This window comes from Oncorhynchus kisutch, linkage group LG10 (genome assembly GCF_002021735.2).
Source record: "Oncorhynchus kisutch isolate 150728-3 linkage group LG10, Okis_V2, whole genome shotgun sequence".
In the NCBI taxonomy this organism is placed as follows: Eukaryota; Metazoa; Chordata; class Actinopteri; order Salmoniformes; family Salmonidae; genus Oncorhynchus; species Oncorhynchus kisutch.
The window spans coordinates 45,670,615-45,721,295 of record NC_034183.2 but is presented as its reverse complement, the minus strand read 5'-3'; the positions used below and the strand labels follow the sequence as shown (position 1 = coordinate 45,721,295).

The window sequence follows — 50,681 nt, the reverse complement described above, 5'->3', positions numbered from 1 at the left end:
GAATCTAGGCCAATTGTGCGTCGCCCCACGGACCTCACGATCACGGCCGGTTACGACAGAGCCTGGGCGTGAACCCAGAGTCTCTGGTGGCACAGCTGGCGCTGCAGTACAGCGCTGCGCCACCCGGGAGGCCGTACTTGTACTTTTTAGGATGAAATTAACATGATGTATTCAACATGTGGTTAAAAGCTAGCTAAGGTATTAGCAGGCCATTTATTGAATGTGTGAACGTTGGCTAGCACCTCGAATGATCCCAGTCCCTTGTATTGTGCATATGTTGTAGAAAGAGGCGACGATTTGCAGAACATATATTCTCTAATGTTTTATTTTGTTTTTGGATGCAGATATGTGGTTTTATCTATGTAAAATATATGTTATGTGTTGATGCATAGTAAGGAGAGGCTGTACTCATTTTTGTATTCTAAAATCATTTTGATGCACTATGAGAGAAAGAGGCGACGATTCGCAGAACATAGGTGCTCTACAAATGTTTTCTTTTCTTCTGGATGCAGGATGCAGAGAGTGAATTCTGATTCATTAAAACAACCTGATCTCCAAAGTCCACGTCTATAGTCTCAATCAACCACACACAACGCAGAGTTACAGCGGTGCAGTACAGTACCGATTACACATATACATACACATACCTATATAGATATACACACTTTTTTTTTGAATATACCTTTATTATTCTCCACAAACCCTACCACCCTTCCCCCAATTGGAGTAAACTAATAAACAATAACACTTAGGCTTCTACCTTCAGTTTATACATATTATACACATTTTACAGACACAATCTATTTTACAATAGTTATATTTTGTTTGTTTTTAGTCCTTCCTTTATTTCTGATGTTCATCCAGTTTGATTTCTATTTGTAACTGTGCTATTTCACAACATTTCTGAACCTACATACATTTAATAGACACCGTATGTTTTACATTGGTTATCTTACCCAGTCCCACCCTTCAGCTCCATTCAACCCCTCCCATCTATCTCTTAACACCATCCAATTTGGATTTCTATTTGGCGTATATTTTTCAACTGTGCTGTGGATGCTTCACAAAAGTACTGAACCTTTCTATTCTCATAGCTTCTACAGATTGTAAATTAAATATAAAGATTTTTGATAAAATAATTATTATAGTATTGAATCACCCAGTAGTGCTTTCTGCAGTGTTAGTTCGAGGGAAATGTTGCAATTCTTCATCCATTCCTGGACCTGTGTGCAAAAACGAGTTACATATTGACAATGCCAAAATAAATGATCGAATTACTCTGCCTCCTCATAGCAAACTCTTCAGAGCTGGAAAGATTGTATCCCCCATGTCCATAACATTCCATTGGTTGCAAGAATTTTGTATAGTATTTCAATATAAAAATTCGAAGTTTTGTATCTGGCATTGTTTTGCATATCAATTCATAAACCATGTGCCATGGAATGGGTACATCGAAATTCTCTTCCCAACTATTTTGCAATTTATATGGCACAGCTGTCAGTTTTTTGGTGCTTAAATGAAATTGGTATATGTTTTTATTTATCACACTTTTCTTTAACCATTTATGTTCTTTAACCGGGTAATATTACTCTCTCTCTCTACTACCTCTCGCAATGTATACCAGAGTAAAATATTTAACACCATTTCAATGTTTTGCAACAGTTATGAAAGACAATTTTAAGGAAAATATTAATATAATTACATAGTGTGCATATGTGATAACTTTATGTAATAGATCTTCTCTCTCTCTCTCTCTCTCTCTCTCTCTCTCTCTCTCTCTCTCTCTCTCTCTCTCTCTCTCTCTCTCTCTCTCTCTCTCTCTCTCTCTCTCTCTCTCTCTCTCTCTCTCTCAGGCTATGAAAAAGACATGACATTGACTGCTGGGTGTTGAACTTTTGCCCACTCTATAGCCACCTGTTTATTATCTGACCCTAATGGTCATCTACGGACGTTGGAACATCTTGAATAACAATAAGGGGCACATGTACTCTTAAACGTCCACTCAGCACAGCCCTTGGAGCATGGTTCCTCTCTAGTTTTAATCCTTGGTTTAGGACTTCTAGGGAGTGTTTCCTAGATGCTGTGCTTCAGCATATGCATTGATGGGTCTTAGATTTTTAGACTGGGTATCTCTAAAACACTTTGACAACTGCTGTCAATCAACCAAATGTATTTCTTAATAGCCCTTTTTAGGGCTTTTAAGAAATACATTTGGTTGATTGACAGATTTGTATTATTATAAAAAATAATATAGAAATATTATTATTATTATCATAATCATTATTATTATTATGTTACAGGTGAGACATACCCAGAAATGTCAACGTCTTGTCAAGTGCTCAAAACTGTACAGCATCCACAGAAAATCCTGTACAGTAGCTCCAACTTACAAGAATGGGTTTACAAGGCAGGGAGGAAAAGAGTTTATGTTGAACGCCAATTCCAACATACAATGATATATATTTGATACAATTATCCATTCAAAACTATGGTTACAAAATCCCTTCTCATTGTGTACATTTCAAGGTTTCACAAACATAAAACTAGTTAATGTTTCTCGGACTAACACACTGTTGAATGTCCTATTTACTAAAGAACAATCATTAAGACAAAACACAAGAAGTTGTAATATAAATCGCATACAAATCAAATCAAATTTTATTTGTCACATACACATGGTTAGCAGATGTTAATGCGAGTGTAGCGAAATGCTTGTGTTTCTAGTTCCGACCATGCAGTAATACCTAACAAGTAATCTAACCTAACAATTTCACAACAACTACAACTACTACAACAACTTATACACACAAGTGTAAAGGAATTAATAAGAATATGTACATAAAAATACATGAATGAGTGATGGCCGAACGGCATAGGTAAGATGCAGTAGATGGTATAGAGTACAGTATGTACATATGAGATGAGTAATGTAGGGTATGTAAACATTATATAGAGTGGCATTTTTTAAGTGGCTAGTGATACATTTATTACATACATTTTTACATTATTAAAGTGGCTAGAGTTGAGTCAGTATGTATGCAGCAGCCACTCAATGTTAGTGATGGCTGTTTAACAGTCTGATGGCCTTGAGATAGAAGCTGTTTTTCAGCCTCTCGGTCCCCGCTTTGATGCACCTGTACTGAGCTCACCGTCTGGATGATAGCGAGCAGAATGTGACTGGCAGAACGGGTGTGACTGGCAGAACGGGTGTTGTATGTGGAGAATGAGGGCTGCAGTAGATATCTCAGATAGGGGGTGGGGGGGGGGGGGTGAGGCATAAGAGGTTTTTATAAATAAGCATCAACCAGTTCGTCTTGCGATGGGTATACAGAGATGACCAGTTTACCGGAGTATATAGTGCAGTGATGTGTCCTATAAGGAGCATTGGTGGCAAATCTGATAGCCGAATGGTAAAGAACATCTAGCCGCTCGAGAGCACTCTTACCTGCCGATCTATAAATTGTGTCTCCGTAATCTAGCATGGGTAGGATGGTCATCTGAATCAGGGTTAGTTTGACAGCTGGGGTGAAAGAGGAGCGATTACAATAGAGGAAACCAAATCTAGATTTAACTTTAGCCTGCAGCTTTGATATGTGCTGAGAGAAGGACAGTGCACCGTCTAGCCATACTCCCAAGTACTTGTATGAGGTGACTACCTCAAGCTCACCTGTGGGAGGAGGGGCATTCTTCTTACCGAACCACATGACCTTTGCTTTGGAGGTGTTCAGAACACGGTTAAGGGTAGAGAAAGCTTGTTGGAATAATCTCCCCACCTGAGGCCAAAGACAGGCACAAAATAGTTGCCCTCTGTGCATGCTTTTAAAAACACACAATACACAGAGATTTGGTCCAGAGCCATGTTTTATGTACTGTAGTTGATCTCTCTTGTTGCTTGTAGTGTTCACAGGTCTTAATTATACTCTGGCAGACCTACCCCGGAAATTACTTTTTCATATACAAGGGGTTTACAAGATACACAGCAGATCCATAACTTCTCTACAAAATTTCCCAACAGTTTCACATTTTCTTTCAGTTCAACAAGGTCATACACATCAATCACCAGGACATTTTTATTGCAAACATTTGCTTTGACCAAAACAGCTGCACTATCATGTTACATAAGCACTCACTCAATAGCGAGAGAACATCCGAACAGGATGTCAATAAATGAGCATAAACTCGTGATACTAAAAATAGATCACCAATCACTTTTGAACACATGCCATATACTGTATTCTCTCTTACATTCCTTCCATCTATAACATTTCTTAATATTATTCAGTTCCTTTGGCTTTGATGCCCCATGATTGAGTATTGCTCTGTTCAAGTAGACTGTGATTTTGCTGTGATCTGATAGGGGTGTCAGTGGGCTGACTGTGACTGCTCCGAGAGACTCTGGTTGAGGTCTATAATAAAGTTGTCTACAGTACTACTGCCAAGGGATGAGCTATAGGTGTACCTACCATAGGAGTCCCCTCGATGCCTACCATTGACTATGTACTGTACATACCCAATGTATGACAGAGCTGCAGGAGTTGTAACCCATTTTTGTTGGTTATTGTCATAGTTGTGCCTAGGGGGGCATATGGGGGAGGGAATGCTTTCACCTCCCGGCAGGTGTTTATCCCCCTGTGTGCTGAGGGTGTCAAGTTCTTGTCCGGTTCTGGCATTTAGGTCACCACAGACTAGCACATGTCCCTGGGCCTGGAAATGAATGATTTCCCCCTCCAGGATGGAGAAGCTGTCTTCATTAAAGTATGGGGATTCTAGTGGGGGGATGTAGGTATCACACAGGAGGACATTTTTCTCTGTTAAGATCATTTCCTTTTGAATTTCAATCCAAATGTAAAATGTTCCTGTTTTGATTAATTTAATAGAGTGAGTTAGGTCTGCTCTATATTATTGTGAATTTTTCAGTACATATGTGGCAATTATTTCAGAAGGAGAGAGCAAAACTGGTGCACTATATATGTACTCTGGGTCATTAGCACCTGTCTGACTGTTACGGGTGTGTACTGGAGGCGAAATCAGGTGCAGGAGAGCAGAGTGTATTTAACAGGCACACTTTTTATTCCTGTCCAAACGAAAGCACATAATTACATAAACATGCCCAAAACACGGAACATGAACAAAAGTGACAATACCCACATAACATAAAACAATTTCACACAAAGACATGGAGGGGAACAGAGGACTAAATATATTCAGTGTGATTAGGAAATGAAAACCAGGTGTGTATGGAACAAGACAAAACAAATGGAAATATGAAAAATGGAGCGACGATGGCTAGAAAGCTGGTGACGCCGAACGGTCTCAGGGACGACCCGGAGGGCGAGCTGAAAGAACAGGCATTTCTTGGCCTTGTGACGTACAGGTCATGCTCCAACAGTCGTCCAAGTACCCTGCGCACCAAGGACACAGCGGCGCGTGTAGCTGAGTATATCAGAATGTCATCGATATACACCACTACACCCTGCCCGTGCAGGTCTCTGAAAATCTTGTCTACAAAGGATTGGAAAACTGATGGAGCATTCATCGACCCGTACGGCATGACGAGGTACTCATAATGCCCTGAGGTGGTACTAAACGCTGTCTTCCACTCGTCTCCCTCCCCCGGATACGCACCAGGTTATACGCACTCCTGAGATCCAGTTTCATGAAGAAGCGCACCCCATGTATTGACTCAATCGCCGTGGCGATAAGAGGTAGCGGGTAGGGCCTCCCGGGTGGCGCAGTGTTTAAGGGCGCTGTACTGCAGCGCCAGCTGTGCCACCAGAGACTCTGGGTTTGCGCCAAGGCTCTGTCGTAACCGGCCACATCCGGGAGGTCTGTGGGGTGACGCACAATTGCCCTAGCGTCGTCCGGGTTAGGGAGGGTTTGGCCGGTAGGGATATCCTTGTCTCCTCGCGCACCAGCGACTCCTGTGGCGGGCTGGGTGCAGTGCACGCTAACCAAGGTTGCCAGGTGCACGGTGTTTCCTCCGACACATTGGTGCAGCTGGCTTCCGGGTTGGATGCGCGCTGTGTTAAGAAGCAGTGCGGCTTGGTTGGGTTGTGTATCGGAGGACGCATGACATTCAGCCTTCGTCTCTCCCGAGCTCGTATGGGAGTTGTAGCGATGAGACAAGATAGTAGCTACTAACAATTGGATACAAAAAAGGGGCGAAAAAGGGGTAAAATGTAAATAAATAAAACATTTTTAAAAAAGGTAGCGGGTAACTGTGCCTCACTGTGATTTGATTGAGACCTCTATAGTGAATGCACAGGCTCAGACCTCCATCCATCCTCTGCGGCCACAGATGGTCCACGTGATGGCCCCTCCTCCAGCCACCCTATGCGCAGCCCCTCCCAACTCCATGGGCTCCAGAGCGGGGGTGATGGAAGATGGAACCGACAGAGCCCCCTCAGGACGTAATAATGAGTAAAGCGGCAGTAGACATCCTGAGCGCTCGACATCCCTTATGCAAAAAATAACTAATAGAAATGTCTAAGAAATGGGGGAAAAAGGCACCAGGAAAATGGGTACTAAATGGCCAGAGGGAACATTTGATGTCTCAGTGTGTGAGGAAATGGAAACTCTAATAAAAAAAACATAAAGCAAGGGACACAGGAAAGAAAAGTAAAAATAAAAGAGCTAGAGAAAGCAAGGTGACAAATGTTCAAAGTAGAAGGTGAGGAATTGTTAAAAAGTATAAAGACAGCTAGAGGAATGTTAGAGAAAGACAATGAAAAGTCAGACAGGAAGAAGGTGGAATGGTTTACAGAACCTCCACCATACGCCAATGGACAATTCCTGCTGGTGTAAAATAAATAAAAGGGGAAGTGGAATTAGAGGATGAGGGGTTGTTTCCTCTATACTTCCTTTAGAGTGAAGAAAGGATATGGAAAGGGGAGATTGAGCAAGGTGCAGGAAGGAACCCAGAAAAGTTTAATTGTTATGAAGGATTAAGTAAGGCCTTAGCTAAAATGAAGGTTCAAAAGGATGTAGATGAAGATTCACTGGATGAAGACATAGTAACTGAAATAGAAGCAAGAAACAGCAGAGTGGATGGAGAAATAAGAAATATAGAAAAATGCTCAAGTGAAAAGAGGGATAGAGCAAATTAAAAGAAACGGAGAGAACAGGCAAGTAGGATACAAGAGGGGGAAAGTGAAGAAGATATAGCCAGTTTTTGGGACATGATCTATGACGATGAAAGAGAGATAAGAAGATGAAAGAACCTGAAAGATATGGAACGCTCTACCCGATTTTGATTAAAGGAACCCATGGGCGGGGCCTAATCAGGCATACTAGGGGTGCCCAGAGAATCCTACAGGGGAGGGGCAGTTTCCAATAATGACCACAAGCGCTGATCAAGCACCTATGCTGCAGGTTCAAATAAATAACAGAGGCACACCTATGATGATAGATACTGGAGCCACTTACACATGTATAAATCCCAATTATGCCTCTCAGTGCTAAACAGATTGGCAGAGGGAGGACAAAGTCTCAAACAAAACTTCAATAATGCCAGCCTCAGGTTGAGTACCTAGGAAGAACTATAGCTCATGGAACTAAGGCAATAGCACCAGAACAGCTGGAAGGAATCAGTAAAGCACCCTTGCCACAAACAGTAGCTCAAATGATGACCTTTTTAGGAATGACTGGATTTAGCTCAGACTGGATAGAAGAATATGTAGTGAAGACTGCCCCATTGAGAGAAATAATGAAAGGAGCAGGTCAGCTTAATCTCAGGGCTAAACTCGACTGGAACAATGATGCTCTGGTTGCATTTGAAACATTAAAAAAGGAAATGCAGACAGCACCAGCCTTAGCGGCTCAAGACTACACAAAGCCATTTTAGTTATATGTAGTAAACAGGTGCGATGGTTATGTAGCAGCGGTACTTATGCAGAATACATGTAGTGGAAGGCGGAAGCAACCCATTGCTTACTACAGTACTGAACTGGACTCTGTTGCCCAGGGATATCCTCCTTGTTATCAGGGAGTGGCAGCATTGCAGTATGCATATGACACTCCTCACACACCTCCTCCTCACAAAATGTGTATTAACCAATTCAAGAACTTCAGAATACATGACTCTGCTAAATTATTCAGATGTCTCTATTAACGATGTAATACAGTACATCCAGCTGAAAGAATTCCATTGGAATTCGAAGGAACTACTCATGATTGTGTAGCAGTATCTCTAACATTTACCAAACTAAGACCAGATCTTGAGTCTACGCCTTTTCTGGACAGAGAAGGACTTGTTTAGAAGAATACTTTGTAGATGGCTCCTGTTACAAAGACTTTACTGGTAATCATGCAGGATATGCAGTAGTAAGAAAACAGGGAAAATATTTTATAGAGGAAAAAACTGAATACTGTCCACAACCATGTTCAGCTGGTTGTGGACAGCATGTTCACAACCAGCATGTTCAGCATGCAGCATGTTCAGCATGCAGCATGTTCAGCATGTTCAGCATGCAGCATGTTCAGTTGGCAGAACTAATGGCTCTTACTGCAGCATGCGTTTTAGGGAAAGGTATTTCAGTAAATTTATATACTGACTCAGCCTATGTACACAGAGTATGCAATTTATTTGGAGCTGTGTGGAAACAAAGAGGTTTTAAGAAAAGTGATGGTACCCACATACAACATCACGTACAAATTGTAAAATGAATGATGGCATTGATGTATCCTACCAGACTAGCGATAGTAACATGCCAGGCACATAAAAAAGGAAATTACTTTGTTGTTAAGGGAAACAATGCGGCTGATAAGGCATCTAAATACACTATTTCAATTTTAACAGCACCGATGGTTAATCCTTGAATCAATACCTCAGGTCGGATGATATCATTAGGATGCAGGAATGTGCCGGACTGTATGAGCAATCCATGTGGCACCAAAGAGGGGCAACCAAAGATGACAGGGGATTTTGGAGATCCCATGAAGGGGACATAGTGGCACCTACTATATTGCTTAATTTGCTTATTGCTGATGCGCATGTGTTGGACCATTGCACAACGGGGGTGGTGATAAGAAGGATTAAAAAGCAAGGTTACTGGTCACCATACCTACAGGCAATGGTGGATGATGCATTAGCGAATTGTGAGCTATGTGCTCAAAACAATGTGAGGATAGGGATAACCACACCCATAGGCCATATACCGGTACCAGAAGGACCATTCCAACACCTAGTAATGAACTATGTGGATATGATAAAACCAGTAAATGGCAAAAGATACATGCTGGCTATCATAGACAGATTCAGTAGATGGGTAGAAGCAGTACCCTCAACTGATCAGGGATCAGGAACAGTGATACAATTCTTGACCAGAGAAGTAATACCTAGGTTCGGAATTCCAACAGAAATGAGTTCAGACAATGGTTCAGCATTTATTCAAAAGACAGTATAACAGGTAGTACAGCAGCGAAGGCTTAAACAAAGACTAGGATATGTTTATCATCCCCAGTCACAAGGATTGGTTGAAAGAATAAATGGTACTCTTAAGGCTAAGATAAATAAGATTTGGGCTAGTGCAAGGCTTAATTGGGTGGACGCACTACTGCTTGCTCTAATGAGGTATTGCATGCAAACTAACAGAATTACACATCTAACACCGCATGAAATGCTTACAGGTCGACCTATGCCAGTGCCAGCTCTAAGGGGGCCCTAAAAAGGACCCTCATTAGAACAATTAGAAATAGAGTTAAAAGCATATGAGACAACTAACTTCCATACATAAAGTTATCTATCTCCAGGAAAAAGGGTGAGAACATGAACCAGGACCAGAGGTTCCCTGTCAAGTGATACCAGGAGATTGGGCCTACATCCGTGTGTTCAGAAGGAAGTGGAACGAGCCATGGCAAGAGGGTCCCTACAAGGTGGTCCTAGCAACACAAACAGCCGTCCAGGTGGAAGGAAGCACCACGTGGTACCATCTAAACCACTGCACCAAAGCTCCAAGGGAGATTGAATGACCATTGAGCCCGGAGGGAACGAAAGGAGAGGATGCTGATACACCAGGTAGGAACCTGGAGGAACCAGAAGGAGACAAGGATCATGGCGCAACGCCCAATAGTCAACAGACACTCGCCTGAATATCCAGAGAGCATGTTGCTCCTGATGACATACCTACTCTGATTAGCATACCCCCTGAGTCCCTTCCCTGCTCCACACCTGGTAATTTGGTGGATGGGACTACCAGCTCTCTGTAACCTAGAGGGCAACCAGTGGGTCCATCTCTTCTATATCATGATTCTTGTATGATGACAATGTCTGTATTTTCAATTTCTTTGAAGTCCAGGTTCCTGCTCTTTAGGCCAAAGGCAGATGACCTCAGGTGTGAATCCGGGTAGCGTTTCCACTCACTACCACATATGGTGATGATAGGAAGCCCAGTGGTAGTGGGAGAAGATGGAACGAGATGGATTTTGACAGACGTTATGCTAATTTTCTCATTGATGAAACGTTTTAATTCAATACAGTTTTCTGTTTCCAAAACTACAATCTGCTACAAACAGAGTGGACTAAGTTTTGTATATTTTACCCTTTCTTTGCCAAAGATTTAAAAAATTACGTTGTTTAGGAGTGCAAGGGCGAATTGAGTTATTGCACAAGCGCACTTCACAGAGTAGATGTTCCCTAACAGAAATATGCAAATGCATGCTAGAACACAACAATAGGATCTCCCTATCTCCTACTTGGCTCTTGCCCCCTCCTTGCTTGTTCTGCCCACTATGATTCATTTGTTCCCATTAGAAACAACAGGCTGTGGTCTATCTGAGGTTAGTTAGACAAGTCTTTTGTAAAGTGTGTGGCAACTGAATGAAACATCGAATCATATGAGCAAAGGCAGCTTCAAAATTATTTCTGAATGCGCCGTCTGCAACAACACTGAAATATTCCTATACGATTCGGTGCACTCCTTTTTTTAAAGCAGCAGGCTTTGACTGTATTGCCTGGTTACTGCATCATTATCAGTGTGTATACAGGACTGTACTGTGTTGACTGACTGGTACGAGTGGGACGAAACTGGGTTGGGCCGATTCAAATAGCACTTACCCTTTTAGGATTTCCATATTGCCTCTGCATTTCAGGAATCAGGTATGGAATCATTCTGAAGTAATTTTGGAGACCTAAGATCATTATTTTCATATCATTAGGTAGTTTCTGTTCTTTTCACCTTCTATAGACTACTATTGCCTAGTTGTCTGCATTGTAGCTACTCTCTGTTTTATGTTACTATTGTCATACATTGCTGAGGTTACTTCAAATTGTACTTTTAGATATTAAAGCCTCAGTACCAGTGCCTGTAGTCTCTGTGCTACCGCCCAGTGTCTTCACCATGCCCTCCTCAGCCCCTCACAGCAAGGCCAGATGCCCAAAGTACCCCGGCTCAGAGACAGAGCAGTTCCCAGTGCCTGATGACAAAGTGGACTGGAAGACCGACTGGCCCCAGTACAGCCCAGTGAGCTACACTGCCACGTCTGTGCTCATCAAGCCTGTATGGGCCAATCAGGACATCGGGTGAGGGAGAGAGAGAGGGTTACAAATTAATTTTGTCATCTGTTTTACTGACATTTGGTTGTAACTGATTAGTTGACATTTATGATTATTAAGTATTATTACAATGTTGTATTATTTCACAGGTCTTTCACAGGTCAACATCAACAGCATTCAAATATGCCAAGGATGCCATTTTTGGATCAAATTGTGGAAATCTTAGCAGGTATTACTGTTGATGCTGATGTAATCTTGTTAGGTTCTAATTTTAAGAGTAAATGAATCCACGGGCACTAGGAAAGCTTCACCAATTTTAATTATTCCCAAAGGGTCGATAGACCTGCATTCAGACAAACAACATTTCACAGAAGCACTGATATTTAACGCTTTCTCCTAGGTTGAGTCTTCTCCTCCACATCTGAACAGCCAATGCATCTCTGTTGCTAGACAGAACCTTAGTTATATACAGTATATCACAAAAGTGAGTACACCCCTCACATTTTTGTAAATATTTGAGTATATCTTTTCATGTGACAACACTGAAGAAATGACACTTTGCTACAATGTAAAGTAGTGAGTGTACAGCTTGTATAACAGTGTACATTTGCTGTCCCCTCAAAATAACTCAACACACAGCCATTAATGTCTAAACCGCTGGCAACAAAAGTGAGTACACCCCTAAGTGAAAATGTCCAAATTGGGCCCAATTAGCCATTTTCCCTCCCCTGTGTCATGTGACTCGTTAGTGTTACAAGGTCTCAGATGTGAATGGGGAGCAGGTGTGTTAAATTTGGTGTCATCGCTCTCACACTCCCTCATACTGTTTTTGTGATATACTGTATGTTCTAACGTGACCTTTACCCCCAAAGCGCTCACTCCTCCCCAACTCAAGGCTGTCATGGTTATTGATACTAGACAGTGTCTCTTCACCTCCCAGAGGGTCCCTGAGGGCTAACAATAACATATCCTGACATAATGTAAACGTTATACATTAACCTCTCTCCCTCAGTGACATTGTTATGTTCTAAGATTTCCACCCATCTCCCCTACACATGCCAAAACCATCTGTCTCACGACCGGGAGACACATGAAGTGACGCACAATTGGTCCAGCATCGTCCAAGTTAGGGGAAAGTTTCGCCGGCCGGGATGCCCTTGTCACATCGAGCTGTGATGGGCCAGGAACATGCACGGTCACCAGATGTATGGTGTTTTTTTGTGTGTGGATGGGTATAATTTGTATGTATAAAATGTATAATAGTAATATTTAAAATGACTAAATCGGGTAATTTTGTATACATTTATTTAAATTTGCATCGGGCCACTTCTGGGGGGATTCTGGTAAGATGCCAGCAAAGTCGGCTGAATTCCTGTAGACAGAAACGATTCTGGGCAGTCATTCATTTTGATTCTGGACCGAGTCCGACACCCGATTCTGGGCCGACTCAATCAGTTCCGGCTCCCTGGAAGAGGGCCGCTTCCTCATTGCTAGCTGGGTAAGTAAGGGCGACAGGGTAGCCTAGTGGTTAGAACGTTGGACTAGTAACCGGAAGGTTGCAAGTTCAAACCCCTGAGCTGACAAGGTACAATCTGTCGTTCTGCCCCTGAACAGGCAGTTAACCCACTGTTCCTAGGCCGTCGTTGAAAAAAAAATGTTTTTCTTAACTGACTTGCCTTGTTAAATAAAGGTAAAATGAAAGTAGTGTTTTGCTACAGAGTTCCACATGAATATCAATATCAATTTTAAATAATTTACGTAAGCTAACCCCTGGCCCCCTCTAGGTGAGGACCCAATCACGCAGCAGATCCGATTGCTACCAGGTAACTTTCCCACTTTATTCCATCAACTCTTAAACTATGCATCTACTTTTCAGATAACTAAACCCGAACCTTCCCACAAACTCTCTTTAAAGTCAAACCAACTCCTGTGCCCAATTTTGGCCACCCCTACCCCCTAGGCAAGATCATTTGTGTAGAGCAATATGGTAGTAGTATCCAGGGATGTGGTCAATTCAGAAAGTAAACCAAATTATAAATGTTCCAAATTGAAATGTATTGGGGGAAAAAAATTGAATTTCAGTGTACTTTCTGGATTGACTGGAATTTAAATGGAATGGCCCCCAACCCAGATAGCTCCACCCTGACCGTGCCCTCTGAAAGGCTATGTGGAGTCCTCACCATATTGGTTACATCTCTCTCAGAAGTGCCTATGACCCTCAAACTCAACTCTGGACCTTGAAGCTAGTGCCATTGCATTTTTTCATTGTTCCCTTCTAATCAGGGACTGACTTAGACCAGGGACACCAGGTGTGTGCAATTATCAGGTAGAACAAAAAAACATCAGGCGTCGGACCTCGTAGGGTAAGAGTTGAATACCCCTGGCCTATGGAGTTAGTGGTAGATTTCCGTACTGTAGTCTCCGTAGTTTATCCTGTCTCTACTGTATGTGTCACCGCCCTACAGGTGGACGAGAGACTCAGCTGGACAGCAAGTGTCACGCCCAGTGTCCAAACTGCCAGTTCTGCAGTTTGTGTCCATCCTTAGGAGAGACTGTGGGGAGTGGGCCATCCCAGGGGTCAGTGGGATTCTTTAAACTCCTTCCTTCCTCCCTCCCTCCCTCCTCTGTCTAACCCTCATCCTCCACATACAACACCTGTTTTGCCAGTCACATTCTGTTAAAGTTCCCCAAAGCACACACATCCCTGGGTCACTCGTTTTTTCATTTTGTTGCAGCTAGCGACTGGAACGAGCTGCAACAAACACTGAAACTGGACAGTTTTATCTTCATCTCTTCATTCAAAGACTCAATCATGGACACTCGTACTGACAGTTGTGGCTGCTTTGTGTGATGTATTGTTATCTCTACCTTCTTACCCTTTGTGCTGTTGTCTGTGCCCAATAATGTTTGTACCATGTTTTGTGCTGCTACCATGTTGTGTTGCTGCCATGCTATGTTTGCCATTTGGTACGCTGTCATTGTAAATTGTTCTTAACTGACTTGCCTAGTTCAATAAAGGTCAAATATGATATATATACAGTGCCTTGCGAAAGTATTCGGCCCCCTTGAACTTTGCGACCTTTTGCCACATTTCAGGCTTCAAACATAAAGATCTAAAACTGTATTTTTTGTGAAGAATCAACAACAAGTGGGACACAATCATGAAGTGGAACGACATTTATTGGATATTTCAAACTTTTTTAACAAATCAAAAACTGAAAAATTGGGCGTGCAAAATTATTCAGCCCCCTTAAGTTAATACTTTGTAGCGCCACCATTTTCTGCGATTACAGCTGTAAGTCGCTTGGGGTATGTCTCTATCAGTTTTGCACATCGAGAGACTGAAAGTTTTCCCATTCCTGCTTGCAAAACAGCTCGAGCTCAGTGAGGTTGGATGGAGAGCATTTGTGAACAGCAGTTTTCAGTTCTTTCCACAGATTCTCGATTGGATTCAGGTCTGGACTTTGACTTGGCCATTCTAACACCTGGATATGTTTATTTTTGAACCATTCCATTGTAGATTTTGCTTTATGTTTTGGATCATTGTCTTGTTGGAAGACAAATCTCCCTCCCAGTCTCAGGTCTTTTGCAGACTCCATCAGGTTTTCTTCCAGAAGGGTCCTGTATTTGGCTCCATCCATCTTCCCATCAATTTTAACCATCTTCCCTGTCCCTGCTGAAGAAAAGCAGGCCCAAACCATGATGCTGCCACCACCATGTTTGACAGTGGGGATTGTGTGTTCAGGGTGATGAGCTGTGTTGCTTTTACGCCAAACATAACGTTTTGCATTGTTGCCAAAAAGTTCAATTTTGGTTTCATCTGACCAGAGCACCTTCTTCCACATGTTTGGTGTGTCTCCCAGGTGGCTTGTGGCAAACTTTAAACGACACTTTTTATGGATATCTTTAAGAAATGGCTTTCTCCTTGCCACTCTTCCATAAAGGCCAGATTTGTGCAATATACGACTGATTGTTGTCCTATGGACAGAGTCTCCCACCTCAGCTGTAGATCTCTGCAGTTCATCCAGAGTGATCATGGGCCTCTTGGCTGCATCTCTGATCAGTCTTCTTGTATGAGCTGAAAGTTTAGAGGGACGGCCAGGTCTTGGTAGATTTGCAGTGGTCTGATACTCCTTCCATTTCAATATTATCGCTTGCACAGTGCTCCTTGGGATGTTTAAAGCTTGGGAAATCTTTTTGTATCCAAATCCGGCTTTAAACTTCTTCACAACAGTATCTCGGACCTGCCTGGTGTGTTCCTTGTTCTTCATGATGCTCTCTGCGCTTTTAACGGACCTCTGAGACTATCACAGTGCAGGTGCATTTATACAGAGACTTGATTACACACAGGTGGATTGTATTTATCATCATTAGTCATTTAGGTCAACATTGGATCATTCAGAGATCCTCACTGAACTTCTGGAGAGAGTTTGCTGCACTGAAAGTAAAGGGGCAGTTTTTGATTTGTTAAAAAAGTTTGAAATATCCAATAAATGTCGTTCCACTTCATGATTGGGTCCCACTTGTTGATTCTTCACAAAAAAATACAGTTTTATATCTTTATGTTTGAAGCCTGAAATGTGGCAAAACGTCGCAAAGTTCAAGGGGGCCGAATACTTTCGCAAGGCACTGTATATATATATATATATATATACTGCTCAAAAAAATAAAGGGAACACTAAAATAACACATCCTAGATCTGAATGAATGAACTATTCTTATTAAATAGTTTTTTCTTTACATAGTTGAATGTGCTGACAACAAAATCACACAAAAATTATCAATGGAAATCAAATTTATCAACCCATGGAGGTCTGGATTGTTACGGCTTTCTTCCGTTGAAGGAGAGTCGGACCAAAATGCAGTGTGGTTAGTTCGATACATCTTTAATAAGGAAAAACACAAACAATACAAGAAACGGAACGTGAAAACCTATACAGCCTGTCTGGTGCAATAACTAACACAGAGACAGGAACAAATCACCCACAAACACACAGTGAAACCCAGGCTACCTAAATATGGTTCCCAATCAGAGACAACGAGAATCACCTGACTCTGATTGAGAACCTCAGGCAGCCATAGGCTATGCTAGACACCCCTACTCAGCCACAATCCCAATACCTACTAAAACCCCCAATACCACAACACAACACAAAATAACCCCATGTCACACCCTGGCCTGACCAAATAAATATATAAACACAAAATACTAAGACCAGGGCGTGACATGGATTTGGAGTCACACTCAAAATTAAAGTGGAAAACCACACTACAGGCTGATCCAACTTTGATGTAATGTCCTTAAAACAAGTCAAAACGAGGCTCAGTAGTGTGTGTGGCCTCCACGTGCCTGTATGACCTCCCTACAACGCCTGGGCATGCTCCTGATGAGGTGGCGGATGGTCTCCTGAGGGATCTCCTCCCAGACCTGGACTAAATCATCCACCAACTCCTGGACAGTCTGTGGTGCAATGTGGCGTTGGTGGATGGAGCGAGACATGATGTCCCAGATGTGCTCAATTGGATTCAGGTCTGGGGAACGGGTGGGCCAGTCCATAGCATCAATGCCTTCCTCTTGCAGGAACTGCTGACACACTCCAGCCACATGAGGTCTAGCATTGTCTTGCATTAGGAGGAACCCAGGGCCAACCGCATCAGCATATGGTCTCACAAGGGGTCTGAGGATCTCATCCCGGTACCTAATGGCAGTCAGGCTACCTCTGGCGAGCACATGGAGGGCTGTGCGGCCCCCCAAAGAAATGCCACCCCACACCATGACTGACCCACCGCCAAACCGGTCATGCTGGAGGATGTTGCAGGCAGCTGAACGTTCTCCACGGCGTCTCCAGACTCTGTCACGTCTGTCACATGTGCTCAGTGTGAACCTGCTTTCATCTGTGAAGAGCACAGGGCGCCAGTGGCGAATTTGCCAATCTTGGTGTTCTCTGGCAAATGCCAAACGTCCTGCACGGTGTTGGGCTGTAAGCACAACCCCCACCTGTGGACGTCGGGCCCTCATACCACCCTCATGGAGTCTATTTCTGACTGTTTGAGCAGACACATGCACATTTGTGGCCTTCTGGAGGTCATTTTGCAGGGCTCTGGCAGTGCTCCCTCCTCCTGCTCCTCCTTGCACAAAGGTGGAGGTAGCGGTCCTGCTGCTGGGTTGTTGCTCTCCTACGGTCTCCTCCACGTCTCCTGATGTACTGGCCTGTCTCCTGGTAGCGCCTCCATGCTCTGGACACTACGCTGACAGACACAGCAAACCTTCTTGCCACAGCTCGCATTGATGTGCCATCCTGGATGAGCTGCACTACCTGAGCCACTTGTGTGGGTTGTAGACTCCATCTCATGCTACCACTAAAGTGAAAGCACTGCCAGCATTCAAAAGTGACCAAAACATCAGCCAGGAAGCATAGGAACTGAGAAGTGGTCTGTGGTCACTACCTGCAGAACCACTCCTTTATTGGGGGTGTCTTGCTAATTGCCTATCATTTCCACCTGTTGTCTATTCCATTTGCATAACAGCATGTGACATTTATTGTCAATCAGTGTTGCTTCCTAAGTGGACAGTTTGATTTCACAGAAGTGTGATTGACTTGGAGTTACATTGTGTTGTTTAAATGTTCCCTTTATTTTTTTGAGCAGTGTATATATATATAAAATAACCTGCTCTTTCTCCTCTTCCTCGCCTGCTCCTCTTTCCTTTTTCTCACCTGCTCTGAACATATGTATCACTATATCATCTTGGCCATCTTGGGAGCATAGGGCATCAACCATGGCTCTACACCTCACTGTATTCTTATGGATGACATGTGTGTAGGGTATGGTAGACCCGGGGGAGCTGGTGTCCCTCACCCTGCAGTGTGAGTTCTCTGAGGAGGCTCTGAACTCCCTGGCAGCTTCCTCCCAGGACAGAGATGTTCTGGGATGTTCAACTCGCTGGGTCTGGAGATCAGCAGGCTAGAAATAATTTAATTTCCTCATATATTTCATGAGGAACACCACTTATATTTTTCATTTTGTATTTGTTTGTTTAGTTGACATAAACCATGTTTTCTTTCTCTCTCTCTGTCCCTCATCTACTTCTTAGGTTTATAATGACTATGTAGATAACCCAAGAAATAATGACAACTCTTGGATGGAAACGGTTGCTGTCAACTTCCATGATGATACTGGTATCTCAATGATATCTCTTATAATATTACAGACACTGATAAACAACAAGTTAGGGCAGTCTTATCTATGCAGAAACAATGTTGACTAAATTCAATGAAAACCATAAGGATTTTGCTATTATCACAGCAGGATAGCATGCAACATGTTTCCTTATACTTTTAATTGTTCCCCATTCTGCTCTTTATTTGTACATACATTACAGCTATCTGAAATTTAGATTCTTGTTCTGGTTACCTTACGTAACAGTGTGAGCGAGCTCCCAATGCAAGTGGGCGATGATGCCGGGCAAGTCCACTGGATTGACCTTGACTCCGTCCCTATCCCTCTATGCAAGCCACTCCATTTCTTGGAGGTGATCGCTAAGGAGAGGCATGCTCACTGGTAACCATGGAAACAGTGTTTGGCCGAAGGACTATGATGATTCACACTGATGTTGGTGCAAGGTTGAGGAGAATATAGTGATGGAATTTTGAGGTGGTGTGACCTCAAGTGGTGACACACTGTTCTCACGTTCAAGAGGATTGGCCAGAGCAAGGCCCTGCAGCATAATCACTGTTTTGTGATCATGGCCTTGGTCAGGGAGTAACAAAAAAAGTGGTGTCCACCAATGACTACTCTGTAAACACTCCCTCTGTAACCAGGGCTGATGGGAACATGGTTTGCTTAAAATAAGACATGCTCTCATTGTTTCTTTGTTACTCCCTGGCACCGAAATAAAAAAGTGCCATGATCAAAAAAAAGCATTTTAAACTATATTGGTCTATTTTATTTTTTTGTGAAGCCAAGTGTTATGTAAAGACATATCAATTATTATACTTTGGTATATATGTTTAGGGTTAGTTGGTGGTGCAATTTTGTCCTTTTTTTGTATTAAAAAATGTAACATGACTGACCACACACTACTGCACTGTAGCTGATGGCACGTGCAAACGACATGATACCAAATAAAAAGAACCATGAACTACACTACCCGAAAGGCTTTGCATATACTGGTAGCTACGTGGCTCCTCTACAACGGACCGGGGTGATTTAAATTTAGACGGAGTAAGAAGAGGGGCAATTTAGATCAGTCTGAAATTGAATGAGTAGCTAGCTAATACTTTTTATAGTTTAAAACATTTATTTTCCGTCATACGTTTGGATTAACGTTTTGCAATGTCTGGGAAAATCAAGAGCCGAATCGCGGCAAATGCCGACTTATCTGGTAGTGTGTCTTGCGATGAGCGGATTTTACGAGACTGTCATCAGTTGTACATCGATGCCGACAGTGGTGAGTTAGATTGCTAGCTAATGTCTGATCAAATGAAGAGATCACCAATTTCAACAGGCATTTGCAGTCGGAATGTCATTCAGCCTGTATGTCTAGCTAGCTATATTTGGTATGACTCATTGATTCGGGTGGGTATAATTTGTGGAACGTTCCAACAGGAATCTGTAACAAAAACGTAATGTACAAGGTTGCCAACAAACGCATATAAAGTTAGCACGATCAATATACCTAGCTAACGAATAGGCTTCAACTCACCACGTAACTTATTCTTAATGTTTGTCCATAGGCATGAAGACATAATAAACGCGGTGAGTGAAAAACGTAATGAAATAGCCCACTCCCTACCCGGTATCTTATTCGCCCTCTATACAACTTTGTATGCGTTGTTTGTTGGCAACCTTGTTATTTACGACGTTTTAGGAACCTATTCCTGTTGGAATGTTCCACAAATTATACCCACCCGATTGATTCTGACTAACTCGTCACTAGCTAGTAGCTTGCTAGTAACATTACGTTAAAAGGGCTTAGTTTGTGTCCATTCACTCTATAGTGATAATTTTGTTTCCTTATGTTATAAAATGCATTTCACTTAGACAAATCAGACGTTGGAACTATAATGTTCTATCTTCACACAGCATAGTTCTGAGCAGGGCTGGCTCCAGGCATAAGCAGTGACTTTGTGCAGGGCTTTCCAAATTTGTTAACCTAACATGCTGACCAGACCGGACAGGTCGCGTGCGCGAGCGTCACAAATACATTTAGAAATCTGTTGCGTCTGCCATGCCAAGGGCAAAAATTGAACTATTTTCTAATCTATTTCTGACGCAGATCGCACTGAAAGTCCTGCCTCTCCCATCTTGTTATTGGTTTATAGAAGCAGGTACCCACGTGCCATCTCCTCATTGGTTATACCCACGATTGAAAGACGAAGTGTTTTGCCGGTCGTAGTGGTAATACGCTAAAAGTGTAAATTTCAATCACCATATAAGTTCAAATATGAAAAAGCCTGGAAGGGGGAGCGATGACTAGAAAAGATTCGGTGGGCCGTTTTATGTGTGGATTTGTCGGAGTAGAAGACCTTGTGCATTTCAGGTAAACTAACAACTCAATGTTTATATCCCAGGACAAATTAGCTAGCAAGTGCAAGCTAACTAGCTAAATTGCCATACATGTTTAATGCTTTTCGACCTGTCCCCAAATTAATGTCATTGGTTCAGAAATAGTTTTTATATTTTAACCTGCGTGTGGTGATTGGTGTAGGGGGACACAATACATGTATGCACGATAGCGCACGCGCGCAGCCGGTTTGGGTTCCGGTTAAGGAGTTTTGACAGTGTTGCCAACTCCTCAGTAAGGAAAGTAGCTATTGGCTGTCCTAAAAGTCGCTAAATCACGCCATTGCACATGGCAAATTATGCAAATTAGGCATGTAATTGTGATGGACGCTGTAGGAGAGAGGAATAACGTCGTGGAAGAGACAAAGTGAGTAAAAAAAACACCCTAAATATGTTTAGAACTTCAAATTAACTTTCTTCTGTCAATTCTTGTTTTTGTTTTTTAATGTCACAATTCCAACCCTCCTGCTTTATCCGGGCTTGGGACCGGCAAAAGTGACCCAAAAGAGATACTCTGGCGGAGTTACTTCGTTTTTAAGTTTAACTTTTATTTTTTTTTAAAAAAAATTTTCTTAATTTGGTTTTGAACCTTATGGTCCACTTAGGAGCCTACAACAAGTCACAGTAAAACATGAACATTTTTAACCATAACATTTTTTTTGTATACAATCTACATTAACAATCTAAATGGACCAAAAAGAGACAATAGAACAAACTGTCAATGGCAATGTGAGAAAATTATGGTAATTAGTCTGGCCCTAATCCATTATATATATTTTTTTCAGAACACCCTCCACACACAGACAGGCTGTGCTGGCTCACAGAAAGAGTGGGTCATCGTCATTTTGGTCAAGGCTCTCTATGGCAGGTTCAGCAATTGAGGGAGCTGACTTAAATGAGTAAGCAGCTGATGTGCCAAAAAGCTGCAAAATATTATCAGGCAGCTGGTGCTCATAGCAAGCTTCACCAGACAGCTTCAGTCCATATCAAATGTACAGGATGGAGTTAAGGGTCTGTAAGCACATCTGATTTCTAATTTTGCTTTTTACCACACTCATCTGGCTGAATACTCTCTCGACTTCAGCATTCGAGTGTGGCAAGGACAACACGGACACAGCAGCCATGGCAAGTTCTTGAAACGGGTTGATATCAGCTGCATCTCTGAACTTCCAAATCACACTCCAGAAGCCCAGTGTGATGTTTGTCTCATTCCATTTACTTAGATGGATGGCACGCCATTGCTGGACAATCTTGTCTATCACTGCAGGGGAGTAGCCAAAGAGCTTGGCTATTTCTCCAGGGCTCTTATTGTGCTTTAGAGTTTCCTCCACATTGAAAACTGACATGTACTGCAATGCTTCGATGTTGTCCGGCAGTCTCACCCTCAACTCCTTAGTGTGGGAGACGGTGAAGGCTACACCCCACTTCTGACATTGTTTTCATCCTCAGGCGCAAGGTGGAGCTCAGCTGCCTTTGAACCAAAAAGGTAACCAAGGTACGGTTTGGGACTGATGTATCCATCTGTTGGCCCTTTGAGTACATCAACATTTGCCAGTGGATTCAGCTCACAGACTTGATCAGGCTAACCAAGTTGTCAAGTAGCTTAAGAGGATCTACTTGCTCTCCCTCAAAAGCCTTGATGGCCAACTGTACCTCACCCAGCACTGAGTTCAAAAAAGTCAGATACAATATGTTTTGAGGATCACTGTACATGGAGTATAAAACCTCAGCCATGTAGCAGTGTTCACTGGACTTGGTGACTGTGAAATGCAGCCTAAGCTCCTCCCACTGGTCCGAAATGCGTGAAACCGTGGGTTCAATGGAAAGCCAACATGTGGCACACACCTTGGTTATCTCTAGGGTTCTCCCTACAGTTGGTCTCATATATGGCCTTGTAGGCCTCCCTGCGCTTTGGAGACACTGAAAACCAGTTATAAGTCTCTCGTACCTAGTACTCCACACTACAGGGGATGGTGTCATTGGAAGCATGACTTACAGCAAGCTGCAGAGAGTGGCACCCACAACCCCCAGGTACTTAGAAAGACTTACATCTGTGGACTCATCGAGGAAGAGGCTGAAACGCTGGTCACCCACATCTGCGACCAACTTTTTCAGAAAGAATGGTGCTAGAACACCATTAATAATTTCTGGGCGCTATGTCCTGTGCATTTTGAAGTGGGTAGCAGCAGTGGAGTCTGAGAAAGCAGCTCTACATGCTTCTCCAATGTGATCACATGCCAGCATGGAACAGTGTTCAGCGATAGCTAATGCCATGGTGGCCTCAGCCTTTTTTTGCAGTCAATATTTTTGACCATAAATGGCAGCTTGTTTTGAGTGGAACTGTTGTAAGGCTTTGCCTTTTGAGTATTTTTTTTTTCATTTTTTACATCACTAAGTTTGGTGTAGAAATCAGACTTAAAATACAGACAGTATGCCTGTGTATCATCTCCAATAAATGACTTCAACCAGCCTTTGAATTCAGGGTTTGATTCCCACTCCTTTCTGTATTTTTGAGTGTACAGTTTAGACTGAGACATGATGAGCTAGCCAGCTAGATGTTTAACTTATGTCACAGAGAGGCACACACACAGTGGACAAGGTAAGTGACTGAGGCTGTGTGAGTCAAAAGCAGTGATTTATTTTAAACAAAGAACATTTTACCTTTACATCCCGCCCTGAATGTAAGCCAGATACTCGCGTGATTCATTTGCAGTCTGGACGTGGAGGGGTGAACATCTCCTGCTCTGACTGCATCTGGGAGGCACCGCTGTGTGAGGACTGGGCCACCTGTGAGTGCTTTGGGACAGGGGTGGGGCCCACGTTGAGAAAAGTAAGAACGATATGTGCTTTCACGTCCGTGTCAAAGTCTCCAATAACACCAGAAAAAGTTGCTAGTTGATGTTTTTGAAAATGTGTCGCTAGAGGGGTCTGAGTACTCGCTAAATATAGAGACCTAGTCGCTAAGTTGCAACACTGGGTTGGGGAACCCTGGCTTAGCACTGGCCCCCAAAATATGTTTTTGTATGTCTTCTTTTTCTTCAATCCGGGCTCAAGCCATAAGGTTCTCTGGCACATGATGTTAAAACGATTTCAATAGGAAAAAGTACATACATTTAATGGATAAATAATCACATAAACTATATTAATTCATGTTCATCACAAATTTGTTAAAGCGATAGTTCCCTAAAATGACAACCAGAGGGGGGGGAGAAAAACTCTAGGTCACCTTTACGCCACATCTACTCGTACAAAGCTCGCCCTCCATTTGGCAAATCTGACCATAATTCTATCCTCCTAATTCCTGTTTAAACGCAAAAAAACGAAAGCAGGAAGCACCGGTGACTTGGTCAATAAAAAAGTGGTCAGATGACACGGATGCTAAACTACAGGACTGTTTTGATGGCACAGACTGGAATATGTTCCGGGATTCTTCAGAAGACATTGAGCAGTACACCACATCAGTCACTGGCTTCATCAATAACCGCATCGATGATGTCGTCCCCACAGTGACTGTACGTACATACTAGAGGTCGACCAATTAATCGGCATGGCCAATTTCAAGTTTTCATAATCGATAATCTGCCTTTTTCGACTCCGATTATGGCCGATTACATTGTAATCCACGAGGAGACTGTGTGGCAGGCTGACCACCTGTTACGCGAGTGCAGCATCAAAAGGACCTTGTGGCTGCAAGGAGCCATGGTAAGTTGCTAGATACATTACATTTTTTTTTTAATAAGAAGTCTTCACATAATCACTACTTAACTACACATGGTTGATATTACTAGGTTAACTAGCTTGTCCTGCGTTGCATATAATCAATGCGGTGCCTGTTAATTCATTATCGAATCACATCCTACTTCAACTTTGCAAAACGGGTGGTGATTTAACAAAAGCGCATTTGAGAAAAAGCACGATCGTTGCACAAATGCACCTATCCATAAACATCAATGCCTTTCTTAAAATCAATACACACAAGTATTTTTTTAAACCTGCATATTTAGTTAAATTCTTGTTAGCAGGCAATATTAACTAGGGAATTTGTCACTTCTCGTGTTCAGTGCAAGCAGGGTATATGCAGCAGTTTGGGCCGCCTGGCTCGTTGCGAAAGTGTGTGAAGACCATTTATTCCTAACAAAGACCGTCATTAATTTGCCAGAATTGTATATAATTATTGAGGTTGTGCAATGTAACAGCAATATTTAGACTTAGTTTCCACCCGTTTGTTAAAATATTGAACATTTCCGTATTTCACTGAAAGAATAAACGTTTTGTTTTTCAACATGATAGTTTCCGGATTTGACCATATTAAGAAGGCTTGTATTTCTGTGCGTTTATTATAATTAAGTCTGATTTGATAGAGCAGTCTGAGCGGTGGTAGGCAGCAGCATGCTCGTAAGCATTCATTCAAACAGCAATTTACTGCATTTGCCAGCAACTCTTAGCAATGCTTGACGCACAGCACTGTTTATGACTTCAAGCCCATCAAATCCCGAGATTAGGCTGGCAATACTACAGGGCCTATAAGAACATCCAATAGTCAAAGGAATATGATATACAAATGGTATAGAGAGAAATAGTCCTATAATAACTACAACCTAATACTTAACTGGGATTATTGAAGACTCATGTTAAAAGGAACCACCAGCTTTCATATATTCTCATGTTCTGAGCTTAATTTAAATGTTAGCTTTTTTTACATGGCACTTTTACTTTCTTCTCCAACACTGTTTTTTTGCATTATTTAAACCAAATTGTACATGTTTCATTATTTATTTGAGACTAAATAGATTTTATTTATGTATTATATTCAGTTAAAATAGAAGGGTTCATTGTTCATTCAGTATTGTAGTAACTGTCATTATTACAAATACATCATTTAAAAAATAGTCCGATTTCAGTATCGGCTGGTTTTGGTCCTTGTCGGTGATTTATTTAGAATTCAAGGCACACTTTAAACAGCATGGCTACCACAGCATTCTGCAGCGATACGTCATCCCATCTGGTTTGGGCTTAGTGGGAATATTATTTGTTTTTCAACAGGACAATGACCCAACACACCTCCAGGTTGTGTAAGGGCTATTTGACCAAGAAGGTGAGTGATGGAGTGCGTCATTAAATGACCTGGCCCCCACAATAACCCGACCTCAACCCAATTGAGATGGTTTTGGATGGGTTGGACTGCAGAGTGAAGGAAAAGCAGCCAACAAGTGCTCCGCATATGTGGGAACTCCTTCAAGACCGTTGGAAAAGCATTCCTCATGAAGCTGGTTGAGAGAATGGCAAGAGTGTTCAAAGCTTTCATCAAAGCAATGGCTGGTTACTTCGAAGAATCTCAAATATATTTATATTTAACACTTTAAAAATATATATTTAATGTTTAAAAAATTTGGGGTTACTACATGATTCCATGTGTTATTTCATAGTTTTGATGCCTTATTCTACAATGTAGAAAATAGTAAAAATAAAGAAACCCTTGAATGAGTTGGTGTCCAAACTTTTGACTAGTACTGGACATAAAAGATTATCAAAGATCACTATATCATGAAGACAGTATATTTAAAACACAACTTGTAAACTCTCTGGATTATCTTTGAAAATGAACAAAATGAGCAGAATTTTTAAATAATCAAGAACAATTCTAAAAGTTCAATCGCAACTTTCAAGCAACTGAAAAATAAATCTGACAAATTCTAGTCTGTGAGAATTATAGTGCAAGTTGTTTCATAAGCAATTTGTTAAAGTGTGTTAGGTTCTGTATACTGAGATGCTAACATTAGCATATCAATGGTGAAAGTTCTAAGGCCATTTTGTGACAAACAAAGCAATGACTTTTCATAGTGTGCACACTTCTATACATTGGCCATATGCACCACGCATAGGAAAATAAACTATTTGTGTTTTTTAAAATGAGGCATTAGTTTATCTAGCATTCTATGTACATTAAATAAAGCACATTCACAAAAGTAGCCTATATAACCATCACATATGGATTATAGAAATTGAGTTGCAAAGGAAGAAATTAACACCGTCAAATAATCAACATCATAAGTTTTAGAAGCTCAATCTACCCATGTTGCAATAAGAATCGAGATGGTCTGCCTCTGCAGAAATCATGGGATTTAGATATCTTATGACGAGTTAGGATTTCCTCAGTCTAGGTTCCAACAACGTCACTCCAAAAAATCACTTTGGAGATTATTTGTGCCCTGTTATAACGCATCTCTCTGTGCGTCATGTAGAAATGACCTTGTCAAATCATGCTCTTTTTCGCATGATTGAAGTTCTGATTGCAACTGCTCTATTTTGCGCTATGAGGTCCTCTGGGACTTCAGTCATGGCAAGCTTGTTCAACACTAGTTTGCTGTGTCATAATTGACTTTTTTTTCTTATGCATTCCAACATATTGCCAGTAATGAAGAATTTCATCCCTAGTCAATTAAATGTCAGACCATTTTTGCCTTTCTTGATCATATCATTAATTTGAGATTGCTGTAACTCAAACATATCTATCGCTTGCATATTCTCCATCATGCATGTGTTCGTAATATATAAATCGGGGAATCTAATGAAATAAACTCCAAATGATCCGGAAGATATATTACGTCGGGATCACCATTAACTGTAGTGGGCAGTAATATTTGATATGTGAATATGCAGTATATTATAAACTCGGCAACAACAAAAAACATCCCTTTCTCGGGACCGTATCTTTCAAAGATAATTTGTAAAAATCCAAATAACTTCACAGATCTTCATTGTAAAGGGTTTAAACACTGTTAACCATGATTGTTCAATGAACCATGAATGAACCTGTGGAACGGTTGTTAAGACACTAACAGCTTACAGACAGAAGGCAATTAAGGTCACAGTTATGAAAACGCAGGACACTAGAGGCCTTTCTACTGACTCTGAAAAACACCAAAAGAAAGATGCCCATGGTCCCTGCTCATCTGCGTGAACGTGCCATAGGCATGCTGCAAGGAGGCATGAGGACTACAGATGTGGCCAGGGCAATAAATTGCAATGTCCATACTTTTTTGTGAGATGCCCAAGACAGGGAGGACAGCTGATCGTCATCACAGTGGCAGACCCACATGTAAAAAAATAAATAAAACACACACAAAAAAAAATATACCCTGCACAGGATCGGTACATCCGAACATCACAGCTGCGGGACAGGTACAGGATGGTAACAACTGCCCGAGTTACACCAGGAACGCACAATCAGTGCTCAGACTGTCCGCAATAGGCTGAGAAAGGCTGGATTGAGGGCTTGTAGGCCTGTTGTAAGGCAGGTCCTCACCAGACATCACCGGCAACAACGTCACCTATGGGTCCACCGTCGTTGGACCAGACAGGACTGGCAAAAAGTGCTCTTCGCTGACAAGTTGTGGTTTTGTCTCACCAGGGGTGATGGTCGGATTCGTGTTTATTGTCGAAGGAATGAGCGTTACACCGAGGCCTGTACTCTGGAGCGGGATCAATTTGGAGGTGGCGGGTCTGTCATGGTCTGGGGCGGTGTGTCACAGCATCATCGGACTGAGCTTGTTATCATTGCAGGCAATCTCAACACTGTGCATTACAGGGAAGACATCCTCCTCCCTCATGTGGTACCCTTCCTGCAGGCTCATCCTGACATGACCCTCCAGCATGACAATGCCACCAGCCATACTGCTCGTTCTGTGCGTGATTTCGTGCAAGACAGGAATGTCAGTGTTCTGCCATGGCCAGCGAAGAGCCCGGATCTCAATCCCATTGAGCACATCTGGGACCTGTTGGATTGGAGGGCTCGGAACTTGCAGGTGTCTTGGTGTAAGAGTGGGGTAACATCTTACAGCAAGAACTGGAACATCTGGTGCAGTCCACAAGGAGGAGATGCACTGCAGTACTTAATGCAGCTCGTGGCCACACCCTGATACTTTTGATTTTGACCCCCCCCCCCCTGTTCAAGGACACATTATTCCATTTCCTTTAGTCACATGTCTGTGGAACTTGTTCAGTTTGTCTCAGTTGTTGAATCTTGTTATGTCCATACAAATATTTACACGTTAAGTTTGCTGAAAATAAACGCAGATGACAGTGAGAGGACGTCTTTTTTTTGTTGTTGCCTAGTGTATATATAAATCACATGCGATTCATAAGACTATGCAATTAGCCCATTCAATTCATTATCTTTATCTGACTCCATAGTATAGATAGGAATATGCAAGGAGACTTGAGTTACACTAATAGGCATTGAAGAAAAGTCTGGGAATAGAATTCTAAATACACGTGTATTTAAATACTTTATGAAATGGCTGGATTCCCATGCAAGGCCTAAAGCTTATTAAGTTACAAGGCGTTAACAAGAATTACAAGGCATTATTCTAAGCATGGTCAGAGAGAGCGAAATCATAGCCTGAAAGGCCATGTCCCAAAAGTCCATGGGTTGGAGAGAGAAATAAAGTGTCTCATCACAGCAGGTCAGGAACAAACAAAAGAAGGAACAATTTAATCTTAGACCCTTTTATAAGCATCTCAGTTTTTTGGTCAAAAATTGAATTGTACTACTGTAAAGTTAAACTCCAATCAGACACTACATGACCAAAAGTATGTGGACACCTGCTCGTCGAACATCTCATTCCAAAATCATGGGCATTAATATGGACTTGGTCCCCCACAAACCGACATGTTGGAAAGTTGGCATCCTATGACGGTGCCATGTTGAAGGGGTGTCCACATACCTTTGTATATATAGTGGATCAGAGCTACATGATGTTAAGGGGGGGGGGGGGGTTGTTTATCTACACAATTTAACAAATTATTTTACCCATTGGTCAAAATATGCAATTTTTTTGGGGGGGGGGGACCCTACTTAGTTGCTTATACATGTATGGTATTTAGCTACACATTGATTCCTGAAGAATATGACGCCTGAGCTTAGTTCAACAGTCGAACCCCATCAGAACCCTTGCATACATACATACATACATAGCGTAGTCTATGGATTTAAAGTTGTTGTATTTCTCCAGCCACATCCCTCAGCTTTTTACTGAAACTGGTGGGGAGGACACTTTGTTAATATTTCAATTAGGATTGCCTCTATAACGTGACTACTAGCAGGAGTTGTTAGCAATTACTAGGGGTCGCTAGATTAGTAAGCTAGCTATCGCTTAGCGGCTAATGCTAGTAAACTACCAAATTTGATCAATCAGCGTTATACGAAACTCATCAAATCGATGCGGAAGTTTACGGCTAGTATGTATCCCATAGCTTGCTAGCCGATGTTTGCTTATCTAACGTTAGCTAATTGTCCTGATCACATCCCCTGCTGTCTCTATTCTAGGGCTGGTAGCAGTGGCCCAGTCAGTTGGCGTGACTCTGCTGGCACCCAGGAAAAAGATCACGGTCATGTTGATGGGCAACCACTCAGCCGGCAAGAGCTCCTTCATCAACTGGTAATGTTCAATCAAATCAAGGTTATCATTGACAGCGCCAGAAGGGGTAGAGAGGATGCACTTTGAAAAGTATTCCATCAGGGACAGGGACTTTTCCGTTCACTGATACTTACTGTCCCCTATGCTTCCTTTTGCTTCAAAGTCATTGTAATTATGTCCCATGGTCCATTTGTTATTGTGTGTGTGTGGACATGAATGCCAGAGAGCGTGCTTGTTAATGTCTGCTGTAACTTTGTCTCAGGTATGTGGAGGAGCACATCCAGCGCACAGGAGTGGCCATTGAGACGCAAGGCTTCAGCTTTGTTACTAGTGGCCGCAAGAGAGAGTCTCTCACAGTGAGTACTGCTGGTATAGTTCTGAGTGAATTTCCCCTTCAGTTTGCTCCTCACGTCATGCACTTTGGTTGAGGTACTTTGAGGGGCTTAACCTTTTCGCTGAGTAAGTGCTCACACGGTGGATATTTGTTTTTCTCGCAGAATGTAAACTTTGTTTTGTTTCTTGCTGTATTTCAGGGAAATGCCACGCTGCACCTTTACCCACACTTCAAACCACTACACGAGATCAAGGGTGAGACTTCAGAGTTGATTCAACCTCATTAGTCTGCGTCATAGTAAGACTCAGGAAACAACTCCCTCCCCTGTATTATATGATGCAATAGAAATACAATGGTAATGGTAGCATGACTGACGACCCATTCTAAACATTAGTCAGCACTTTGTGTGAAATGCATGAAAATACCATTCAAGTAAAGGGCTCTCGCTCTCTCGCTCTCTGCCTGTAGGTGTGTCTGAGTACCTGGGCACTGAGATCTGCACATCGCGGCAGAAACGCTTCAGCCTAGTGACTTTTGTGGACTCTCCTGGCCTGGTGGACGGGGACATGAAGTACCCCTTCGATGTGGACCAGGCCATCATGTGGCTGGGTAGGTCACCACAATATGGTGGTGTAGGGTGTGTAATTTTGTGAATATACAGTAACAGTCAAACGTTTGGACACACCTACTCATTCAAGAGTTTCTTTATTTTTACTATTTTCTACATTGTAGAATCATAGTGAAGATTAAATAACCCATCTGGAATCATGTAGTAACCAAAAAAGTGTTAAACAAATCAAAATATATTTTATATTGAAGATTCTTCAAAGTTGACAGCTTTGCACACTCTTGGCATTCTCTCAACCAGCTTCATGAGGTAGTCACCTGGAATGCATTTCAGTTAACAGGTGTGCCTTGTTAAAAGTTCATTTGTGTATTTTCGTTCCTTTTTAATGTGTTTGAGCCTATTTGTTGTGTTGTGACATGGTAGGGGCAGTATACAGAAGATATCCCTATTTGGACCAAGTCCATATTGCGGCAAGAACAGCTCAAATAAGCAAAGAGAAATGACAGTCCATCATTACTTTAAGACATGGTCAGTCAATCAGAAAAATGTCAAGTACTTTTTAAAGTTTCTTCAATTGCAGTCGCAATAACCATCCAGCGCTATGATGAAACTGGCTCTCACGAGGACCGCCATAGGAAAGGAAGACCCAGAGTTACTTCTGCTGCAGAGGATAAGTTCATTAGAGTTACTAGCCTCAAAAATGCCAAGAATGTGCTAAGCTCTCATCAAGTGGCTACTTTAAAGAATCTCAAATCTCCAATATATTTAGATTTGTTTGACACTTTTGGTTACTACATGATTCCATATGTGTTATTTCATAGTTCTACAATGCAGAAAATAGTACAAAAAATAGTACAAAATAAAGAAAAACCCTCGGATGAGTAGGTGTTCATACTTTTGACTAGTACTGTCCCCTCCCAGGCGAGCTGTGTGACCTCATCCTGGTGTTCTTTGACCCCATGGGCCAGGCGCTGTGCAAGCGCACCCTCAACATCGTGGAGAAGCTCAACGAGAAGCACGGTGACCGCCTGCGCTTGTACCTCAGCAAGGCCGACGAGGCCGGGGGAGAGTCGGACAGACAGGTACACACACACAATTTAAGATGAATAAAGTTCATATTCACTTAAGTTATTAACGCAATGTATTATACTTTTCCATTTCTGTAATACACATGATTCTGTTCGTGCAAGGTTTTTAATCACTAGACTTGGAGGCCAGACCTGAAGGAGAACTGTCCATAAACTATCTGCTGATAGTGTTGGTGCCAGTCTAAAGGTGCCAGTTCCGAGGACACACGGGTTATTATTGTACTCTGTGAGAGTGTGATTCACTGCCTTGTCTTTTATGTGTTTAGAGAACATATGTGCTTGGGATATTAGGGCCAGCTCAGGGAAGGCTCGGAAGACATTTTCTCTGCTTCTGTGCTGGAGGTTTCTCCCTCGAGCAAATTGTACTAAAATATAGATATCTTTGTTTTTACTTTATCAACGGCCGCTTTTGTGTTTATTTCACCTGGAAATTCTCTATTACACATCTACATTATGAGCAAGGTTGACAAGGGGCTGGGAGGAAGTTGGCCAGTTTGTTTTAATCTAACAGCTCCCAGCTTGAAGTTTCAAACATTAGCTAATCAGAAAATATATCCCTGTCGTGATTGGCTCTTTCAGAGGGTGATGATGCAGATAGTCCAGGAGCTGTGCAAGCGGCCGGGACTCAACAAGTGTGGCTTTGACATGCCTACCATCTATGTTCCCAACCCCAACAAGGTAGCCACCGCACCGCACCCACCTTTTTGTACACGGCACCTGAAAGCCACTGGATGTGCCAACCTGGGCAATCTTGGACTATCCTAGCTAAATAAATAACATGTATGTATACTATGTACATATGTTTTGAACTTCACTTCCACCTGCTTGTCCCAACCCCAGCCCAGTCGCTGTGTGAACCAGATTGAGGAGGCATGTCGCACCATCGAGAAGACCATCAACCAGACAGTCCAGAACACACTCAACTCACTAGAGAAGGACTGTGAGCTTATCACTGAGGCCATTGCAGATACACTCAGCCAAGACAGGTAACAAACGCATGCATGCAGTGTGTTTTACACCTACACTTTTATTCTCAACTTGCTGATAAAAAGACTGTATGACTGAGGATATTGTAGATGACACACACACATCACTGATCTTCTCTCCTTTCCAACACAACAATACCCACCTCCCCCACCCTCTCAATTTCTCTCTCTCTCTCTCTCCCTCCCTCCCTCAGGCAGACCAGTGTAGATAACCGGCGGGCGCGCTGTAAGGGCTGTTTGTTGGCTCTTCTGGGCTTCAGTGTCCCCTTCATGCTGATGGCAGCACTGGTGCTGGGCAGCTTCTCCAAAGAGCTGCTAGAGATGGCCCTGGGGGATGACGGCATCGAGGCCCTCTCTCTCTACCTGGTCAGTGTATTTGTAAGAGGGAGACGGTGTTAAGGGGTGGTGGTTGTTAGTCTGACCGTGGTTGTGTGTTTGGAATTTTTGTGTTTGTGTGACTCTGCCCCCCCCCCCTACCCACAGGCTCCTGTAGTGAGAGTGTTTGTCTCCATGTCCGTGGAGTACCAGCTCTACAGTTGTGGCGGACTAATCTTCCTCTCCTTCCTACTCCTCATCCTTGCCCGCTTCTCCTTCAGGTAAGAGCTGAGCACACACAAACTGCGGCATCTTGTTCAAGTACCACCAGTTATCAATTAATTATGCCTAAAGCATCGCTCTCTATCTCTGCAGGACTCAGCCCACTCTCTCCGGCCGACAGAAGAGGCAGCTACAGGAAAAGCTGGATTATGTGCAGGAGGTGGTGAAGACAAAGAAGGTAGTGTGTGTGTGACCATGCAGTGGTATGTGTGTGAGCATTCAGTGCTGTGTGTGCTTGACCACTAACTGTGTGTATCTCTCCCTTCCTGTAGAAGAAGCTCTATGAGGAATACCTTCGCCAGAGTGTGGGTGATCAAGATATGGACTGAAAGGAAATGGAGGAAACCACTGATGTACCACTTAACATTCCTACTGTAGAGGACCAAATGTAATGTAGGGTTTAAACTGTTCAGGCTTTACCTTCCTGGCCATGCCTTATGGTGCATTCATGACAATTCTGAAACTCAAGAGTTAAAATGAACATAAGTTATTTGTGTAGAGTTATTTGTTCAATGTCAGTCATGGAGGGCCAAAGCACTTCTGGTTTTCATCCTTCTAATCAGAGACTGATTCAGACCTGGGACACCAGGTGAGTGCAATTAACTACCAGGTAGAAACAAAAGGGTTTCGGCCCTCCAGGACTGTAATTGAACGTCCCTGACGTACAGCTTCCTATTGGTTGATTCTTATTCTTTCCAAGTGGGAAAACTCTGGCCTCCTCTTTCTGCAATGAATGTCCAAGTAGAGAATGTCTGAATTTCCGAGTTGTCTTGAACGCACCATTTACGTGTCCCTCCGGAGTACGCAGGGCGACATGGGAAATGTAATCCTTGTCCACGTGTTGTCAGTCCAATATCTGTTCATTCATGTAGTTGTAAACCATAGATCGCCTCAATTTCTAATATGAGCATTCAGAACCTAACTCTGACACGCACTGTAATATTCATTTCCCAATATTTTTCACTACCATGTTACCTGATAGGTAGATTTTAAAAACAACAAACATCATGGGACCTGTATTTTTGTATGAGATTAGATACGGTTTACAAACTACATTTTGAATTGAACAAAGCATTTATATATGTTTTTACAATGTTTGGTATACACAGTTGTGCCTGTTTGCTACTCCAGGCTTCAACATCTGACTCAGACAAACACCTATGCTGCAATAAACCAATAATAACATGAGGATCATGGGACCTGTATTTTTGTACAAGGTGAACTCTCAGCATTAAATTACTTATGCGATACTATTTACTTGCTGTTCCTTTTGTTCACGTAACTGTTCAAAGCAGCAATTGTGCTGTTCCACACGTTTTCTGACCATGAATGTCAATTGTTTCTAACTGTAAGACTAATGAATAAGCACAGCAGCTGTCTGTGAACAAGCAGTTCACAACCATGACACTGAGGATCTGTTGATGATCTGTAATGTTTAACTTTCTTTTCCTACATTGGTAGTACGTTTCATTCAAAATTAACTTGTTTAAAAATAGTTTAGACATTAAATCAACTGGCCTACACCCCAAAGAGCAAGCTAAGCAAAAGCATAATCTCTAGAATGAAGAAACTTAGAGGAACCAGGGGTGGGTGGCTAGTCCTCTTCTGGGTGTCCCGGGTAGACCAGGCATACTGTATTTCAGAAGCTGCTCTGAATAGTTGAGGGAACGGAATATCCTGACCATGAGGGTGTTTTGGGGGACTCCTTAGCAGGGGGCAGGTCCTCCTGGGGTGTGGAGGTGGATGGAACCTAACACTCCGCATAGAGAACAGAAATGAACATGCATCTAACTTCTGCCTAAAACTGGTAATGTTAATATGACGTAGCCTATATTTTGTCAGGTGAAACCAGGGACGGACTGTTACACGATATAGTCGTGGGAATTTCAAGTGTAAAGGGTGAGGGGGGAATGCTGCATGGTGGGATGAAGGCGTGCTGCTGGACTCCCTTTGTGTATCCTATACGTTTGTCAATAGTAGGCCTAATAATAAGACAGTACATCTAATTCTAATCACAGGTATGCTCAGTTCTGTCAATGTCAGAAACAATTCCCTCAGTTGAGTCATACACTACATGGCCACAAGTATGTGGACCCCTTCTCATCGAACATCTCATTCCAAAATCATGGGCATTAATATGGAGTTGGTCCCTCCTTTGCTGCTATAACAGCATTGACCCTTCTGGGAATACTTTCCCCTAGATGTTGGAATATTGCTGCAGGGACATGCTTTCATTCAGCCACAAGAGCATTAGTGAGGTCGGGCACTGAGGTTGGGCGTTCAGGCCTGGCTCGCAGTCGGCGTTCCAATACACCCCAAAGGTGTTCGATGGGGTTGAGGTCAGGGCTCTGTGCAGGACAGGCAAAGTTCTTCCACACTGATCTCGACAAACTATTTCTGTATGGACCTCGCTTTGTGCACAGGGCCATTGTCATGCTGAAACAGGAAAGGGCCTTCCCCACACTGTTGCCACAAAGTTGGAAGCACAGAATGTCTAGAATGTCATTGTATGCTGTAGCATTAAGAATTCCCCTCACTAGAACTAAGGGGGCTAGCCCAAACCATGAAAAACAGGCAGTTGCTCGGTAGTGAGTGTTGCAACCGAGGACAGACGATTTTTACATGCTACGCGCTTGTGAGGCCTACCTCTCAGTGGCTGAGCCGTTGTTGCTCCTAGACGTTTCCACTTCACAATAACAGCACTTACAGTTGACCGGGGAAAGTAGCAGGGCAGAAATTTGATATACTGACTTGTTGGAAATGTGCCATCCTATGATGGTGCCACGTTGAATATCACTGAGCTCATCAGTAAGGCCATTCTACTAAATGTTTGTCTATGGAGATTGCATGCGTGCTCAATTGTATTCACCTGTCAGCAGCGGGTGTGGCTGAAATAGCCCGAATCAACTAATTTGAAGTGGTGTCCACATACATTTGGCCATGTAGGCAATCTCATTCAAACCACAGAAGGCTGTCCTACCTTACATGGTCAACAGGCAGCTCAGCAATGCACTTTTCTCTGCAACCCTGTCAATAACCCCATCACTCTCCCTCGCTATCTCTATCGGCAGCAGCCAGCGTAGGCCTACGGAACGTCTTATCTTTTTGCTCCAGGAACAGGGTTGGAGAGCCCTGCTCAAGATGGATAAAACCCATTTTGCCATGGACATTGCCATTGAGGGCTTCCACCATGTGAAAGTAGTCAACTGGGTGGGAGTCAGGACTTTCTATGGGTTAAGAAACGATCACGTGATTCCATCTGGGTCATAAGGAAGGTTTGACAATTAATTATTCGAGAGAAAGAAACAAAAAGTACAGTTGAGGAGCATGCCCATGCAGGTCCGATCAGACCGGCCTACCAGAATATTCCCGCATTTCCTGATGGGAAAAATATCTTAATGGATCAATATTTTGCACCACCATTTTTGGGAAAACTGGCTGAACGTGATGTGCAACATCCTAAATTGTCCAACAAATAAAAGAAATGGTGAAACTTTTGTTTTATTAAGACAGTACACATATTTTTCAGGCGGCTTGCCATTAAAGCTAGTAAAGGAGAAAAGTTATGCCTTTGCAGCCTGAATGGAGGATGCTTTATGTATGAGACGGTCCACGGGGGACACAAATGTATTATCCTTGACAAGAATGCAGATCTACCAGCAACTATTGGCTGTCTAGGCCAGGGTTTCTCAAACTCGGTCCTGGGTCCCCCCAGGTGCACGTTTTGGTCTTTGCCCTAGCACTACACAGCCCCCCCAGGATCGGGTTTGGGAAACCCTGGCCTAGGTTACTTTTCCATTTGCATTCCAGAAAAAACACGGCGCACCGGTTTAAAACTACAATCCAATTCATTGCTGTCTGCCGACAGTGACTGAGCAGACTGATTGTTTGACATGGCATTTTCTGATAAACTTTCAAACGTTTAATTGTGACGTAACGGCTAGACATGCATGATGTAGGCAACTGTTCTTACAGTGCTCAGTAGTTAGAATGTTGGAGATGAGTTCTTCTGTGGGTTTGGAACAAGTAGGCTATTGTTAGAACAGCGGGTATGTGAAATCATTTTTTTATGTTATTGATACAAGTATCAAACTTGCTACACTAATACTAGATACCTTAAGGAACATTTTAAAGATTGGAAGCAGTCTAGGAAGGCTGTCAGTCAACCAGGGCGAGATTTTTTTATAAAATGGCTGCCAACCAAATTCCCCATTAGAAGACAATAGGGTAAAATCATTCCAAACAATACAAAAATTACTTTGTAATGTTATTTACCCACAAGATAAATCCCATAGACAATCATTCTGATCATAAAGTACTATTAAAACCTAATAAGGGGCATAAAGAGGTAATGTTGACCCTGTCCAGCAGCTATGTGAAGATTTTTTGGACTTTGTGATAGATAGGGAATGCTAGGGAATGTCTAAATAAAGTATTTTTGGCTATAGTGCAATTGCAGATTTTGTTCATTACTCCCCTGGGGGGCCATTTCCAATATGGCTGCTGAAAAATAAGCTAAGAATCCCAAGAGAGGTAACTCATTGGATAGGTGTCACTATGGGTACTCTGCTCCATTATGAGAGCACGCAGAAAACAGACAGTGCCAAATTTCAAATATTTATTAACGACTTATGGTTGGACATGGTGAAGTTGGATTTGTGTGTGGCTCTGCAACAAAGGAGAGACACACGCTGGTTGCATAATATAAAAAGGTAATGGTGCTACGGATGAATCTATTAAACCAATATATCTTAAATAAGTAAATTACATGACATCTTAATGTTATGATCTAACTAAAATATATATGGAAATATAACCCAAATGTACTCTTAACTTGGACGCAAACAACTGGAAAGAAACTGAGGAATGGCTTGACAGGATTTAATTACAAACTAAAGGTGTGAATGAGCCTATCAGGGCAGTCCTGATAATTAGTGAAAGCTTTGTGGCATTAAGAGTCAACAGGTGGCATCAAATTGGTTGATCAAGTTCATCTCAGTGGTATGCTGCTCCACTGAGGGCTTTTGTACAACCGTTAACCAGATGTATGGGGCTGTACTGTACACGATTCACATGGACATATCTCCATAAATAGTTGGTAAATACACTGCTCAAAAAAATAAAGGGAACACTTAAACAACACAATCTAACTCCAAGTCAATCACACTTCTGTAAAATCAAACTGTCCACTTAGGAGGCAACACTGATTGACAGATTTCACATGCTGTTGTGCAAATGGAATAAACAACAGGTGGAAAATATAGGCATTTAGCAAGACACCCCCAATAAAGGAGTGGTTCTGCAGGTGGTGACCACAGACCACTTCTCAGTTCCTATGCTTCCTGGCAGATGTTTTGGTCACTTTTGAATGCTGGCGATGCTTTCACTCTAGTGGTAGCATGAGACGGAGTCTACAACCCACACAAGTGGCTCAGGTAGTGCAGCTCATCCAGGATGGCACATCAATGAGAGCTGTGGCAAGAAGGTTTGCTGTGTCTGTCAGCATAGTGTCCAGAGCATGGAGGCGCTACCAGGAGACAGGCCAGTACATCAGGAGACGTGGAGGAGGCCGTAGGAAGGCAACAACCCAGCAGCAGGACCGCTACCTCCACCTTTGTGCTAGGAGGAGCAGGAGGAGCACTGCCAGAGCCCTGCAAAATGACCTCCAGCAGGCCACAAATGTGCATGTGTCTGCTCAAACGGGTCAGAAACAGACTCCATGAGGGTGGTATGAGGGCCCGACGTCCACAGGTGGGGGTTGTGCTTACAGCCCAACACCGTGCAGGACTTTTGGCATTTGCCAGAGAACACCAAGATTGGCAAATTTGCCACTGGCGCCCTGTGCTCTTCACAGATGAAAGCAGTTTCACACTGAGCACGTGACAGACGTGACAGAGTCTGGAGACGCCGTGGAGAACGTTCTGCTGCCTGCAACATTCTCCAGCATGACCAGTTTGGCGGTGGGTCAGTCATGGTGTGGGGTGGCATTTCTTTGGGGGGCCGCACAGCCCTCCATGTGCTCGCCAGAGGTAGCCTGACTACCATTAGGTACCGAGATGGGATCCTCAGACCCCTTGTGAGACCATATGCTGGTGCGGTTGGCCCTGGGTTCCTCCTAATGCAAGACAATGCTAGACCTCATGTGGCTGGAGTGTGTCAGCAGTTCCTGCAAGAGGAAGGCATTGATGCTATGGACTGGCCCGCCCGTTCCCCAGACCTGAATCCAATTGAGCACATCTGGGACATCATGTCTCGCTCCCTCCACCAACGCCACGTTGCACCACAGACTGTCCAGGAGTTGGCGGATGCTTTAGTCCAGGTCTGGGAGGAGATCCCTCAGGAGACCATCCGCCACCTCATCAGGAGCATGCCCAGGCGTCGTAGGGAGGTCATACAGGCACGTGGAGGCCACACACACTACTGAGCCTCATTTAGACTTGTTTTAAGGACATTACATCAAAGTTGGATCAGCCTGTAGTGTGGTTTTCCACTTTAATTTTGAGTGTGACTCCAAATCCAGACCACCATGGGTTGATAAATTTGATTTCCATTGATCATTTTTGTGTGATTTTGTTGTCAGCACATTCAACTATGTAAAGAAAAAAGTATTTAAAAATAATATTTCATTCATTCAGATCTAGGATGTGTTATTTTAGTGTTCCCTTTATTTTTTTGAGCAGTGTACATAGACATATCTGATATTGGCCGAAAGCTTAAATTCTTGTTAATCTAACTGCACTGTCCAATTTACAGTAGCCATTACAGTGAAATAATACTTTTGTATGTGGAGAGTGCACACTTTTGAACATGAAAAGTTATTAATTAACAAATTAGGCACATTTGGGCAGTCTTGATACAACATTTTGAACAGAACTGCTCTTGCATTTTGCACAGAAATCATCTTGCATTTCAAAGATGATGGTACAAAAAAAATACAAAAGAACGGTTGTTTTTTTCTTTGTATTATCTTTTACTAGATCTATTGTGTTATCTTCTCTGGGATATGTGGGACGCCAACAGCCAGTGAAATTACAGGGCGCCAAATTCAAAAGAACAGAAATCTCATAGTTCAAAATCCTTCAAACATACAATTATTATACCCCATTTTAAAGATAAACTTCTCGTTAATCCAGCCATTGTCTGATTTCAAAAAGGCAAAAGCACACCTTATGTTAGGTCAGCACCTAGCCACAGAAAAACATACAGCCATTTTCCAAAGAAGGAGAGGTGTCACAAAAGACAGAAATAGCGTTAAAATGAACCTTTGATGATCTTCACCGGATGGCACTCCCAGGACTCCATGTTAGACAATAAATGTGTGTTTTGTTCGATAAAGTTGTTGGAGGAAATTATAGTTGAAATGATTAATTATGTATACATTTATATTAGAAAGATTTATTTTAATACTATTATGTTATGGTATGAAATGTATGGGTTCTTGGTTAAACTAGGACTGAAAATGTAAGTAAACGAAATAATTGTCTGTACCTTGCGGGTTTAAGGGAGAGTGATGGCATATCTCTTTAGACAGATAAAAATGTTTGTTTGATGTGTCGTGGAAGGATCAGAATGTTGTTGGTAACATTTGTTGGTAACATTTGTAAGATGTTTAATATTCATCAAATGTGTGTAAGTTACTTCTCATCAGAATGGTATTTTTGTGTAATTCTGTGGTGAGGTTGCAGTTATCTGTTCTATGTCAAAACTAAGTTGCATGGGCCGCTGAGAGGGGAGAGGTCAAAGTGTCATCATGTGTAAACATATCTTTCACTCCCTACTTTTTTCCCAGTGGAGAAAGGAGGGTTGCAATGTCTGGAATCATTCTATGCTCCCTCTTATGTTGTTTCTATCTTAACCTATAGCCTCACCCTCCTCTCCGTGAGTTTGTCCAGGAGGTGGTATTTTGAGTTGGTTGTATCTAAATGACAATTTGATATATGCCTGTTGATATGGAGGATTTGGTTTATGGTTTCACGGGTTTGGGAAAGGAGACAAAGCTGAACGATGAATTATGTCTATGCTGTCTGACTATGTGTGTCTTTGCTATTAAAGGAACTCAGTTGCATTGTAAGGGGGCTCTCAGAGAATTCAGGGGGAGACACTGAATGTATCTGAGAGTCACAGGATTGTGATAGAGCTGATATAATTAAAGATGGACTTTGATAACTAACTCTGACTTGTGTGTGGTTTGCGCTCATGATTTGGAAAATAGAGGAAATTTCCACGACAGATGTTCCATTAGTGGAGAAGAGTATATCTTTTAGAAAGATTGGAATGTTTGTTTTATGAGGGGAGTAGAAGACAATCTCCAGACCTGAAGACACTGTGCTATTGTGTGGATCGGAGAGAGTGTGAGAAACTGATGACGTCATTTTTATCTTATCTCTTTAAAATGTAATGTTCTTTGTATTTTGGGTCAGTACTCTCTTGAATTAAACGCTGTTACCTGACTTTTAAGACCAGGGCTCTGTCTATTCTTATAAAAATACTGGGTCTTATAACCCCTTTAGAATGCATTGACAGAGTATTTAATTCTGATTGGGAAATAATACAGAGGAATTTAGAATTCCTCTAACAATGATAAAGTTAATCTTTATGTCCAAAAACTACATTTGAAATTGGTGTGTTATGTTAAAAAAATGCATTGTCTCAAACAAACATCCAGTGAAAGTGCAGAGAGCCACATCAAATTACAGAAATACTCATAATAAACATTGATAAAAGATACAAGTGTTATACATAGGATTATAGATAAACTTCTCCTTAATGCAACCGCTGTGTCAGATTTCAAAAAGGCTTTACGGCGAAAGCACACCTTGCGATTATGTTAGGTCAGCACCTAGCCACAGAAAAACATAGAGCCATTTTCCAAAGAAGGAGAGGTGTCACAAAAGTCAGAAATAGAGTTATAAATATTCACTTACCGTTGATGATCTTCATCGGAATGCACTCCCAGGAATCCCAGGAAGTCCACCATTTATGTCCAAATACCTCCTTTTTGTTTGCGTGTTTAGCCCAGTAATCCAATTGCACAATGCTCGATCACTTAGTTCAGACGAAAAGTCAATTTTTTTTAATTACAGTTCGTAGAAACATGTCAAACGATGTATAGAATCAAGCTTTAGGATGTTTTTATCATAAATCTTCATTAATGTTTCAACCGAACAATTCCTTTGTCTTTAGAAATGAAAAGGAACGCAGCTCACTCTCACGGCCGCGTGCCTGACTTAGCCCACGCCAGACCTCTTAGTCAAACATGCTCTTATTTGCTCCCCCTTCATATTAGCAGCCTGAGACAAGGTTCTAAAGACTGTTGACATCTAGTGGAAGCCTTAGGAAGTGCAATATGACCCCATAGACACTGTATATTGGATAGGCAAAGACTTGAAAACCTACAAACCTCAGATTTCCCACTTCCTGGTTGGATTTTTCTCAGGTTTTTGCCTGCCATATGAATTCTGTTATACTCACAGACATCATTCAAGCAGTTTTAGAAACTTCAGAGTGTTTTCTATCCAAATCTACTAATTATATGCATAATCTAGCTTTTGGGCCTGAGTAGCAGGCAGTGTACTCTGGGCACCTTATTCATCCAAGCTACTCAATACTGCACCCCAGTCCCATAGAAGTTATATTATCCTGCATTCCTTTCACATTTCCACAAACTTCAAAGTGTTTCCTTTCAAATGGTACCAATAATATGCATATCCTTGCTTCAGGGCCTGAGCTACAGGCAGTTCAATTTGTGGATGTCATTTTAGGCGAGAAAAAAAAGGAATTGATCCTTAAGAGGTTTTTAATATACCCAAAACAAACACGTAAACAAAATACTGGGATGTACCCAAACAAAAGAGCGAAGGTAAACCTTGTACAACGACATTGGGCAAAACCCGTAATACACAATGCACAAAATATGCAGCACAGACTGAGACAATGCATAGGTACTCACACAACCAACGGACATGGGAACAATAAATCGACATCCCAATGGGGAAACAAAGGGCACATTTATACAAACACAATCAGTGAGGAATTGGAAACAGGTGTGCATAATGAAAGTTCAGTGCAGCCTAGAAGCCCGGTGACGTCGACCTCCGGAACTGGTGAACAGAATGAGTAGCAGTACCGGGGGGATCCGTGACAGTACCCACCGACGCGCTGCACTAGCAGCGGGACAACACCGGCCTCGGGGATGAACACAGGGAGCGGTGCGGTCCGGTCACTGACTGTGAAAATCCCTGGTCAGCAAAGAATCCAGGATGTCCACCACAGGAACCCAGCACCACTCCTCTGGGCCGTACCCCTCCCAGTCGAAGAGGCACTGGAGAGGCACATTAACCCCGATGCCTTGAATCCAGGAACTCACGGACCGAGTACGCTGGAGAGACCCATGAAAGGTCGGGTTAATGCGATAATCAACAGGGAGTTGTAAATGGTATGTTACCTCATTAACCCTCCTCAGGACTTTAAACGGCCCCACAAACTGCAGGCTCAGCTTCAATCAGGGCAGGCGGAGGGGCAGGTTCTTGGTGGAGAGCCAGATCCGGTCACCAGAATATAAAACAGGCACTTCACTGCGGTGGCGGTCGGCCTGTTCCTTGTGCCAACGCCTGGTGCTCTTGAGATGAGTTCTCCTCAGCGTGCAGAAATCACTTGTCCACCACAGGGGCCTCGGTTTGGCTCGGATCCCAAGGTGCCAGGGTCAGCTGATACTCCTTTCCAGTGCGTGTTGGGTTGAGGTTAGTAGAGGAGTGGCGGAGGGAACGCCTTCCATACACTTGAGGTGAACTGAGAGCCATGGTCTGACACAATATCCTCCGGGATCCCGTAGTGCCAGAAGACGTGTGTAAAAAGAGCCTCCTCAGTTTGCATGGCCGACGGAAGCCCAGGCAGAGGAAGGAGGCAACAAATTTTGGAAAACCGGTCCACAATGACAAGAATGGTGGTGTTCCCCTGGGAGGAGGGGAACACCATTTGGACCATTTCGGCATGCTCCAAATGATATCAAAATATTGTGTGATATCTGTGGATTAAAATGTCCCAAAACAGTGCTTGCATAATAGGTAATGGTAGCCTTAGTATCATGTCCCATACATCCTATTCAAAAAGGTAGAGTTTTATTGGAATGGCTTCTTGTCCATGGTTCCATTTTCAGTACAGGGAAGTTAGTACAGGAAAATGTATTGAAATTGACAAAATACTGAATATCATATTTTATATCATTTGTTACAGGAATTAAATTCCTATATGTTTTAATACCCAATTAAAATTAAACACTGTCAATTCCTAAGAATTTGTAAGACTCTTATTTGCATGAAATGGACAGAGACCAGTCTCAAAATCTATCAGCAGCGTTTATTCTCGAGAGTACTGAACATGACACATTTTACCACAGATTATAAACTGAAAATTACATCATTCGTTTTCGTACTACCCCATCTCATCAACCAAATCAAATCAAATCAAATTTTATTTGTCACATACACATGGTTAGCAGATGTTAATGCGAGTGTAGCGAAATGCTTGTGCTTCTAGTTCCGACAATGCAGTAATAACCAACAAGTAATCTAACTAACAATTCCAAAACTACTACCTTATACACACAAGTGTAAAGGGATAAAGAATATGTACATAAAGATATATGAATGAGTGATGGTACAGAGCGGCATAGGCAAGATGCAGTAGATGGTATCGAGTACAGTATATACATATGAGATGAGTATGTAAACAAAGTGGCATAGTTAAAGTGGCTAGTGATACATGTATTACATAAAGATGCAGTAGATGATATAGAGTACAGTATATACGTATACATATGAGATGAATAATGTAGGGTATGTAAACATTATATTAGGTAGCATGTTTAAAGTGGCTAGTGATATATTTTACATCATTTCCCATCAATTCCCATTATTAAAGTGGCTGGAGTTGAGTCAGTGTGTTGGCAGCAGCCACTCAATGTTAGTGGTGGCGCTGTTTAACAGTCTGATGGCCTTGAGATAGAAGCTGTTTTTCAGTCTCTCGGTCCCAGCTTTGATGCACCTGTACTGACCTCGCCTTCTGGATGATAGCGGGGTGAACAGGCAGTGGCTCGGGTGGTTGTTGTCTTGAGGATCTTTATGGCCGTCCTGTAACATCGGGTGGTGTAGGTGTCCTGGAGGGCAGGTAGTTTGCCCCCGGTGATGCGTTGTGCAGACCTCAATACCCTCTGGAGAGCCTTACGGTTGTGGGCGGAGCAGTTGCCGTACCAGGCGGTGATACAGCCCGCCAGGATGCTCTCGATTGTTGCATCTGTAGAAGTTGTGAGTGCTTTTGGTGACAAGCCGAATTTCTTCAGCCTCCTGAGGTTGAAGAGGCGCTGCTGCGCCTTCTTCACAATGCTGTCTGTGTGGGTGGACCAATTCAGTTTGTCTGTGATGTGTATGCCGAGGAACTTAAAACTTGCTACCCTCTCCACTACTGTTCCATCGATGTGGATAGGGGGGTGTTCCCTCTGCTGTTTCCTGAAGTCCACAATCATCTCCTTAGTTTTGTTGACGTTGAGTGTGAGGTTGGCTGTATAGTGGCTGTATAGTTCTCAAGCCTTCCCACATCGTTTCTCCCTACTAAGATAATTACGACCCAAGCCAAGGTGGGGGTCTGCCTGTGTAGATAAGCATTCTAGGCCAGTCTGGCTATAAGTTCATTCATTTCTACCAAGGAACAGACAGGCATTGTTCTAATTCTTGATTATATTTACACACATTATATTCAGTACTAAGGTTAAAAGAAAATTCATACATCTATACAGTAACATAATAGTATTCTGATTAGTCAGTCCTGATTGAAATGTATACATAATTAGTCATTATTGATAAAAAAAAATCCCTTAACATCATTGTAATTAGTCAACTTAGGGAACACCCATTTGACAGTTTTAAGTGATTAAATGTAAATACTGAAAATGAGGATGGAAGTATGTTCAAGAATCAGTACATTTTGTAGATTTTTGGAGACTTTTCCACCACTTTTCTACAAAAATATATTTAAAGGATACATACATATGACATACCCTGGACCATTTTGTTGTGTTCTCCAGACACCCTCAAACATTTTAGCCATCCTTGGCCTGTATGTACCAAAATTCAAACCCCTTTGTTTTTTACACTGCTGCTACTCATTGTTTATTATCGATGCATAGTCACTTAACCCCTACCTACATGTACAATTACCTCGACTAACCTGTACCCCCTCACATTGACTCGGTACCGGTACCCTCTGTATATAGCCTCGTTATTGTTATTTTATTGTGTTACTTTTTATTTAATTTTTTACTTTAGTTTATTAAGTAAATATTTTCTTAACTCTATTTCTTGAACTTCATTGTTGGTTAAGGGCTTGTAAGTAAGCATTTCACTATAAGGTCTACACTTGTTGTAGTTGGCGCATGTGACAAATAAAATTTGATTTGATTGACATTAAAAGTGCCCATCCAAGAAAGCTCAAGGTCATTTGCCACAGATAAAATGATTGTCAAATCACATTATATCTACCATAGCTTTGATTGGACTGATCATGTCAACATCATACTTTAAAAATCTTAGCTTGCAAGCTATGCTGTCAATCCAGCATGACTTTCTGCCGCATTCAAACAACTGAAAACTCGGAATGGTCGCGTTAAACGGAACCCAAACCGGTGCGCGCGTGCGCCATCGTGCATAATGTATTTGTCCCCCCAACCAAACGCGATCATGACACGCAGGTTAAGTTATCAAAGCAAACTCTTAACCAATATCATTAATTTGGGGACAGGTCGAAAAGCATTAAACGTTTATAGCAATTTAGCTAGCTAGCTTGCACTTGCTAGCTAATTTGTCCTATTTAGCTAGCTTGCTGTTGCTAGCTAGTTTGTCCTGGGATATAAATATCGAGTTGTTATTTTACCTGAAATGTCTTCTACTCCGACAATTAATCCACACATAAAACGGTCAACCGAATCGTTTCTAGTCCTCTCCTCCTTCCAGGCCTTTTCTTCTCTGGACTTTGTATTGCGATTGGCAACTTTCATAAATTAGGTGCATTACCGCCACCAACCTCGTTCGTCATTCAGTCACCCACGTGGGTATAACCAATGAGGAGATGGCACATGGGTACCTGCTTCTTTAAACCAATGAGGAAATGGGAGAGGCAGGACTTGCACCATGATCTGCGTCACAAATAGAACTGACTTCTATTTTAGCCCTTGGCAACGCAGACGCTTGTTGGCGTGCATGAGCAGCGTGGGTGCAATAATTGAATAATATAGATTTCTAAATTTTTACAACGCTCGCGTTGCATAGTCGGCCTGTTTGACAACCGAACCGATAGAACGAACAACCAGCCTGCTTGGAAAGCAACCCTAGGTTTGTGTCGGGACTATATCTTGTGGAAGGATTAAATAGTATGGATAAATGAATCAAAATAACGTTTTAATGAAAATATGTCAATCATTGTTTGAATATCTTGGTAACCCGATGCATAAAAGTAACAACCCCGTGCCAATATTTCCTCCAAACACCGGCTTATTGGGCATTATCGCTTGAATAATGACTCTTTTTTTTTTGCACTCCGGCACCTAAATGAATAGCACTAAACTGCTGAGTATAACAGGTTACATCTGCAATGGCACTATAGCTAGACATCTTTATTTAGACTTTTACTTATTTGTTTAAAGGCTGAAAGGGCTCATCATCAAAGTATTTTGTTAAAATGAGTTACCTGTTTCTCTGCTGGACACAATACATTCCAATGGGATTTTACCTAGTGACGTGTGCAGGGCAGATTTCCTGTAATTCTTCTTAAAAGTGACACAAAACAGAATATCATATTACATATCATTGCAATCAGTAGAATTCAGGGAACACCCATATTACTGTTTATAGTGTAAACTATTGGAACTAGCCATGAAAACATTTACAAAAATTTACCAAAAAACTCATTTGACACCCGGTTTCACCACTTTTCTACTAACGTTTAAAGGATAAGTATATATGGAATTTTTGACAATTTTGTTGTGCTTTTGGAGACGACCACAAGTCTGGTTCATCCTTGGCACCAAGCATACTTCCAAAGATGTGGCAAAATGGCTTAAGGACAACAAAGTCAAGGTATTGGAGTGGCAATCACAAAGCCCTGACCACACAGCCGTCATACCGCTATGGAAGGAGACGTGTTCTGTCTTCTAGAGATGAACATACTTTGGTGTGAAAAGTGCAGATCAATCCAAGAGCAACAGCAAAGGACCTTGTGAAGATGCTGGAGGAAACAGGTACAAAAGTATCTACAGTGCCTTGCGAAAGTATTCGGCCCCATTGAACTTTGCGAACTTTTGCCACATTTCAGGCTTCAAACATAAAGATATAAAACTGTATTTTTTTGTGAAGAATCAACAACAAGTGGGACACAATCATGAAGTGGAACGACATTTATTGGATATTTCAAACTTTTTAACAAATCAAAAACTGAAAAATTGGGCATGCAAAATTATTCAGCCCCTTTACTTTCAGTGCAGCAAACTCTCTCCAGAAGTTCAGTGAGGATCTCTGAATGATCCAATGTTGACCTAAATGACTAATGATGATAAATACAATCCACCTGTGCGTAATCAAGTCTCCGTATAATTGCACCTGCACTGTGATAGTCTCAGAGGTCCGTTAAAAGCGCAGAGAGCATCATGAAGAACAAGGAACACACCAGGCAGGTCCGAGATACTGTTGTGAAGAAGTTTAAAGCCGGATTTGGATACAAAAAGATTTCCCAAGCTTTAAACATCCCAAGGAGCACTGTGCAAGCGATAATATTGAAATGGAAGGAGTATCAGACCACTGCAAATCTACCAAGACTGGCCGTCCCTCTAAACTTTCAGCTCATAGCAAGGAGAAGACTGATCAGAGATGCAGCCAAGAGGCCCATGATCACTCTGGATGAACTGCAGAGACTACAGCTGAGGGGGGAGACTCTGTCCATAGGACAACAATCAGTCGTATATTGCACAAATCTGGCCATTTATGGAAGAGTGGCAAGAAGAAAGCCATTTCTTAAAGATATCCATAAAAAGTGTCGTTTAAAGTTTGCCACAAGCCACCTGGAGACACACAAGACATGTGAAGAAGGTGCTCTGGTCAGATGAAACAAAACTGAACTTTTTGGACAACAATGCAAAACGTTATGTTTGCGTAAAAGCAAACACAGCTCATCACCCTGAACACCACTCCCCACTGTCAAACATGGTGGTGGCAGCATCATGGTTTTGGGCTGCTTTTCTTCAGCAGGGGACAGGGAAAGATGGTTAAAATTGATGGGAAGATGGATGGCGCCAAATACAGGACCATTCTGGAAGAAAACCTGATGGAGTCTGCAAAAGACATGAGACTGGGACGGAGATTTGTCTTCCAACAAGACAATGATCCAAAACATAAAGCAAAATCTACAATGGAATGTTTCAAAAATACACATATCCAGGTGTTAGAATGGCCAAGTCAAAGTCCAGACCTGAAACCAATCGAGAATCTGTGGAAAGAACTGAAAACGGCTGTTCACAAATGCTCTCCATCCAAACTCACTGAGCTCGAGCTGTTTTGCAAATGAGGAATGGGAAGAATGTCAGTCTCTCGATG

The 50,681-nt window shown here is 42.3% G+C and overlaps 1 protein-coding gene and 1 pseudogene across 2 annotated transcripts; both read left to right on the top strand.

Annotated features, from left to right (window-relative positions):
- The first annotated feature begins 5,282 nt into the window (after positions 1–5,282).
- LOC109897236 (ADP-ribose pyrophosphatase, mitochondrial-like) lies at positions 5,283–19,055 on the top strand (annotated as a pseudogene).
- Positions 19,056–19,665: 610 nt separating this feature from the next.
- LOC109898210 (sarcalumenin-like) lies at positions 19,666–35,236 on the top strand. 2 transcript variants are annotated; one of them, XM_020493083.2, is made up of 12 exons: positions 19,666–19,940; positions 30,384–30,495; positions 30,737–30,830; positions 31,008–31,062; positions 31,277–31,417; positions 32,298–32,458; positions 33,044–33,142; positions 33,305–33,450; positions 33,645–33,816; positions 33,934–34,046; positions 34,141–34,225; positions 34,320–35,236. In XM_020493083.2, the coding sequence occupies exons 1-12, from the start codon at positions 19,826–19,828 to the stop codon at positions 34,374–34,376; spliced, it is 1,350 nt and encodes a 449-aa protein (XP_020348672.1). In that variant the 5' UTR covers positions 19,666–19,825; the 3' UTR covers positions 34,377–35,236. The 2 variants fall into 2 exon arrangements, with proteins under 2 accessions (XP_020348672.1, XP_020348674.1); XM_020493085.2 differs by lacking the exon at positions 19,666–19,940 and adding an exon at positions 20,572–21,032.
- Positions 35,237–50,681: the final 15,445 nt, after the last annotated feature.

Excerpts from the sequence above, each read along its gene's own strand:
- LOC109898210 (XM_020493083.2), top strand. The coding sequence starts at position 19,826 with ATGTCTGGGAAAATCAAGAGCCGAATCGCGGCAAATGCCGACTTATCT. Across the intron at positions 33,451-33,644 it reads GATACACTCAGCCAAGACAG|GCAGACCAGTGTAGATAACC; the intron begins GTAACAAACGCA and ends TCCCTCCCTCAG. Across the intron at positions 33,817-33,933 it reads AGGCCCTCTCTCTCTACCTG|GCTCCTGTAGTGAGAGTGTT; the intron begins GTCAGTGTATTT and ends CCCTACCCACAG.